The sequence below is a fragment of the Thunnus thynnus genome, chromosome 16 (genome assembly GCF_963924715.1).
Source record: "Thunnus thynnus chromosome 16, fThuThy2.1, whole genome shotgun sequence".
In the NCBI taxonomy this organism is placed as follows: Eukaryota; Metazoa; Chordata; class Actinopteri; order Scombriformes; family Scombridae; genus Thunnus; species Thunnus thynnus.
This window is the reverse complement of record NC_089532.1, coordinates 83,739-155,827: the sequence shown is the minus strand read 5'-3', so window position 1 is coordinate 155,827 and position 72,089 is coordinate 83,739. Positions and strand designations below refer to the sequence as shown.

At 43.1% G+C, this 72,089-nt stretch overlaps 5 protein-coding genes across 11 annotated transcripts in view; 1 reads left to right on the top strand and 4 right to left on the bottom strand.

Annotated features, from left to right (window-relative positions):
- Positions 1–9,588, bottom strand: part of c16h5orf63 (chromosome 16 C5orf63 homolog) — a 10,669-nt gene extending 1,081 nt beyond the window's left edge. The window contains exons 1-2 of the mRNA XM_067613252.1: positions 9,407–9,588; positions 1,958–2,050 (exon numbers count right to left, since the gene is read on the bottom strand). Coding sequence (XP_067469353.1) covers positions 1,958–2,044 — 87 coding nt within the window. The 5' untranslated portion in view covers positions 2,045–2,050; positions 9,407–9,588. The remainder of the gene's footprint in view (positions 1–1,957; positions 2,051–9,406) is intronic.
- A 5,848-nt stretch (positions 9,589–15,436) lies between these two features.
- On the bottom strand, positions 15,437–26,882 carry traf3 (TNF receptor-associated factor 3). Its single transcript, XM_067613659.1, has 14 exons — positions 26,627–26,882; positions 24,589–24,751; positions 23,414–23,579; positions 22,051–22,102; positions 21,858–21,962; positions 21,474–21,638; positions 21,279–21,359; positions 21,120–21,194; positions 20,924–21,016; positions 20,688–20,828; positions 20,408–20,585; positions 19,747–20,090; positions 19,433–19,624; positions 15,437–15,814 (listed from the first exon to the last, which is right to left on the bottom strand). The coding sequence occupies exons 2-14, from the start codon at positions 24,746–24,748 to the stop codon at positions 15,779–15,781; spliced, it is 1,788 nt and encodes a 595-aa protein (XP_067469760.1). The 5' UTR covers positions 24,749–24,751; positions 26,627–26,882; the 3' UTR covers positions 15,437–15,778.
- Positions 26,883–35,571: 8,689 nt separating this feature from the next.
- On the bottom strand, positions 35,572–58,369 carry rcor1 (REST corepressor 1). The gene is made up of 13 exons (XM_067613660.1): positions 57,873–58,369; positions 57,707–57,766; positions 46,858–46,938; positions 46,627–46,679; positions 46,389–46,550; positions 46,156–46,274; positions 44,447–44,525; positions 44,278–44,328; positions 43,660–43,806; positions 38,067–38,144; positions 37,904–37,961; positions 36,524–36,783; positions 35,572–36,436 (listed from the first exon to the last, which is right to left on the bottom strand). The coding sequence occupies exons 1-13, from the start codon at positions 58,069–58,071 to the stop codon at positions 36,386–36,388; spliced, it is 1,398 nt and encodes a 465-aa protein (XP_067469761.1). The 5' UTR covers positions 58,072–58,369; the 3' UTR covers positions 35,572–36,385.
- A 10,397-nt stretch (positions 58,370–68,766) lies between these two features.
- ankrd9 (ankyrin repeat domain 9) lies at positions 68,767–70,207 on the top strand. The gene has a single exon (XM_067613661.1). The coding sequence runs from the start codon at positions 69,050–69,052 to the stop codon at positions 69,878–69,880; it is 831 nt and encodes a 276-aa protein (XP_067469762.1). The 5' UTR covers positions 68,767–69,049; the 3' UTR covers positions 69,881–70,207.
- Positions 70,208–70,359: 152 nt separating this feature from the next.
- The window catches only part of tecpr2 (tectonin beta-propeller repeat containing 2), a 31,346-nt gene continuing 29,616 nt past the window's right edge, over positions 70,360–72,089 (bottom strand). For all 7 annotated transcript variants that reach the window (XM_067613654.1, XM_067613652.1, XM_067613655.1 and 4 more), the window contains one exon: positions 70,360–71,238. In XM_067613654.1, the coding sequence (XP_067469755.1) occupies positions 71,087–71,238 (152 nt within the window). In that variant the 3' untranslated portion in view covers positions 70,360–71,086. The remainder of the gene's footprint in view (positions 71,239–72,089) is intronic.

The window sequence follows — 72,089 nt, the reverse complement described above, 5'->3', positions numbered from 1 at the left end:
AATTTAAACATTGTTATTTATTTAGAACGTTGTGATCTAAATAAGAGTTGAATCTTCACTCAGTTTCTCTTCCGGCTCCCAAACAGATTCATTCACCTCCAATCACACCGAACGATAACAGATCAATAGATCAATAGATCAATAGATCAGAGAGGAAGTAAAAACTACAGACGCTCAACAAGACGCCAGACTGAAGGTCAGTATGAGACACAACAAAGGCGGGGGGGGGATAAAACAGCAGTCAGTGGGGGGGGGGGGGTAAACAGAGCAGTCACTGGGGGGGGGGTAAACAGAGCAGTCAGTGGGGGGGGTTATACAGAGCAGTCAGTGGGGGGGGTAAACAGAGCAGTCAGTGGGGGGGGATTATACAGAGCAGTCAGTGGGGGGGGGATTATACAGAGCAGTCAGTGGGGGGGGGTAAACAGAGCAGTCAGTGGGGGGGGGATTATACAGAGCAGTCACTGGGGGGGGGGTAAACAGAGCAGTCAGTGGGGGGGGTAAACAGAGCAGTCAGTGGGGGGGGTTATACAGAGCAGTCAGTGGGGGGGGTAAACAGAGCAGTCAGTGGGGGGGGATTATACAGAGCAGTCAGTGGGGGGGGGATTATACAGAGCAGTCAGTGGGGGGGGGTAAACAGAGCAGTCAGTGGGGGGGGGATTATACAGAGCAGTCAGTGGGGGGGGGTAAACAGAGCAGTCAGTGGGGGGGGGATTATACAGAGCAGTCAGTGGGGGGGGGATTATACAGAGCAGTCAGTGGGGGGGGGTAAACAGAGCAGTCAGTGGGGGGGGGATTATACAGAGCAGTCAGTGGGGGGGGGTAAACAGAGCAGTCAGTGGGGGGGGGATTATACAGAGCAGTCAGTGGGGGGGGGTAAACAGAGCAGTCAGTGGGGGGGGGATTATACAGAGCAGTCAGTGGGGGGGGGATTATACAGAGCAGTCAGTGGGGGGGGTTATACAGAGCAGTCAGTGGGGGGTAAACAGAGCAGTCAGTGGGGGGGGGATTATACAGAGCAGTCAGTGGGGGGGGATTATACAGAGCAGTCAGTGGGGGGGGGGTAAACAGAGCAGTCAGTGGGGGGGGATTATACAGAGCAGTCAGTGGGGGGGGGTTATACAGAGCAGTCAGTGGGGGGGGGATTATACAGAGCAGTCAGTGGGGGGGGGGTAAACAGAGCAGTCAGTGGGGGGGGATTATACAGAGCAGTCAGTGGGGGGGGTTATACAGAGCAGTCAGTGGGGGGGGGATTATACAGAGCAGTCAGTGGGGGGGGGTAAACAGAGCAGTCAGTGGGGGGGGGATTATACAGAGCAGTCAGTGGGGGGGGATTATACAGAGCAGTCAGTGGGGGGGATTATACAGAGCAGTCAGTGGGGGGTAAACAGAGCAGTCAGTGGGGGGGGGATTATACAGAGCAGTCAGTGGGGGGGGGTAAACAGAGCAGTCAGTGGGGGGGGGATTATACAGAGCAGTCAGTGGGGGGGATTATACAGAGCAGTCAGTGGGGGGTAAACAGAGCAGTCAGTGGGGGGGGGGGGGGGGGGGGTTCTTACAGTCATAAATGTGAACAAAATATATTTTATACTTCCAGGCGTCGGCATGACGACACTAAAATAAGTCACAATATTAAATGTGACGTTTACTGCTGATAACTGAAAGGACGACAGAGAAGAAGAAGCTTCCTCTTCATCAGCTGACTAACAGTGAGGTGATGAAGAAGCTTCCTCTTCATCAGCTGACTAACAGTGAGGTGATGAAGAAGCTTCCTCTTCATCAGCTGACTAACAGTGAGATGATGAAGAAGCTTCCTCTTCATCAGCTGACTAACAGTGAGATGATGAAGAAGCTTCCTCTTCATCAGCTGACTAACAGTGAGGTGATGAAGAAGCTTCCTCTTCATCAGCTGACTAACAGTGAGGTGATGAAGCTCGTTCGTGGTCAGACAGCAGGTTACCTTGGTGAACAGAGTGAGCGTGGGTAACGTGTTGCCGTGGTAACGCCTGTGAAGCTGCAGAGCTGCACGACGACTGAAGAGAAACATTTTAATCTGAGAACAGAAACAGAAACAAACGGTTACTGACCTGAAGACGCCACACTGACCACATCAGCCTCTGACGACCAATCACAGCGCAGCGTGAGGCGCTCCGATAACGTCTCCTCGTTTCCTTCCCTCGTGTCCTTCCTCCTCATCCTGGCCCCGCCTACTGAAGGAGGACGACCACTGCTGGATTTTCCTTCAGTCATGTGACATATGTCTGAGGGGGCGGGGCCCAAGCTAACGGTCAGGTGAGCTTTATCTGATGGGCGGGGTCAGCTGGTCACGCCAAATCACATGTAACGCCCAGTTCATGACGAGTCTCTTATTGATCTGAATCAGCTGACTGATCGTCTTATTGATCTGAATCAGCTGACTGATCTTATCAGAGACTTTAAGCTTCTTTCTGGTCATGTGGGATCTTCTGATTGATCAGTTCGATCAGCTGTTAAACTAAAGTGCTTTTGTTTCAGTAACATTGAAACTTTAGATTCTTTACATTAAAGATGCGAAACCTGCAGATTGATCTGATCCATCTGATCGATCAGTTTGTTACTCAGACACCTTTATGAAGCAGTCGTCAGGTGATTCACTGAGTCTGTGCACACACACGTATGACCATCAACACACACACACACATGTATGACCATCAACACACACACACACACGTATGACCATCAACACACACACACACACGTATGACCATCAACACACACACACACACACACATGTATGACCATCAACACACACACACACACACGTATGACCATCAACACACACACACACACGTATGACCATCAACACACACACACACACACGTATGACCATCAACACACACACACACACATGTATGACCATCAACACACACACACACACACGTATGACCATCAACACACACACACACACGTATGACCATCAACACACACACACACACACGTATGACCATCAACACACACACACACACGTATGACCATCAACACACACACACACACATGTATGACCATCAACACACACACACACACGTATGACCATCAACACACACACACACACGTATGACCATCAACACACACACACACACGTATGACCATCAACACACACACACACACGTATGACCATCAACACACACACACACACACGTATGACCATCAACACACACACACACACGTATGACCATCAACACACACACACACACGTATGACCATCAACACACACACACACACACGTATGACCATCAACACACACACACACACGTATGACCATCAACACACACACACACACATATGACCATCAACACACACACACACACGTATGACCATCAACACACACACACACACGTATGACCATCAACACACACACACACACGTATGACCATCAACACACACACACACACGTATGACCATCAACACACACACACACACGTATGACCATCAACACACACACACACACGTATGACCATCAACACACACACACACACGTATGACCATCAACACACACACACACACGTATGACCATCAACACACACACACACACACGTATGACCATCAACACACACACACACACGTATGACCATCAACACACACACACACACATGTATGACCATCAACACACACACACACACACGTATGACCATCAACACACACACACACACGTATGACCATCAACACACACACACACACACGTATGACCATCAACACACACACACACACACGTATGACCATCAACACACACACACACACACGTATGACCATCAACACACACACACACACGTATATGACCATCAACACACACACACACACACGTATGACCATCAACACACACACACACACGTATGACCATCAACACACACACACACACGTATGACCATCAACACACACACACACACATGTATGACCATCAACACACACACACACACGTATGACCATCAACACACACACACACACGTATGACCATCAACACACACACACACACGTATGACCATCAACACACACACACACACACGTATGACCATCAACACACACACACACACACACACGTATGACCATCAACACACACACACACACGTATGACCATCAACACACACACACACGTATGACCATCAACACACACACACACACGTATGACCATCAACACACACACACACACGTATGACCATCAACACACACACACACACGTATGACCATCAACACACACACACACACACGTATGACCATCAACACACACACACACACACACGTATGACCATCAACACACACACACACACGTATGACCATCAACACACACACACACGTATGACCATCAACACACACACACACACGTATGACCATCAACACACACACACACACACGTATGACCATCAACACACACACACACACACGTATGACCATCAACACACACACACACACGTATGACCATCAACACACACACACACACACGTATGACCATCAACACACACACACACACGTATGACCATCAACACACACACACACGTATGACCATCAACACACACACACACACACGTATGACCATCAACACACACACACACACGTATGACCATCAACACACACACACACGTATGACCACCAACACACACACACACGTATGACCATCAACACACACACACACACACGTATGACCATCAACACACACACACACACGTATGACCATCAACACACACACACACGTATGACCATCAACACACACACACACACGTATGACCATCAACACACACACACACACACGTATGACCATCAACACACACACACACACACGTATGACCATCAACACACACACACACACGTATGACCATCAACACACACACACACACACGTATGACCATCAACACACACACACACACGTATGACCATCAACACACACACACACGTATGACCATCAACACACACACACACACACGTATGACCATCAACACACACACACACACGTATGACCATCAACACACACACACACACGTATGACCATCAACACACACACACACGTATGACCATCAACACACACACACACACGTATGACCATCAACACACACACACACACGTATGACCATCAACACACACACACACACACCAGAGGTACGATCAAGCAACGATTCCCTACAGAGCATCTGGGCGTCATCGCTGACCTCGACACCGTACGCAACGCTTCTCGCTATCTGGGTGCTGACGGCGTTTTGAAGGGCTACGGACTGGATGCACTACGGGTCACAGAGGTGTGCAGCTGCGCCACTGGTGCAGAAAGAGTGCACGCTGCAGGATTTCTTCCCGGTGAAGCGAGTGCTAGCAGGATTCGGGAAATCCCATGTTCAGAGAGTCTTCCCAACCTCTGATCACTTCCCGGAGAGAAATGTTCCCCGACTTCGCTGGTGATTCCCGTCTCCAGTGTCACAGCAGACCGCGGCCGTGAGAAGTCGTCTGTCCGAGGCAAAGACGCAAAATCTAATGACGATCGCCTATCAGCAGTCTCCCCATGTCCCCAGTTTAAGTCCATGCAGACCAGCAGGAAGGTCTGAGCTCAGGCTGGGCTACAGCAGGTCAATTTAGTTTAAGTCACTTAAATTCTTGTAAGTGGTTTGTTCATATTTTAATTGCAATTGTCTAACGTTGTAACGTTGTAACGTTGTGTTGTTTATTACGCCTGTTAAGGTGCAACGGCCACGATGTTTCTAGCAGCGCTCGCTGTCACTGCGGGGAAGAGAAGTGACCGCACGTTGACGTCTCTGTTCATCTTTTCTCTCCATAAATAAATAAATGCATAATATATAAGCTTGTTCTGTAAATTAATGATTAAAAATGAATCAATGAAAACAAAAGCTATTAAATAAGTCTTATTATCACTAAAAAATAAAAATTACAATGACGCGTAATAATCGATGATGATGGAATTTTTACGACCCTGTCAATGAGGAAGTCTGATGCGACCACTGACTCAGACGCAGCCGTCAGTGTTTTAAACAGCGACTGAAGAGTCTCTACTGCGTTTCATTTATGGTGGCGTTGTTTCTCCGTCCTCTCCTCTGCTGTCTGTGTTTGACACACAGAGCAGAGCAGAGAGGTCGCTGATCTAAGATTACTCGAGTTAACAACAACTACGCTCGTTACTGTCAGTGCAATAAATGACGCCTTTTATCTTGAGTTTCTGTGTGTTTCTACGGACACACAACGAATTCTTAACGTCATGTTTCTTAAAGGGAGTTTGGTGTAATATTTCCTGGAGAGCTTCAGTTTAATTCAAACTGCTAATATGTATATCTTTAACGTTTTCTCACCACTACAGAAACAACAGCTAACTGCTAAATTATGATAAGTTTGACTGCTGTTAGTTATTGGTTTGATTAATGGTTTAATAATGTGTGTTTTTATTGATTACTGATGGTGGCTGCTCACAGCAGTCTGAAGTCAGTTGTTGCTCTTTGTGTGTTTTTAAACTACTTTCCTAATGAAACATGATGTGATGGTTTTATTAAAGACTCCTGATAAGACTTCCTTTAACTTCCCCTTTTTATAAATCACACGAACATTTATAAATCAATATGAATCAAAAACATTATTTGTAAAAAAGAAAAGTTGTTAAATGAAAATGAGTTAATAACATGAATAATCTGCATGTTGTGTCTGTTGTTTCTCTGTTGTTGTTCAGTTATAACTGAATGAATTTACATTTTGTTTTTGGCTGGTTTTCCAGAACAAACCACCGTTTCTGTTTCTGCTCCAGTTTTTCTTCTTGTGAATTCGACCAGGATCAGGATGGGAAATAATCTCAAAATCTAATCTGAATCTAGTTGTCGTCTGTAAACAGTGACGCTGCAAGATCCCCAGTCTGCAAAATCTTAAAACTCAGTGACGTATGACACGTTGTCTTTAGATACAGAGGCATATCAGCCAATTGATTGGCTTTGACAAACTATTTCTATTATATCAGCCTTAAAAAAAACATTATTGGTTGACCTCTAACACACACACACACACACACACAGAACAACAATCAATAAATGCTATAATTCAATGGACAGATCATTACAATTAGACCAATATTTAACCCAAATAAAACATCCTATAAAAACAAAGTAGATACAGAGTCGCCATGAGAGAGAAAAGCCAGAAAGAACAAAAAGAATTTGTAGCCACAGACGAGACAGAAATTCATTGTCTCACAAGTTAAATACAAATAAATTAGAGAAGATATATATATATATATATATATATATATATATATATATATATATATGTATGTATATATACACACACACACACACACACCAGTGGAGGCTGGTCCATAGAGGCAAAGGAGGTTGATCCTCTTATTTTTTGAGAGGCAAGAGGGAGATCAAAATATTTAAAAAAGAATATTTGGTTGAAATAAACCATTACCAAATCTCAGTATTATATATTTATTCTTTCTTTTTCGGAAAAAATCCATTATTGAAATTCTGTTTAAAATGCTTCAACAGCGACACCTGCAGGGCAGGAGGAGAAAAGGCAGTCTGTGTGAATTGGTGGTGGGGAGCAGCGGCGGTCCAGAAGAGGAGGACGGGCTCCTGCTGTCCTCCTCTGGTCGGATCTTTTACATCAATTTAATGTACTTCATTTTTTTCATGCTAATCTGTGATTGGCCAAGACACGTAAAATGACGCTCCAAGGGAGGACGTCCTCCCTAACCAATCAACAACCAGAATGCAATATTGAGATCGCGTTGGTCAAATGATAGTTTCCAGATTTCATCCTCAATTCTTGAGCGGTAAGATATATATAATTTAATAATATAATATAATATAATTACATTTCACTTCTTTTATGGAGCTTGCATTAGCCAACAGTCAGCTTGTTGTAGCAGCCTGAAGGACTCTTTATACATCTATGGAAGGACTGTTAAGGACTGTTGTTAAGCTAACGGGAGAAATTATCTGGACTGTGCAGCGCAGCAGCAGCAGGACGCCGCCGGGGAGGCTGGTGAGAGAAGCAACTGGAGAAACAACCAGGAGAGTTAGCTTGTTTGTCATTGTTGCTAATGATATCAGACTGGTTAACCAGCAGCCACAAAGTTCTGTTAACTAACAAACAAGATGACCAACAGCCACAAATGGATGTTATGACATGAATACTTCATCTCTATGATAGAAAGAAGACGTCAGATACAGCTTCTCTCTCTCTGTCTCTTTGGTCGCTAATTTCATCTCTGATGGTTAAATGTCTCTGTGTGGCTGCTGTGTGCATTTATCTCCTTAACAAGAATGCAGCAGAGATATATATATATATAATGTGTTGTGGGTAGTTTGTTGTTGAAGTTACAGTGAGATGTCTGGACTCATTCATTCATTTGGAATTTATCCTGTTTTTAATTGAGTGGTTGTTCAGTCACCTGTTGATGTTGTGTGATTAGTGAATGAGTGCAGGAGGTCTGGCTGCTTGCTTCTGACAGTTTCTTTAGTTCGTTTTTAAGCTGAGTCGTATATTGAGTAATAAGCTTGAAGAAACCAGAATAATAAGTGTTAACATGTCAGCTTTGTAGACTATATTTTGTATGTCGTGCACATAGATCAGAGTGTGTAAGTCATGTATTTGATACATGCATTAATACTGATGTGAACCTTCACTTTTAGATCTGTGAATGTTTTTAGTGTTCAGCACTGATCTGTTCCTGTATCACATTATAAGCTTTGTGTTACTTTGTGTATTTCTGTATACTAAGAAAATACACAGGAAACACGTGTAAATCATGTGATATCTTGTCTGTTTTTGATGAGAACATAAATCTTTTGTCACAATAGAACAATACTATAAATTTGAATTTCGCTTTGTTGGTAAAATCACACATCTGAACCAGTTCATGGCTAAAATGAGCTCTTCTTTGTTTAGAAACAATATGTGTAAATGTCTTTAAAGAAGCAGCCTTTACACCACTCAGGGGTTTTTGTTTTTGGAAGCAAATTGTTTTATTAGCACATAAAATTGATGACAATGATATAGTTTGATGCAGTTTGTCGTAAGATTGCATGTTGGTTTTCCTCCTGTCCTCCCCAAACCAGCCGCCACTGATATATGTATATATATATATATATATATATACACATATGTGTGTGTGTATGTTACTGCATGTCACAAAGTAAGACATGTTTCTATGTAAGATACTTTTTTCTTTTCTTTTTTCTCTTTTGTTTTATTTTATTGTATTATTAACTATTTATATTCTATTGTTTATTTGTGATGTTTTGCTTTGGCAACATGTTTGACCCACAACATCATGCAAATAAAGTCTATTAAACTGAAAAGCGGTGTAAATCACAGTTAGCCTGTTAGCTGAGCTGCTAACCTGCAGAGCTACACCGACTGTCCGCAGACCCGGACCCGCCGGTACACTCACCGAGTCCGGCCGAAGGTCCGCGGGCTTCTCGGAGGAAATCTTCACTGTCCGGTGTTTTATTGAAGTTTGATGAAGTTTGATGAAGTTTGAAACAAACAGAGAAACGCTGCAGCTCTTCTTCTGCTGCTGCTAACTCACTTCTTCTTCGTGTGTTCAGTGGCGGGTGGAATCGCGCCACCTGCTGGACCGGATGCAGAATAAAATCCTGCAGCTCTGATGTAGGAGCTTTACATGAATAACAGATTAATAATACACATAAGAAAAAAAGAGCAAAGGAAGCAGCATAAATTAATAAATAGTATTAGATCTATATTAGTAGATATCTGAAGGATAAAGTCCAGACTTTCCTCCCAGTTTGAAACTACTGCAGCACCAGTAGCAGAACCACCATCAGCTGAAACACTGCAGCTGCAGTTTGACGTTTGCATTCAGTTCAGGACTTCACTGAGTTTGGTTCTGAATCAGATGCAATTATAACCTTTCCTCTTGGTCTTATAAATAATGTTTATAACGTGTAATTTGTAATGTTGTGGGAACGTTAAGATAAAGATGTCAGCAGACCGTCATGTGATTGGACCAGCAGATCAGAATCAGAATCAGCTTTACTGCCAAGTAGGTAATCAGATTACAAATGATGAATTTGACTGTGTGTTGTTATGATGTGTAGCAGTCAGAAATATACACAAACAAGAGAGGTCCTAAATAATATAAAAAGAAGAAATTACAATAGAAGAAAAATGTAACTGTTTTATTTTAATACCTTTGGATTTGCAGTAAACTTCTCAAATATCCGCCATTATTTACTGTTCATAAATGAGCATATTCTTTATCAGTGGGCACTGAGCACAGAGGCAGCCAAGCTGTCGTCATGGGATTAAACCAATGAATAAGTATTTCATCTTCTAACATTTTACCCAGTGTTATAAATAAATGTACTGATAGTACATTACACACTTAAAAAATGGCTGCTAGCCACCTGCTAGCTACATTAGATACGCTCGCTAACACTTTGTCATTTTAAAATGATTGTACTTGGATCACGTGATGCGCTGACCTGAGCAGATGTAGAGATTTCGCCTCCTCTCTTGATTGCTGTAAATTTATTTTTTTTTCACTTTTCCTACTAGTGAAAAGCTGCCTCAGGTGCACATTATACCTGTGATGTCAGAAGACAACTTTTTCGTGCACCCTGGATCAAACAAGAGGAAAGATGGACATAAGAAGGGAAGTAAAGGCAATGCTAATGCTGCTCATGCTAGCCAAGACAATGAGCAATGATGCAACGTGGAGGGTAAAACATCATTCAATTTCCATGAAAAGTGGATACCAGACATCCTGAAAAAGACCAAAAGGACCAAATCGAGACTGAGAGAGCCCACCGCACGGGGCCTGAAGGAGGCTCGAGAGCCGTCCTGGTGAGGCTGCAGCATATATATGCAGCAAGAAACAGAGGCACAATAAATATCAAGGGTGGAAATGTGTCCTTCTATCAGGATTTCTCCACAGAGGTTGTGAGGAACAGGAAGGAGTTACTGAGAGAAGCTGGGATAAGGTCCTCTTTCTCAAACATGGAAGAAATGAGTGACTGCATCAGTAAACTGCCTCTGGCCTCGAGGTCAGGTAGACCGGGACTGTTTCAGGTGTGACTGCTGAATCCAGGATGATGTGAAACAAGCACCTTTGCTTCTTGTGGTTTTTCCTATTTTATTTTAATGTTACATAATTGCATACACTGCTTTTCTCATGGTTGTAGTCCAGTAAGGGGAATACAGTACAGCTGTACTCTTTACAAAGTAAAGGCACAACTAGGCAAGGTTAGATGTTCTTTAATGCTCTTTTTCTCTGTATTTAAGTTTGTGATTCTGAGCTTTTGGTTCTGTTCTTGCTTGGAAAACATTCCTATGTTCGATAGAGCTCATTCTACACTTGGAGTTACAGACTGTGCCACTTTATGTCTAATGGCTAAAGTTATCAACTTGTTGTCAATGACTATAATAAGTACATGGAATATCTGGGGCTCTAATAATGTGGTAAAGAAGAAATCTGTCCTAAACTGTCTTAAAAAAGATGAGATTCAAATATTCTTTCTACATGAAACACATTTAAATGATGAGAAGCACAGAAAGTATCGTGGGAATGTGTTGCTCTTCTCATCTCATTAAACAAGTAAGAGGAGGTTGATTATCCTGCTACACAAACATCTGTCACAGCTTCCTGTAAAGACACTGAAGGAAGATGCGTCCAGCTGCTATACGGTGAAAATATTTTGTTAAGAAATGTTTATGCTCCTAATATCCAAGATGAAACCTTTTACGCATCTTTATTTAGTCAACTATCAGACATTGACTGCACCAATATGATAACAGGGGGTGACTTTAACTGCACATTATGCCCAATGATAGACATGCTTACCTCTCAGACAATTGATTGAGACATTACAACCACTTTCAAAGCAATATACATTTCACTCTCAGGCTCATCTGTCAACATCCTGCATTCATTTCATGTTTGTTTCTAGATGTCTTACTCATTTAGTTGAATATGTAGATATAGACCATATTGCTCCTGTATTTATGTCCATTTAACCTGATGAGCGTTAAATCTCTTGGAGAATGCTTATGGATGAGAAATTATTATTTTTGGAATTCAAACAGATTTATTTTTAGAATTTAATGACAAGGATGGAGCTGACCCAAGAATTGTGTGGGCACTTATAAGACTCATATGAGTGGTATGAATGTCTCATAAACAAGCCAAAAGATTAAAGCGTAGCAAAGCAGCTTGATATTGAAAAGAAAATAAACCAATTAGAGGAAGCCTACTATGCGACAAATTCAGATGCAACCCTAATTGAACTTAAATCAATTAGAACAGCACTGCATAATTTGATAACTTGGAAAGCAGAAAAGGATTTTTGTTATTTGCTAAACAAACATTCTTTGAATTGACCAAAAACCAAACTGCCTGTTAGCACGGCCGGCAAGGAATGCCTGTAAAGTTCTTTACTTCAGCTGTACGGGATGAGAATTACCAAAGTCGTCAGATTAATGAAGCTTCAAAAGATATTGTGGTGATTTATATAGTTCAGAGACTGACTTAGAGAGGATCAGGATAGGTTACTTAGGCAAATTCTTAGGCAACTATTCCACAACTATTCCATAACTATTCCATAACTATTCCACAACTATTCCATAACTATCCCATAACTATTCCACAACTATTCCATAACTATCCCATAACTATTCCACAACTATTCCACAACTATTCCATAACTATTCCACAACTATTCCACAACTATTCCATAACTATCCCATAACTATTCCACAACTATTCCACAACTATTCCATAACTATCCCATAACTATTCCACAACTATTCCATAACTATTCCACAACTATTCCATAACTATCCCACAACTATCCCACAACTATTCCACAACTATTCCATAACTATCCCACAACTATTCCACAACTATTCCACAACTATTCCATAACTATCCCATAACTATTCCACAACTATTCCACAACTATCCCATAACTATTCCACAACTATTCCATAACTATCCCATAACTATTCCACGACTATTCCACGACTATTCCATAACTATCCCACAACTATTCCACAACTATTCCACAACTATCCCATAACTATTCCACAACTATTCCATAACTATCCCATAACTATTCCACAACTATTCCACAACTATCCCATAACTATTCCATAACTATTCCACAACTATCCCATAACTATTCCATAACTATTCCACAACTATCCCATAACTATCCCATAACTATTCCATAACTATTCCACAGCTATTCCACAACTATCCCATAACTATTCCATAACTATTCCACAACTATTCCACAACTATCCCATAACTATTCCACAACTATCCCATAACTATTCCATAACTATTCCACAACTATCCCATAACTATTCCATAACTATTCCACAACTATTCCATAACTATTCCATGACTATTCCATGACTATTCCATAACTATTCCATAACTATTCCACAACTATCCCATAACTATTCCATAACTATCCCATAACTATTCCATAACTATTCCACGACTATTCCACGACTATTCCATAACTATTCCATGACTATTCCATGACTATTCCATAACTATCCCACAACTATTCCACAACTATTCCACAACTATTCCATAACTATTCCACGACTATTCCATAACTATCCCACAACTATTCCACAGCTATTCCACAACTATTCCACAACTATCCCATAACTATTCCATAACTATTTCATAACTATTCCACAGCTATTCCACGACTATCCCATAACTATTCCATAACTATTCCATAACTATTCGACAACTATCCCATAACTATTCCACGACTATTCCACGACTATTCCATAACTATCCCATAACTATTCCACGACTATTCCACGACTATCCCATAACTATTCCATAACTATTCCACAACTATCCCATAACTATTCCACGACTATTCCACGACTATTCCATGACTATTCCATAACTATCCCATAACTATTCCACGACTATTCCATGACTATTCCATAACTATTCCATAACTATTCCACAGCTATCCCATAACTATCCCATAGCTATTCCACAACTATTCCACAACTATCCCATAACTATTCCATAACTATTCCACAACTATTCCATAACTATTCCACGACTATTCCATAACTATCCCACTATTCCACAACTATCCCATAACTATTCCATAACTATTCCATAACTATTCCACAACTATTCCATAACTATCCCACAACTATTCCATAACTATCCCATAACTATTCCATAACTATTCCATGACTATTCCATAACTATCCCATAACTATTCCATAACTATTCCATAACTATCCTATAAGCGATGTTATTAAACCATTTGGAGATTGTAAACTATACAGTATTAATGTAAAGGACCAATATAACACTAATAGTAAAGAAAAACAATACCCCTTGAATTTTATTTAATTTGTTCATTAAGGTTTTTTTAATTTGTTTTTGTTTTGTCAGAATTAAGGAATTCAAAGGATTCTTGTGTTTGACATAAGAACATCCCATAATTTCTCCTTTAAAGAACCAGCACTGAACCTTATTTGAAGGTTCAGAGCTGGTTCTAACTGTTTCTCCTTAAAGAGAAGTGAAACTGTTGAAATGATCCGTGTTAACTCTGATGGAAGAAAACTCAGATCAAACTTCTCTTCTGTGTTTCCTTCAGTTTTTATTTTCACACTTTAACAAACATTCAAACTGTGCAAATGAATCAAAAGAGTCGGATGAATTCTGTCGACGGACACTGAAGAAGTCACCGAGGCCACAGAGGAACACTGGCATCTTCTACTGGTCTCTACTGGTGTAATCAGTCACATTAAACCATCGTCCACCTCCTGAAACAAACTGAGCTGCTGAACAAACCTTATCTGAGAAACATTCTGTACTTTGTGTTGAACATTCAGTGTGAAATAAACCATAAATAAATATTGTCTCTCTGTCTGAATCATTTCCTCAGGATCTATTTAAGTTAAAGAGCACTTAACTTAAGATGTCTGACCCTCACGTCATAGCATTCCCTCTTTATTTCTGTCACAGCACAGCGCTGCTCTGATGGATTCAGCCCCACTAATACGACTGCTGACACATAAATGCTGTTTTCTGATTCTTCTTTTCAGTCTGGGAACATTTCTGTGAATGAAACTCAATCATAGCAGAGATACATACATGAACTGCATCTTCAAAAATTCAGACACATCGTTCTTTCATTTACAGAAAATCATTTAAACTAAATATTCGTTTGAAAAATAACAAAAATCTGTCCTTACTGCTTTCTACTGGTCTTTACTGGGTTATACTGAGTTCTACTGGTCTTTACTGGGTTATGATGAATTCTACTGGGTTTTAGTGGATCTTAATGGGTCCTGCAGGTCTTAATTGATTTCTGAGCTCCTCTGTGGCTGCAGTGGATTTCCCAGCATGCCTTGGTAAACAGGTTATAAACAGGAAGTAAAGCTTGATGCACGGCATCAGTAATGAACAGCAACAAAGTCCTTGCTCCGGTGGCCATGTTGGCTCTGAGAGTTGTCACCATGGTGATGTCACGGTAACACTGATCCATCCACACACACACACGCACACACACACACACACACACACACACTCTGTTCTGTAGTCCATTCGCCAATCAGAGGAGGGCCAACCCTCCACACTCTGTAAAGTTCACTCTGATTGGCTGCTTCCTGTCCGTCTCTTCTTCTGTTCTGTGGGCGTCGCTCTTAGTTAGACGAGCCTCCTCCATCGTCACTTTTCCTTCCCATCATCCTTTGCTCTGCGGGGCGTGGACAGGTGATCTGATCTCAGACCAGCAAGGTCAGACAGTCACGGGTCAGGAAGGTCAGAGGTATCCACGGTAACCTGTCGATCAAACACAGATATGACTCTGTCACTAGTCCCTCTACCTCTATAAGTAGTCCCTTTACCTCTGCAACTAGTCCGTCTACCTCTGCAACTAGTCCCTTTACCTCTGCAACTAGTCCGTCTACCTCTGCAACTAGTCCCTCTACCTCTGCAACTAGTCCGTCTACCTCTGCAACTAGTCCGTCTACCTCTGCAACTAGTCCCTCTACCTCTGCAACTAGTCCCTCTACCTCTGTAACTAGCCCCTCTACCTCTGCAACTAGTCCCTCTACCTCTGCAACTAGTCCCTCTACCTCTGCAACTAGCCCCTCTACCTCTGTACCTAGCCCCTCTACCTCTGTACCTAGTCCCTCTACCTCTGCAACTAGTCCCTCTACCTCTGCAACTAGTCCCTCTACCTCTGTACCTAGCCCCTCTACCTCTGTACCTAGTCTCTATAACTAGTCCCTCTACCTCTGCAACTAGTCCCTCTACCTCTGTAACTAGCCCCTCTACCTCTGTACCTAGTCCCTCTACCTCTGCAACTAGTCCCTCTACCTCTGCAACTAGCCCCTCTACCTTTGTACCTAGCCCCTCTACCTCTGTACCTAGTCCCTCTACCTCTGCAACTAGTCCGTCTACCTCTGCAACTAGTCCCTCTACCTCTGCAACTAGTCCCTCTACCTCTGTAACTAGCCCCTCTACCTCTGTACCTAGTCTCTCTACCTCTGCAACTAGTCCCTCTACCTCTGCAACTAGTCCCTCTACCTCTGCAACTAGTCCCTCTACCTCTGTTCCTAGTCTCTCTACCTCTGCACCTAGTCCCTCTATCTCTGCAACTAGTCCCTCTACCTCTGTACCTAGTCTCTGTACCTCTGCAACTAGTCCCTCTACCTCTGTAACTAGTCCCTTTACCTCTGTAACTAGTCACTCTACCTCTGTACCTAGTCTCTCTACCTCTGCAACTAGTCCCTCTACCTCTGCAACTAGTCCCTCTACCTCTGTAACTAGCCCCTGTACCTAGTCTCTCTACCTCTGCAACTAGTCCCTCTACCTCTGCAACTAGTCCCTCTACCTCTGTAACTAGCACCTCTACCTCTGTAACTAGTCTCTCTACCTCTGCAACTAGTCCCTCTACCTCTGTAACTAGCCCCTGTACCTCTGTACCTAGTCTCTCTACCTCTGCAACTAGTCCCTCTACCTCTGTAACTAGTCTCTCTACCTCTGCAACTAGTCCCTCTACCTCTGTAACTAGTCCCTCTACCTCTGTAACTAGTCCCTTTACCTCTGTAACTAGTCTCTCTACCTCTGCAACTAGTCCCTCTACCTCTGTAACTAGCCCCTGTACCTCTGTACCTAGTCTCTCTACCTCTGCAACTAGTCCCTCTACCTCTGTAACTAGTCTCTCTACCTCTGCAACTAGTCCCTCTACCTCTGTACCTAGTCCCTCTACCTCTGTAACTAGTCCCTTTACCTCTGTAACTAGTCTCTCTACCTCTGCAACTAGTCCCTCTACCTCTGTACCTAGTCCCTCTACCTCTGCAACTAGTCCCTCTACCTCTGTACCTAGTCCCTCTACCTCTGTAACTAGCCCCTCTACCTCTGCAACTAGTCCCTCTACCTCTGCAACTAGTCCCTCTACCTCTGTAACTAGCCCCTCTACAACTAGTCCCTCTACCTCTTTTACTGGTCCGTCTATCTCTGCAACTAGACACTCTACCTCTGTAACTAGTCCCTCTACCTCTCTGGCTAATACCTCTAACTCTGTAACTAGTCCCTCTCCCTCTGTAACTAAACCCTCTACCTCTTCAACTAATCCCACCACCTCTGTACCTAGTCTCTCTACCTCTACAACTAGACCCTCAACCTCTGTTATTAGTCCTTCTACCTCTGTTACTAGTCCCTCTACCTCTGCAACTAGTCCCTCTACCTCTTTTACTAGTCCGTCTACCTCTGCAACTAGACACTCTACCTCTGTAACTCGTCCCTCTACCTCTGCAACTAATCCAACCACCTCTGTACCTAGTCTCTCTACCTCTGCAACTAGTCCCTCTACCTCTGTACCTAGTCTCTCTACCTCTGCAACTAGTCCCTCTACTTCTGTACCTAGTCTCTCTGCCTCTGCAACTAGTCCCTCCACCTCTGTACCTAGTCTCTCTACATCTGCAACTAGTCCCTCTACCTCTGTACCTAGTCTCCCTACCTCTGCAACTAGTCACTCTACCTCTGTTCCTAGTCTCTCTACCTCTGCAACTAGTCCCTCTACCTCTGTACCTAGTCTCTCTACCTCTGCAACTAGTCCCTCTACCTCTGTACCTAGTCTCTCTGCCTCTGCAACTAGTCCCTCCACCTCTGTACCTAGTCTCTCTGCCTCTGCAACTAGTCCCTCTACCTCTGTACCTAGTCTCTCTGCCTCTGCAACTAGTCCCTCCACCTCTGTACCTAGTCTCTCTACCTCTGCAACTAGTCCCTCTACCTCTGTACCTAGTCTCTCTACCTCTGCAACTCGTCCCTCTACCTCTGCAACTAGTCCCTCTACCTCTGCAACTAGTCCCTCTACAACTAGTCCCTCTACCTCTTTTACTGGTCCCTCTACCTCTGCAACTAGTCCCTCTACCTCTGCAACTAGTCCCTCTACAACTAGTCCTTCTACCTCTGTTACTGGTCCCTCTACCTCTGCAACTAGTCCCTCTACAACTAGTCCCTCTACCTCTTTTACTGGTCCCTCTACCTCTGCAACTAGTCCCTCTACCTCTGCAACTAGTCCCTCTACAACTAGTCCCTCTACCTCTTTTACTGGTCCCTCTACCTCTGTACCTAGTCTCTCTACCTCTGCAACTCGTCCCTCTACCTCTATAACTAGACCCTCAACCTCTGCTATTAGTCCTTCTACCTCTGTTACTAGTCCCTCTACCTCTGCAACTAGTCCCTCTACAACTAGTCCCTCTACCTCTTTTACTGGTCCCTCTACCTCTGCAACTAGTCCCTCTACCTCTGCAACTAGTCCCTCTACAACTAGTCCCTCTACCTCTTTTACTGGTCCCTCTACCTCTGCAACTAGTCCCTCTACCTCTGCAACTAGTCCCTCTACAACTAGTCCTTCTACCTCTGTTACTAGTCCCTCTACCTCTGTAACTAGCACCTCTACCTCTGTAACTAGTCTCTCTACCTCTGTAACTAGTCTCTCTACCTCTGCAACTAGTCCCTCTATCTCTGCAACTAGTCCCTCTACCTCTGTAACTAGCCCCTGTAACTCTGTACCTAGTCTCTCTACCTCTGCAACTAGTCCCTCTACCTCTGTACCTAGACCCTCAACCTCTGCTATTAGTCCTTCTACCTCTGTTACTAGTCCCTCTACCTCTACAACTAGTCCCTCTACCTCTTTTACTGGTCCCTCTACCTCTGCAACTAGTCCCTCTACCTCTGCAACTAGTCCCTCTACAACTAGTCCCTCTACCTCTGTTACTAGTCACTCTACCTCTGCACTGTTACACTTACAATTTTTGTTGACTTGTAACCTTTCTTCCTTTTGAGTTTGGATGCATATATTAGTGATATTGGACAAAAACAAAGTCAAATGAATTTAATGTAAAATGAAACTGAATAGAAGGAGAAGAAGATGTTGCGTGTGCCTACCTTGATAAAGATGGTGTCGTCTTTGATATAGCTGCCGGTCTCCAGGACGCTCTGGGACACAAAGAGAGGACAGCCAGAGGCAATGTTCATTTCTGCTGCTGGACGTCTGAAGCTGCTGCTGTTTGGATCCGGCTTAAAGGCATCACCCAGGTGTTTCCTGGATGGACCCTGATCCATCAGCATCAGAGTCACCTGATGGAGAGACAGAGACACGAGTGTCAGGTCTGTCAACATCACTGTGGCTCCAAAACAAGAAAAAGATCCACTTACGATATGATATACCATTCAGTAATCAGTCAATAAACTCTGGGTACCTTCTGTTTAAAGGGCCACGGCAGCAGGGCGTCATACTCCCCCTTCATCACCACAAAGAACAGGGACAGGTGCGTCCCCTTGCCCATGCCGTCTCCGTTCAGGTAGACGCGAGCGCACATCTTGTATCCAAAGTATCCGGTGTAAAATGGCTGCGAGTACAGCGACAATGTCTTTGCTGCCACCGCTTCCTGTTTCCGTCTCTTGTAGTCACGGATCTTCCAGATCAGTGTCCCGTTGTAGCTCGCTGTTTCCAGCACCTGGAAACGCAGGTCCATGTCAGCCAATCGGATCTCATGCACACTCAGCATGTCGTCATGGCGATTCAGCTGAGTCTCAAGGGATGCTGGAAAGATATAGATATTGATTATTGATTTACTGTATTAATTATTGATAGTGCCTATGTGTGAGTCCCCAGACTCTACCTCTGTGGTTAATACCTCTAACTCTGTAACTAGACCCTCGACCTCTGTAACTAGTTCTTCTACCTCTGCAACTAGCAACTAGTCCCTCTACCTCCGTAACTGGACCCTCAATCGCTGTAACTAGTCCATCTACCTCTGTGGCTAATACCTCTACCTCTGTAACTAGTCCCTTAACTGCTGTAATTAGTCCCTCTACCTGTAGTACTAGTCCCCCCCCCCAGTGTGTGTGTGTTCTCACCCAGAGTGTGTGTCGTGGATCCAGCTCCGCTGCGTCCTCCTTGTTCCAGAGTGTTCAGTCTTGTCCGGACGTTCTCCAGCGTTCCTCGAAGGTTCTCCACCTCGTCTCTGAGCAGACGGAGAGAACGCAGCTCCAGCTCCACCTCCAGGAGCTTCTCTGAGTGAGAGCTCATCAGTTTCTGCAGAGAGAGTGTAATATTACTAACATTTGCATACTGTAGCATGATGTAGTAGTATTACTAGTATGTAGTAGCAGCATAAGTACTTTGTAGTATTGTTACCTGCATGGTGGCCAGTTTCTGCTCCATCTGGCGGTTCTTCTCTCTCAGTTCATCGTTCTGGTTCTCGAGTTCAGACAGACGACTGCTGAGAGCAGGAAGCACCTTATACCTGTCCAGCAGCTCACCTTTAACATCCTCCACCTGGACAGACACACACACACGAGTCAGATCTGTCAGATATACTCACACTGCACCTTCTGCTGCTGTGGTTTCTTTGGTCTGGTTGCTATGATTACCTTGTTCTCTAAGGAGGCGTTTCTGTTAACCATCATTCTTAGGTGTTCAGCTGCAAAGGTAGACTCATGTTGCCTCATGTCCTGATTCAAACCCTGAAACACACATTACCGCAGTACATGACATACACACAGTACATACATTAACGGAGTACACATTATGTAGTATGTACAGGTCACACTGAGGGGGAGGAGTTACCTTGAAGGTGCAGCCATAGCGATGGAACTGACAGCTCACCTGAGCTTTGGGACAGTCGTGTTGGTGACTGGAGAGCTGAAACACATCAATCAATATGATCAGTACTAACAGTAGCAAACACCTGGAGAGTGTTGTGATTGGTGAACAGGTAAGGTGTACCTCGCTCCGCGGCAGTGAGGTGAACGAGCAGAGGTTTGGACACGACACCGGGAACGCCGGGCACACCGTCTCTTTATGTTTCTGACAACACACATACTTTAACATCATCATTCAAACTTTATTTATACTGTAGCTCCATCACAACAACAGCTGCACCACACCTGCAGTGATGTCAGCAGTGATGTCATGGGTTACCTGCAGGTCAGTCAGAGGCATCTTGGTCATGCAGAAGTCGCAGGTGGTCTCTCTGTGTTTACATTTCCAGTTCAGGTGGTCAGGAATTTCCTTCCTCATCATTCGCTCTTTACATTTACCCAACGGACACGGAACCTCAAAGAACGGACACACGTTCAGGTGGTCCTACAGGTGAGACAAGTGAGAGAATTATATAGAGTTTTATATATGTATATATGTGAACAATCTAATCTAATGTAATGAAGTCAAGATCGCTGGCTTTTGATATAGAAAGCTGTTTTAACGATGAGGTGTCCAACATAAATCACTGAATGAGACACCTGACAGCCAATAAGAGAGCAGGACTCTGTTGCCATGTTAACAGTGTATGCTGTCATTGCTCACAGGTATCTGCTGCAGACTCATCTGCTCCTGACAGCCGTTGTTCTCACTGCGACAATAAACCTTCAGTGCCATGATTTCCCGATGACAGCAAACGTCTCTGAAGATCTGGAACAAACACACTGATCAATACTCTGTGATTCACTCTCTGATCAGTAATCAATCAATACTGATGCTGATGTCACTCCCTGCTCACCTTGTTATTGAACAGCGGCTCCATGTCAGCTGGACACACTGGGTTAGGACGACTGCAGGACGCATGCACGCACACACACACACACACACACACACACACACACACACACACACACACACAGTTACTGATTCAAGAGTAAACAGTCTGACACCTGCTCTACACCTGTGACACCTGTTATACACTTGTGACACCTGCTCTACACCTGTCAGACCTGGGACACCTGTTCTACACCTGTGACACCTGTTCTACACCTGTCAGACCTGGGACACCTGCTCTACACCCGTGACACCTGTTCTACACCTGTCAGACCTGTGACACCTGCTCTACACCTGTGACATCTGCTCTACACCTGTGACACCTGCTCTACACCTGTCAGACCTGTGACACCTGCTCTACACCTGTGACATCTGCTCTACACCTGTGACATCTGCTCTACACCTGTGACACCTGCTCTACACCTGTCAGACCTGTGACATCTGCTCTACACCTGTGACACCTGCTCTACACCTGTCAGACCTGTGACACCTGCTCTACACCTGTGACATCTGCTCTACACCTGTGACATCTGCTCTACACCTGTGACACTTGCTCTACACCTGTGACACCTGTTCTACACCTGTGACACCTGCTCTACACCCGTGACACCTGTTCTACACCCGTGACACCTGTTCTACACCTGTGACACTTGCTCTACACCTGTGACACCTGTTCTACACCTGTGACACCTGCTCTACACCCGTGACACCTGTTCTACACCCGTGACACCTGTTCTACACCTGTGACACCTGCTCTACACCTGTGACACCTGCTCTACACCTGTGACATCTGCTCTACACCTGTGACACTTGGGACACCTGCTCTACACCTGTGACACCTGTTCTACACCTGTCAGACCTGTGACACCTGCTCTACACCTGTGACACTTGCTCTACACCTGTCAGACCTGTGACACCTGCTCTACACCTGTGACACCTGCTCTACACCTGTCAGACCTGTGACACCTGCTCTACACCTGTGACACCTGCTCTACACCAGTGACACCTGCTCTACACCTGTCAGACCTGTGACACCTGCTGGACCTGTGACACCTGGTCTACACCTGTCGCACCTTCATGTGTCCAGGTGGACTTACTGTTGCAGTGGTTGCGCAGGCTGAGGAGAACCAGGTGTGACCTGATTGACTGGCAGTATTTATCGGTTAGTGTACCTGTATACACCTGTACAGGTGATCACACGGCAGCAGAAACACCAGAACATAAAGAGAGTCGGGTTTATTCTACCAACTGACAGGTGACGTAGGACAGACAGATGGTGTTGTCCAGGTGTGTCCGTCTCTCTCCACATGTCCACCTGTCTGGCTCACCTGAGGATGTCGTTGATGCAGCTCTGACAGAAGCGGTGTCCGCACTCAGTCTGGCGGGGCTGACACAGGACCAGCCTGCAGGCCTCACAGCAGTATTTGGCCTCTGGAGTCTCTACAAAGTGATCTCTGAATCCTCCGTGAAGAGGCAGGAAACCTGCAGGCACACCTGGACACACAAACAGCAGATCTGACGTCAGTCATCAACTGTACACCTGCTGGAATCCATCTGGAAGTCATACTAATGATATTTATTATTGTTAGTGACAGCTTTGGTCGCTGGTTCCCCATTTGATGCTCCAAAATGGAAACAAGGTCGGAGTTGGGGCGTCAAGACAGTTTGACGGGCCTCATAATGCTTTTAGTGCGTGTTCGGCCATTAAAAACAACAGATAAAGAGAGACGCTTCCAGTGTGTTTGGCCTTCAGAGTTTCAGTAATAGAGGAGGAAATCTGTAAAACAAACTTCAATTACACAGATTCCTGACTCTGAGAATAGCCACGCCCACTTATCTTTGCAAGCTGCTAATTGGTTAGAACAAATGAAGCTGCTGATTGGTTAGAACAAATGAAGCTGCTGATTGGTTAGAACACATGAAGCTGCTGATTGGTTAGAACAAATGAAGCTGCTGATTGGTTAGAACAAATGAAGCTGCTGATTGGTTAGAACAAATGAAGCTGCTGATTGGTTAGAGCATATGAAGCTGCTGATTGGTTAGAACACATGAAGCTGCTGATTGGTTAGAACAAATGAAGCTGCTGATTGGTTAGAACACATGAAGCTGCTGATTGGTTAGAACACATGAAGCTGCTGATTGGTTAGAGCATATGAAGCTGCTGATTGGTTAGAACACATGAAGCTGCTGATTGGTTAGAGCATATGAAGCTGCTGATTGGTTAGAACACATGAAGCTGCTGATTGGTTAGAACACATGAAGCTGCTGATTGGTTAGAGCATATGAAGCTGCTGATTGGTTAGAACACATGAAGCTGCTGATTGGTTAGAACACATGAAGCTGCTGATTGGTTAGAGCATATGAAGCTGCTGATTGGTTAGAACACATGAAGCTGCTGATTAGTTAGAGCACATCAGGCTCTTGAATATAGCCAATGAATCAACAGAACTCTCAGCGAATCACAGTGCAGGGTCCAGCTGACGATGATGGAGGAGGTGTTTACCTTGTGGAGGAGCAGAATCACTAGGAGGCCAGGGATTGGCTGGTCTGTGAGGAGGTGGGGTGATAGGAGGAGCCACGGATAAGGGCGGGGCCAGGGAGGGCGCCACCTGCTGGAGGGGAATCTGCACCTCCCTCCCGTCAGCACTCCTCCCCGCTGACATGACCTGTTAATGAGATAATTAACAGCTAAAACAAGAGTCCCAAGATGTCCAAAAGAGACACTAAAACATTTAAATATGCTGCTTAAATATGTTAAAAATATGTTTTAACATATTTTTAACATATTAAATGTGTTTCATGTGTTTGTGTGGCTGAAATTGTTTATAAAGTCAGTAAAAAGCTTTGAACTGAAACTGACATTTAAAAAGCTGAACGAGGCTCAACAGTTCAATGTCTGAGGCTGAATATTCTCACCAGACTTCCATCATAAAGAACAACATCAGAGTTTGAACAAAGTTTCTATTTCAAAGTATGAAAACATCATCTACACACACACATAAGCTTGCCTCGCTATCCTAAAGCCAAACCTTCACCAGGAGCTCGTAGATTACGTTTTGCCTCATTAGGACCAGGCTTTGGTCCCCATGAGGACTACTGGTCCCAACAAGATAGGTGTTTATAACAAAAAAGGTCTCCATGAGGTAACAAAAACACACAAACACACCTACAGCTCTCACACCGTAGTGTTTCCAGTGGAGAGGTTTTCCTCAGCAGCTGATCTGGTTTTATAAACATTTAAAGAGAAACAGCTGCTCTCTGAACGCTGAACAGTCGTCATCAATAACTGACACCAATCAGGTTCTTTTTGTCATTGATGAACCAGAGCTGGAAAATGTACATGCTAATGTTGAAATATGTGATTTTTTCGTGGGTTTCCTCTTGCAGATCTAGGAATGGCTCTGCAGACTAATCAATCTGATGGAAGCCATCAGATCGCCGTCAGGAGCCACAGAGACATCGTGAGGTTAAATCCCATAAATCTGTGTCACTAAGCAGCAGGACCTACCTGGCTCTCGCTGAGGGAGACAGCTGCTGGAGTCGGTGGGGAGGACTGACCGGACTGTGGCAACTTTTCCCCAAATAAATTTTAAATTTGAAGTTTTTTTCCATATACTGTGCAAAGTGCAGGTGTTTTCTCTTGTATTTTGAAAGCAGAGTGTTATCCAGTGAAGGATCTGTTTGGCTGTCAGATGGGTCAGATAGACGCATCTCTCATTGACTATTTTGATTGTTTGGCATCATTAGTTATTCATGTCATATTATGTAAACATAGATAAAATATAAATAGGCTTCTATTTGCTGACTTTGAGATTTAACTTGTCGTAACTGCTTGTACAGTTTGTGGCGACTTTTACAGTTACGATAATAAAGTTTCTTCCAAAAGAAAATGCTGTGTGTGTGTGTGTGTGTGTGTGTGTGTGTGTGTGTGTATGTGTGTGTGTGTATGTGAGAGAGAGAGAGAGAGAGAGAGAGAGAGAGAGGAAAAATTGTGAAGTTATATTGTCATGTGTCATCCTGCAGAAACTGATCATCACATAAATAACTGTCATGTTGGGGGGGCAACAGAGTGCAGCTTTATACTGAGAAGGACTTGATTTACATATTTGGTACCAAATTAAAAAGGAAGTTGTGTCTTTCAATGAAAACAACTTGTGATTGTTTGTGACACAGCTGTTTGTTTAGATTGAAATGAGGTCTGATCTTCTTTCACTTTCTGTCTGAGATCGATTATTCAGGTCTGACTGTAGTTTTACTGTTTCCATCAAATTACAGTCGTTTATTCATCTTACAAACATTTATTGATCACGTATGTGTCATGTATGAATCATGTATGTATCATGTGTTCTCCGTGTTTTCGCTTCTTCTTGTCTGAAACCATCTTTGATGTAAACACTGATCATGCTAACAACGTTAGCTTCTTGTTTCTTAGCGGTTTGTTCAATAAAGCTCATTTTATATTCAATCATCTTAATAACAGCTTCAGGTTCTACTGAGGTTCTATTGAGGTTCTATCGGGTTCTGCTGAGTGTTGGACTCACATGAATCTCCTCCGCAGGCCACAGCTCACTCGGCTCGGCGGCTCGGCGGCTCTCTCCGGGATTCAAACCGTCACCCTGCCGCTGCCTCGGAGCCTCCGGGCCGCAGGCGGACTCCTCATGGTCCGGGTTCAGGGTTCTCCGGGTTCTCCGGGTTCTGCGGGTTCTGTCGGTCCAGTCCTGGGAGAGAGAAATCCGGGATCCAGAGCAGAGATCCAGCGGGGAGACTGAGCTGATCACACTGGAAACCCCCTCTGCTTCTTCCGCCCAGGAAATCCCCCACTGCCCGGGGAGAGCCAGGCCGCCGGGGGGCGCTGTTACCCGGGGAGAGCCAGGCCGCCGGGGGGCGCTGTTACCCGGGGAGAGAGCCAGGCCGCCGGGGGGCGCTGTTACCCGGGGAGAGAGCCAGGCCGCCGGGGGGCGCTGATCACCTCGTGCTGATCTTTTTAAAATATAATTATTGTTCTCATATTTTACTTATACAACAAAGACATAAAAAGTAGGTCAAAACAGGGAGAGAAAAAACAGAGAGAAAAATAATTGATATATAGTTGTTTAGTTCAGCAGACTGTCATACATGAACTTCCTTTCTTCATCAGTTCATCAGAGTAAAGTTGGGGTAACTGAGCCTCCACATGCTGGGCCTCTTTCCTGATGATAAGAAATTATCAAAAATGATCAGCCTTTGTTTTCTACAGGCAAAATACTGAATTGCACTTAAAAGATCTTTTTTTAAATATTTAAATCGACTTGATTCTCATCACAGACTTTGAGTCTATTTGTGATAAAATGTTAAAACTAATAAAATCCAGTCATCATGTTTTCTTTCAGCTTAGATAACAATATATTTATTTATTCTCATGGAATAGAGTCTGTGTCACACCTTAAACATAGGGCAGTTGGAGTATATACCAGCATCAAACCACAGTTCACCATGTCTCCAGTGTGTTAAACCAGCAGTCAGGTGTCCATAGTAACAGTGAAAGAGGTTTTCCTCGCTGTAATCATTCCTCCTGTTCATACTGGATATTAAAAGATCCTTCAAATGTGCTTTCAATGGAAGTGATGGAGGATAAAATCCACAGTGTGTCCACACAGTCATTTAAAGTCTGTGTGAAGCTTCTATTCAGCTTCAGCAGTCTGAGTTAGTCATATCAAGTGGATATCTGACACATTTACAGTCTTTTTAGCATCAAATTCCCTCTTTGTGTTTCCTCGGACAGTGTTTCCCTGTTGAGCTGCAGGTGGAAGTATAGTAACAAAAAGAGGAACTTTGGCACTAAAAAGACTGTAACGTTGAAAGATATCTACTTGATTTGACTCATTTGGACGCTGAAGCTTCATATTAGCTTCAGACTGTGGATTTTGTCCTCCATCACTTCCATTGTAAGGTCATTATGAAGGGATCTTCTAATGGTCAGTATGAACAGGAGGAATGATTACATAATTTGAGTTCATTTGATTTTGAATATGCAGGTCATTTCAGCTGCTGCAAAGTTAGAAACTTATTTTATTGATTGATTGATTGATTTTATTGATATTATTGTGTTCACGAATTCAGACACTCCTTTAACTGTATAATATATAAAAGTACATATTTGGAAAATGTTAATATTATTAATTGTGAGAAGTTGAGTTTCCTGAAACAGAGATGTGAGCAGCATGACTAAAGAATAATAAATAACTTTATTTCCCACTTATTCAAACAGATTTGGTGACTTTTTACTGACATAATTGTGTTCCCTCTCTCAAAGTCTCAAAGGTTAATATTCAAAATAATTAAGTTTTCCGTCCTTGAAACTTCTTCATTTTGTTATTTTAAAGGTCGATCTTTGTCCATCAGTCAGAGAGAAAATACGTTTACATGAAACTTTACTGACTCAGACTGGATGCAGTAGCACAGGTTGACCAGTAGGTGTCTCCACTCAGTTTCTGATTCAGAGAACTTAAAACATAAAGTTTTTCATCCTGAGTTCAGTTTTTGTTTCAAACCATCACACTGGAAATCTGTACTCAGGTTTCAGATCTCAACATGAACATCAGCAGATTCTCAGCAGCGTTGCAGCCAAGCTGCGCTTATAAAGAGGTGGCTTTGTGGGTAATCTGTGTGTGTGACGTGGTGTGAAAACACTGCCAGTCAGAAAAATGTGTGTGTGTGTTTTTAGCCATAGCAACAGAAAATAGCTGTATGCCGATGGAGAAGAAAAAGTTACCACTGTTAGTGAAGAAAGAGTCAGATGCATCACAGAGAGGTTATATATCAAGTCTGCTGCGGCGCGGGAATAAAGCGCCCCATTCTCCACCACACAGTTGGTCCGGACTCTTTGCAAAGCTTGTTACCAGCTTTGAGCCAGGTTATGCTAAGTGAGCTAGTGTCACACCAGTGGCCGCCCAACTACGGTTCGGGGCCGTGAGACTGGATAGGTAACACTGGGGGCTCGTCCGAGATCTACTCTGTAAGTAAGAGAAACGAGGGACATCTCATTCTTTGGGAGGAAAATAAAATAAAATCTGCAGTGGGGCAAGCGAGAGGAAATGGCAGCATGCAGGGATGACGGTACCGTTAAGAAGCACATCGAGGTAATAAGCCCAAATATCAGCACACACCCGTTTTGGCGGACACACCAACAATGTATATAACACCAACCCCTTTGTGACTAGCATGGAGCTAACATTAGCCACACATGAAATGGCAGCCCATACAACAACATCTCAGCCAAATGTGGCGTGGCCGCTCACTCCACGGTTCTCACTGCATACTAACACCCTCACCACACCGCCAGCCCAGCAAATAGCAGCATGTGGTGAGTCTGTGACTTTATCTCAGCTGAATTACAGCTCAACCAGAGGTACAGCCTTAGACCCTGGCCCACTATTATATAGCACTGGAAATGACTCAACAACAGCCTATGCTTTCACTGTCGGTGACCAGCTAGTTAACCCATTCACCCCCATGAACTGTAACTATTGTGACAGCAGCACCCCAGGTGCCCTGGCTCAAGCGCCGTTCCCACCATTGACAGTGTCACCATTCATCCCATGTAAGCCTCAGCATGTGGGACCAAGTTATTGAGTGCAAGCCGTGGGCTGCGACTACACCCTGTCCAGGGATGCACTGCCACCAAGGAGTGGATAAAAAAGCTGTGTGATTATGGCTAACATAACCTGAGACAGGCTAAGTCTGCAGCACGCAGCTGCTCATTACGTTCAATGCACTATGATGGTGTTGCAAACAGTAGTGACAATGAACTCTATGGACAACAGGAAAGGATTCTCACACTGTGGCCAGGACAGTTGATGGGTCCGGTGCATGGAAAGACTGTTTGCCAGTTTGAAAGCTGCGCACAGGCCAACCGCTGGTCAGAGAAACCAATGGTGGTGCAGCTTAGGTTAGATTTGACTAGAGCAGCTGGGGCTATTGTCCATAAGAACCCAAGATCTGGTCGGTGGAGCTATCAGTGGATTGTGGATGAGATAGAGGCCGCCTATGGGCCGTGCTCAGAGCATGCAGCAGCCATCGGCATTGAACTGAAACAAAGATCAGGTTGCCAGGTGAAACCCAGCATGCAAGACGACATCAATGAAAAGGTTTCTATCATGTACGCTGATTGTACAGAGCGGGAGCTGAAGGCCATCGGTGTGGAGACTTTCACTAATGCCCTGGCTGACGCAGAGATGATACAAAAGCTCTTGGAGGAGCAGCCACGCACACTGGCGGGTGCCTACATAGCCCACTGGTATGAGACAACCAGAAGGGCTGCCAAAGCAGTCACACAGCTGATGCAGGCAGGTGCACACAGTTCAGCAGAGTAAAGAGCCAGAGCGGCTATGGTACATGACAATGCTAACCAGCAATGGCAGCTCAAGGGAAATAATAGGCAGGGGAAAAAGGACTTTGGAGAGCTCGTCTGCCACAACTGCTCAGGTATTGGACATATTCAGAGAAATTGCCCTTCTCCTCACTGCCCTAAGCAGCACACTGTGAGTGCTGGGCCAACATCAGCATCTAACCTGGGCACAGTCATCGTCTGCGCTAAAGGCCAGGAAGAGGAGACATGTTCATGTAATGATACACAGGCTGGAGATTTGTGTCTTGCTAGACTCTGGTGCTCAAAGGAGTGTGCTGCCCCTCCACTACGTCAGTGCTTTCTCTGTCGAGGCCAGAACCCCCATACAACCATTAATCACTTGAACCCTTCAGGCCCTCAGGCCAGAAAGCCTGCCAGTCTTGGGAGAAGTTGATATCCCAGTACACATTGGGAGCCACGTTGCCACTGTGAACTTCATTGTAGCCGACACCATCGGGGGCACCGAAGTCACCCTGGGGCACCCTTTTCTGCTGCAAGCATGGGCCTGCTTGGACTACGGCTGCAGAGAAATAACCCTCTTTGGGGAAAAAGTACCCTGCTGCAATGTTGGCTCGGAACCAGAGGTGCACTTTGTCAGGGTGGCATGCTGGACAGTGCTAGGACTGGGCAGTGAGTATGTAGTGCCTGGCACCGTGTACCTCTGGCCTGCCACTGATGGAGACCTGTTGTTGAGCCCCATCAAGTGTTTAATTGAAGGACACTGTGACCTGGTGGCCCGGGTCGTTGTGCAGGCACGACAGTCTGCCCACATTTCCATCAGAGTCTTCAACCCTGGTGCCACCTCTGTCACCTTGAAGAAGGGGGCCTTGCCAGGGTCCTTCAGCTAGCGAAGGTGCTGGAAGTGGCAGCGCCTCAGTCTCTCAAAGTCCCAACAGCTCCTGAACTTGTTAACCACGCCTCTGCTTCTGTACTCTCCACCTGCAGGTCCTGTACTCGGAAAGCTGTATGAGCCTGATGATGTCTTCTTTACCGGGCCCACCAAGTTCGGCCCCATCCGCCTTGTGCAACACGACATCCTGACTACCCCTGGGCCACCAATGAGGCAGCAACCCCGCAAAATGGCCAGAGACAAACAGATTGATACAGCAGCTGTGCTGCACCGATCGTGATGGTGCAGAAGAAGGACCAGAGCCCACGTCTATTTGTGGACTACAGACCCCTGCTTTCTGTACCCGTAAGAGACTTTTTGAGTGGAACGTGATGCCTTTTGGACTCTGTAATGTGCTGACCACGTTCTAGTGGCTTATGGACCATGTCCTGGTCAGATTACAGTGGGAGACGTGCCTGGTGTATCTTGATGACATCATAGTCCTGGGGCAGGACATCACCCAAATGCTGGAGTGGCTAAGTCAGGTGTTCAACAGGCTGTATGGAGCCAACCTAAAGTTGAAACCATCCAAGCGCTGTTTGCTCCAGGAGCAGGTTTCCTACCTGAGGCACGTTGTCTTGGCCAAAGGCATTGCTACTGACCCCCAGAAGGTGCAAAAGGTGGTTGAGTGGCCTACCCCCCAGAGCATCTCAGAGGTGTGCCAGTTTGTTGGCTTGGCGTCCTACTACCGACATTTCGTTGAGGATTTTGCCACATGGGCTAAACTGCTCCATGTACTCACTAAAAAGCATGCACATTTTAACTTAACAGCCGAGTGCCAGGAGGCATTCGAGGAACTGAAAGCCTGGCTCACATCAGTGCCTGTGCAGTGCCCTTTCACAGTGGTGAATTCTTCTTGGACACTGATGCTAGTGACCGGGGGATTGGGGCAGTCCTCTCCTAAATGCAGGGAGATAAGGAGAGAGAGCTGGCTTCTGGGAGTAGGAGATTGTCCTCTATGGAGCAAAACTACTGCACCACCAGACAGGAGCTCCTGGCGTTAGTGGAGTTCACTTCTCACTTCAGACAATATCTGCTCAGGAGATCGTTCACTGTTCGAACCGACCACAGCAGCCTGTGCTGGTTAGCCAAGCTGAGGGAGCCAGAGGGACAATTTGCCCACTGGTTGGAGAAACTAACGGAATATGACTTCCAGTGCTCCACTTGCCAGACAGGCTTCACCAAAAAAGCTGACGCCTTGTCCAGGAGACTGTGCAGGAGCTCATGTCCCTGCACCATGCCCAAGCCCGACTCCAGCAGCAACCAGCACCAGCACAAGGAGGTACAGTGTAGTCTGACAGACTGTCCAGCAGAAGGGGTCCTCCTCACAACAACCCCAGAGCAAACCCTAGTGGGGGTAGTCGACATTCTCAGCAATAACAGTTATGACCACCTCCTATTTCACTCAAGTGTCAACCGGCTGAGTGAGTCACCTCAGACTGATTTGTTCAGGGGTTGGACCCAAGAGCAGCTGAAAGTGGCAGAAACAACTGACCTTGACATAGCGCCCGTGTGCAAGTGATTTGAGGAAGGGTGGAACCGACCGACATAGACTGAGCACCCTGGAGCTCCGCCACCAAAGCCTACTGGGCACAGTGGAAATGGCTCTATCAGAGGGATGGGTCATACTGAGGAAGTTTTACTGGGCCAAGACAAAGGTGTTTTACCCACAAATCCTGCTGCAGCATCCATACCATACCTTTGTAATGGCACAGATGCATGGAGGGCCAGTGGGTGGTCACTTTGGGGCCTTAAGACCAGGTACTTTTGATATGACATGAAAATCGATGTCACACTGTGGTGCTGCACTTGCATCAGCTGTGCTGCCAAGGCTCGCCCTAGGAAGACTCCACAGGCGACTTGATGGCTTGTACGCTGCCCGACAACGATACTGTCAGTTTCCCTCTGCTCTATGTCTTGCAAATCAGAGAGTGGTTGGAACTTTCTCACCAGCTGGCACGGGAAGCTCTGGGGAGGTCTGCTGAGCATCCCAAAACGACAGTATGACAAAAACATTCACCAAGTCCATTACCTAGTAGGAGTTGCAGTATGGTACCTGATTAAGGGCACCAAGAGAGTGAAGATCAAGGTACAGAAATTCTTGCCTTCTTATGAGGGCCCCTATTTCATCGTGGGCCAGCTGGATGACTTGGTCTACCATATCCAGAGGAGCCAGAGGGCAAAGGTCAAGGTGGTCCATCATGACAAACTCAAGCCTTACCATTCCAGGACTCCACTGGACAACAGCTGGGTCTTCCAAAGCCTTGACAAGTGGGCACCAATGGAGGTCCTCCCTCCAGCATCAGACAGAAGCTCCAATGACCCGGACATCAGTCCCCTCAACCTGCAGGACACTCCACCAGAGACTGTGGTTACTGCCGTGGAGGCCCTCCTGGTGGGGGACATGTCCAGTGTCTCCCTCCTGCCTTCACTCCACTTCAGAGACCCTGGATGGTCCACAGGGCTTCGAACAAGCTTGGTGACTGGGTAGTCACTGAGCATTGCTAAGAACTGGAGAGACTTTATCTGAGTTAGCTAGTGGTGAGATCATTGTCCTGGGAGAGGGCAAGAATGTGCCCCAGTCTCACTGGGAGTAATGGTAGTCTACCCGGAGCTCCCTTGTTTAAAAAAAAAACAAAAAAAAACCAAGTATTCCAGAGTGTTAATTTTGTAAGAAAAGAGCTCCAGAACTGTATTTTTGTAAGTTGCACTAAGTAGTGAGATACATTAAGCACTGTTCATATTTGAGAGCACACTGAAAATGCATAGGCCTTGTCTGGGTGTAAATGTGACATGCTAATACTTTGTAATATACACACTGTGGCTGCACTTCATTATTTTAGCACCCTTGACATGTGACCCACTGTTGAGAACTCCTATGAGTAAGTTAAAGCAGGTGGTTTACTATGTTTACAGGTGTCTAATCTTTTTTCTTTCTCCCGTAAAGTCCTATGTTGAGAGTTAATGTCCTATTTTACATATTTTTGTTTGCCTTGCCTCAGGAAGATGTGGTTTGTCTTTATCCTAGTAGGGAACAAATATGTTAGGATTACATGTCTCTATTGAGAAGACTGCCCCTTTATTCAGTTGTGAGAGTGTGAATATAGTGTTACATTTCTGCGAGAAGGACATGCAGTAGGCACTTAAGAGACATTTTGTGGACATTACCCCCTCTGTTTTCTGTTGCCTTCCACTGGGGGAGGACCTATTCAAGGACTGTGGGAAATGTGTTGTTGTGGGAAATGTTCCTTTGTAAAATGTTTGTTTTCCCTTGCCAATGTATGTAACTGATCATCACCCAGAGTGGGGGTAGTGGTGCAAGCCAAGCCTGCTCCTTTAAGGAGGTGGCTTTGTGGGTAATCTGTGTGTGCGACATAGTGCAAAAACACTGGCAGTTGGAATTGTGTGTGTTTTTTAGCCCCAGCCACAGAAAATAGCTGTATGCCAATATGCTGCAGTGCTGGAATACAGCGCCCCAGAGTTGGTCCGGACTCTTTGTAAAACTTGTTACCAGCTTTGAGCCAGGCTAAGTGAAGTGGGCTAGTGTCACGCCAGTGGCCACCCAACTACAGTTCAGGGCTGAGAGACTGGATAGGTAACAGCAGGTTTAGTTTTAAAGATTAAATAAAGTTTAATCAAACAATCTGTTCTTCTCCCACAATGCAATGTACAAAGGAAATGGAGGAGGTGCTGTTAAGAAACAAAAATAAATAATTAAATCTTTAAACTTTCTTCTTGAAGTTTTTATTAAACAGCTGACAGGAAATAAAGAGATGAAACCTCAGGATGTGTCCATAGTGATGTCACAGTCAGTGTGATGTTACTTCCTGTCAGTATAAAACATGTTGATGTCGACAGAGAAAAATATTATATATATATATATATAAATATATATATATATATAAATATATATATATATATAAATATATATATATATATATATATATATATATATATATATTATGTTTAATGTTTCAGAGAAAAGAATGTGAAGAAACACTCATTTATTGATGAACTTTGGTTTATTTTCACTTCTCACCTAAACTGGATGACATCATCAGGTTAGGACACACCCCCTAACTGAGTGACATCATCCAAGATGACCCCCAACCCCCCTACCCCGCCATACAGCCACACACACATACAAGAAAAAAAGATTAAATCAACAAAAACTGTTTAAAGGTATACTGCGCAGGATTTTCCTAAAAAACAATGTACAGACTCATACAACAGTGATCCCTCTCAGTCATCACTTATGACCCACTAGAAGTGTGTCTGTATGTATCTGCAGAGACTCTGCCCTCTGCCTGTATTTTCTTATTACATTGTTGTGTTTGGGGCGTTTCTTGGCTTCAACCTTTGGGCAGTGGGTGTGTCACCCCCAGCCGATAACAGCACAGGGTGTGAGGTCGGGACTCGTAGCGTAGCGACCAGGTTACATAGCTTTTTCTGTGTCTCTCCTCTGCTCCGCTTTGCTCTCTTTCTCTGTGTCGGGGATGTATGAAGAGCAGCAGGTCTGTGTGTCTGCTGACCGAGGGCGGCTGAGCTACACACACGCAGAGCAGAGAGACCACAGCGGACAAGATGAAGCTCTGCATGCTTCCTGCAGGGCTGTGCAGAGGTGTGGCCGTGTTTATTTGTGCTTTCAAACCCTCCCTCTTTCCCCCTTCCTCGCTCTCCCCCTCACTCCCTCCTTCTCTCTCTTTCCCTCTCTCCCCTCTCGCTCACTCGGGGGGGAGGAGGGGCCAACTTTGAATGCTGTGTGTTTACAAACACCAACTGACAAATCCTGCATATTATACCTTTAAAAACATAAAATATCAATAAAACAGGCCCCACCCACTTTGATTGACAGGTCATTTCTATTTCCTGATTGGTCCAGAACAGTGATGACAGTTCATCAGATCACACATACCTGATCAATTGATTGATCAATAAAAGTCCAACATTCTAATTGATAACCAGGAAGTAAAATTTTAAAAAATGATGACATCATAAAAAACAGAGGGGCGGAGTCAGAGATCCTCAGGAGGGCAAAGGCTTCTGGGAGTCCAAGTCCGCCGGAGAGGACGACTCCTGCAGAGAGAGAACAAGTAGAACTCAGTAGAACTCAGTAGAACACAGTAGTATTGTATTATAGTAACATGAGAACTCCTTCCTCACCTCCTTCGTCTCTCTGACGACAGCCTCCTTCGTCTCCCTGACAACAGTCTCCTCCTCCTCCTCAGCAGGACCGACCTCCATCTTGTCATCGTCCCCGGTGGCTCCGCCCTCCACACCGTGCTCCGCCTCCCACTCCAACAGAACCTCGTCCAGGTTAAACCTGCGTCTGTAGTTCACCAGGAAGTTCTTTACCTGCACCACAGACTTGTTACCAATCACATCGGAGATCGCCTGGAAGTCCCGTCCATACTTTCTGATGGCTGCACGTCATTGGACAAGAGGGAAAAGGTTAGGAGTGGTCACGGACTGAAGGGTTTTAATCAAGTTATTTAAGGTTTAATTAATCCAGGTCTGTCACCTGGGTAAGGGTAGACAGTCAGGTGGTTACAGGTAGGGTTGGGTATTGTTTGAATTTTATCAATTCTGATTCCGATTTCCGCTTCTGCTAATTGATTCCCAGATTCCAATATGGTAAAAAAAAGAGGTCAAATGTTTAGATAACAAAATTATCTTTATTCTTTAAAGTCTTTACTTTGACTTTTATTGTTTCATTAAAAGAAGTAAATTCAAAGTCTTTTTAAGTCCTCAGTGTCTTGTCAGTGTAAAGACCAATTCTTGGACCTGCACACAGACATGTCACATGCACACCAGTGAACGGGGTTGCAGCATAACTTTCCAGAGCTGTAAAATCCAGTCTGTGAATACTACTGTGCAGTGTTTTCTGCTCAACCTTTAAACGCAATAATCTGTTACTCCAACCGGACTGCTGGATCATATTTCATTGTCTCACCCTTGTATTGTTTTACACATGCAGCAATGTTTTCAGTCTGAATGCAGCTGATGAGTTCTTTTACGTTGCTGAGCAAGAAGAAAAAGTTGAAAAAGAAAAGTGACAGCTTAATGACAACAGGAAAACAGTAACTTATAAACATATATGGTGTGTCACAGCTTGGTATCCCTGGCTCTAGTGGAGGTGCTGGCTAGGTGCTAACGCTGGCTGATGACACACTCAGGCTAGGAGACCGACGCCATGCTGCCTTAAATGTTTGGTCAGATTTGATGTTCCACACTTAAGAGCGTTTACCGCAGTCGATCTTTCACCCAGTACTGTTGTGATGTTAGCCATGCATGCTCGTATGTAAAAAAAATCGACATGCTGTTGCGTTGATGGATAACGGAGACAGATCCTGGCAGACAGAATATATGTAGCGCGTTTAGGAACCAAAAAGCAGAATTGAAATGAAAATTTCTCGATGATTCCTTTGGAATTAGAATTATGGAACCAGTTCTAATGTGGAACCAGTTCTCGATTCCCAACCCTAGTTACAGGGAGACAATCAGGTGGTTACAGGTGGTTTCAGGGGGACAGTCGGCGATTACCTTGTACAGCCAGCAGTTGCTCCTCGGTGGTCCAACGACTGTTAAACTTCTGATTCACCTGAAATAAACAAAACAGCAACATGACAACACGAAGATTAGCAACTACAACCAGCAACATCAACAGACAACCAGTTGGAGTGTGTTGCTGTGTTGCCATGGTTACCTCTGGTTGCCTGAACTCCTCAACTCCTGAGCTGAGCTTCTCCTTCAGAGTGCTGTTCGACTGTTTGATGGTCTGAATCTGAAACAGAGAGACAGACAGGTGAGCAGACACAGGTAGACAGACCTGTCTCTTGATGGAGACCAGCTGACAGTGGGTGTGTAATGGTACACAAAGTTCACGGTTTGGTATTAATGACTTTACACTCCCAGATTAGAAAACTAGAGTCAGCACGCCCTGGATGCTGATGTGCTGCTGACATGCTGCAGTTGTCTCATTACTTGTTGCCGGCTGTGTTTACTGATAGCGTTTTAGCTGCTCTCAACCCAGTAAAATTTACTATATTCTTCATTACTATGGATAATTACATTTAAACTAACGCTAGTTCTGCTCAAGCACTCTTAGCTCTCTCCTTTTAGGGACTTTCTCACCAATCCCACAGTTGTTAGTTACTGTAGCTCAGCAGTTAGCTTAACAGCTAACTTAGCAGTTAGTGATGGCTTCTCTCTCTCCCTCTCGTTCTCCTGCTCTCTCTTGCTCAGTGTGTCATATGTTTAGCTATTCCTCTGCCTCCTTTTGTGATAAGCGTAGCTCCTACTCCCCCGGTAGTTCCCGAGCAGCCGGGAAGCCAGGGTGGCTGGGTGACTGTCTGAAGGAAACCCACACTTCACCACCAACCAGTTCACATTTCTAACTGGTTCTCCCCACTCAGCAACACACCTGCTGAGAAACCAAGTCTGATTACTGGCAGCTATAGTTAAATGTATTCCTGGGACCAGAGCGGGCGACATAGAATCAAATCTAAAACTGCTGGCTCAGGATAAACGTAAATATGGTACGATTGTTATTCATGTCAGCGGTAACAACTCAGGGTTGAGACCAGGAAGCAGAGCTGCAGTCCTACACGCTTCTCTGCACCTCCATTAGAGCAGTTACCTACCCAAAACCACATAGAGACCGCGTCAGTCCCCAAAACCACATAGAGACTGTGTCTGTGCCCAAAACCACATAGAGACCGCGTCAGTCCCCAAAACCACATAGAGACTGTGTCTGTGCCCAAAACCACATAGAGACTGTGTCTGTGCCCAAAACCACATAGAGACCGCGTCAGTCCCCAAAACCACATAGAGACTGTGTCTGTCCCCAAAACCACATAGAGACCGCGCCAGTCCCCAAAACAACATAGAGACCACGTCAGTCCCCAAAACCACATAGAGACCGCGTCAGTCCCCAAAACCACATAGAGACTGTGTCTGTCCCCAAAACCACATAGAGACTGTGTCAGTCCCCAAAACCACATAGAGACCGCGTCAGTCCCCAAAACCACATAGAGACTGTGTCTGTCCCCCGACCACTTAAATCAATTAAATCTAAAATAAATAGAATTGGAGTCACCCTAAAATCTAAAAATCTAATAAAAAATAACACCACCTCTGCAATAGTACAACAAAATAGAGGAGTTGCAGCCATTTTCAACTCAAGCGTAATTATCAACCCTAGACCTAAACTTAATTATAACTCATTCAAAAGTCTTGTTCTTAGTCTCTCAGCCAACCTGGAAAACTTTACAGCCAGTTCTATGTGTTATAGTGAACTGTCCTCCTGGTCCGTACTCTGAACTCTCAGAGTTTTTATCAAACTTAGTCCTTAGTGCAGATGAAGTAATTATAGTAGGTGACTTTAATATTCATGTGGACGTTGATAATGATAGTGTTAAAACATATAGGAAGGCCCTCTGTAATGCCAGAGCCGCCTATTACTCAGCATTAATAGAAGAAAATAAAAACTGCCCTAGGTTCCTTTTCAGCACTTTGGCTGACAAAGAGTCATAACTCTATTGATCCATGTATTCCTATAGCTCTCAGTAGTAACGACTTTATGAGCTTCTTTAATGATAAAATTCTAACTATTAGAGACAAAATTAACCACCTCCTGCCCTCAACAGGCACCGTTCTCTCCCCAAACACAGGAACCTTAGTAACAGCAGTAAATCCTGACATATATTTGGACTGTTTTTCTCCAGTAGACTTGTCTGAACTAACTTCAATGATTTGTTCAGCTAAACCATCAACCTGTCTCTTAGACCCCATCCCAACTAGGCTGCTTAAGGAAGCCTTACCCTTAGTGAGCACTTCTTTACTAGATATGATCAATCTGTCTTTAGTAACAGGCTATGTACCACAGTCCTTTAAAGTAGCTGTAATTAAACCTCTTCTTAAGAAGCCTACTCTTGATTCAGGTGTTTTAGCCAATTATAGACCTATATCTAACCTTCCATTTCTCTCTAAGATCCTTGAGAAAGCAGTCTCTAATCAGTTATGTGACTTTCTACATAACAATAGTTTATTTGAGGATTTGCAGTCAGGATTTAGAGGCATCATAGCACAGAAACAGCACTGGTGAAAGTCACTAATGACCTCCTAACTGCATCAGACAAAGGATTTGTCTCTATACTTGTCCTGTTAGATCTTAGTGCTGCATTCGACACAATTGACCATCAAATCCTTTTGCAGAGACTGGAACATTTAATTGGCATTAAAGGAACTGCATTAAGCTGGTTTAAGTCCTATTTATCAGACCGATTTCAGTTTGTACATGTTAATGATGAATCCTCCATGAAGGCAAAAGTTAGACACGGAGTTCCACAAGGTTCTGTACTTGGACCAGTTCTATTCACCTTATATATGCTTCCTTTAGGTAATATTATTAGGAAACACTCCATAAATGTTCAGTGTTATGCAGATGACACCCAATTATATTTATCAGTGAAGCCAGATGAACCTAATCAGTTAAACAAACTCCAAACATGCCTTAACGACATAAAGACCTGGATGACCTGCAATTTTCTGCTACTAAATTCAGATAAAACTGAAGATATTGTGTTTGGCCCTAAACACCTTAGAAACACATTATCTAATGATAAAGCTACTCTGGATGGCATTACCCTGGCCTCCAGCACCACCGTAAGGAATCTGGGAGTTATCTTTGATCAGGATATGTCCTTTAACTCCCACATAAATCAAATCTCAAGGACTGCCTTTTTTCACTTACGTAATATCACAAAAATCAGGCACATCCTGTCCCTAAAAGATGCAGAAAAACTAGTTCACGCATTTGTTACTTCTAGGCTGGATTATTGCAATTCCTTATTATCAGGCTGCTCTAACAAGTCTCTAAAGACTCTCCAGCTGGTCCAGAATGCAGCTGCACGTGTTCTGACTAAACACTCCTAACTTACAAAGCCCTTAATAGTCAAACACCATCATATCTTGAAGAGCTCATAATACCGTATTATCCCACTAGAACACTGTGCTCCCAGTATGCAGCTTACTGGTGGTTCCTACAGTGTTTAAAAGTAGAATGGGAGGCAGAGCCTTCAGCTATCAGGCTCCTCTTCTGTGGAACCATCTTCCAGATTGGGTCCGGGGTGCAGACGGCCTCTCTATGTTTAAGAGTAGGCTTAAAACTTTCCTTTTTGATAAAGCTTATAGTTAGGGCCGACCAGGCTCGCCTTGGATCAGCCCTTAGTTATGCTGCTATAGGCCTAGACTGCTGGGGGACTTCCCATGATGCACTGAGCTCCTCTCTCCTCCTCCTCCTCTCCATCTGTACATTACTACCTTGGCTTCTTCCCCGCAGTTTTTGTGCTTTTTTGTCCCGCAGGTTCCTGTGGATCATGGTCGTGGACTGCCTGGTTATGGATTGCCAGCTTAGGTGGGTAGTGGTTGCAAAACACCTGCTATCATTATTATTATTATTATTATTAGTTATATTTCTATTGTTATTATCGTTGTTATTGTTATTATTGTTGTTATTCTGCTTCTCTGTGTCTCTCCCTCCTGCTTTCTCTCTCAACCCAACCTGTCGAGGCAGACGGCGCCACCTAGAGTCCGGTTCTGCTGGAGGTTTCTTCCCGTTAAAGGGGGGTTTTTCCTGCTGCTGCTGATGGAGGAATGTTGGGTCTCTGTAAATTAAAGATTTCGGTCTAGACCTGCTCTATGTGAAAAGTGTCCTGAGATAACTTCTGTTGTGGTTTGCCACTATATAAACAAAACTGATTGATTAATTGATAATGTAACAGTTTAGTTGTGCTGCAGTGGAAAAGAAAAACAACCTTTCTATTGTGGTGTATTTTTATTAAAAGTCATTGGTGTGCTTAAAGACAATATTAAGCTATGCAGATTGATTTTATAAGTTTATAAGCAATAAGGGCTAGTGTGATACAATTTGTATTGGTGTAGTTATAATCTCATGAACCATATTTAATCACACTGTACGTATAGAGGCACGGTAGAAGAATCATAATCATACACTGGAGAAATTTGAGTGTGTTTGTATTACATGTCACTTTGCTTGGGTCTGCTAAAGTCTTCACCTTTCAAACATACTCTCTGGAGGAGATCAAGAAATAAGGGTGTAAAATGACTAGAATAACTTACAAAAAATAAAAGGCCAGAAGACAACTTGGCAATAATGGTGTAAAATGATTCCCAATACTTATATAAAAATTGGATATAATCAGGTAGAATTGAATATGCCAGTACATATCCTCAAACACCTCAAAACCTGTTTTGAAGAGTTTTGACCAACAACGAGTGAAGGAGATAAAAGATACATAATAATTGGTCAAAAATTAGGGAGGGTGGATGATAAGATGTGACCTAAGCCGACCCAAGGACATAAAAACAATGTCCCAAAGAAAAAACCTTTGGAGCGATTTGGTTCTTTGTAAAAGTGCTACTTGCTCCCCTTTTTTGCCGGCATTAAAGAACACTTTGCTGCTTGGACCTCTGACTCCCTTTTTAGTTTAGTTTTTTGCTCTGGTACCTATTTCTGCAACAATTTGATACAAAACTATATCATGTAAGGAGTCAGGACACCTGCTGACAGCTGTTTTATGCTGATTTATGGTCTAACTGTATCTTAAGTAGTGTAAACTAGCTCCACCTCCAGCAGCTACAACAGTAACATGCTGCTCTAACACTGATGCTTCACTATTAATAATCTAATGATGTCATATATAATAATATATCAGTCAGAGGGACCAAACCACTACTTTTACTGCAATACTTTAACTACATTTTTATGTCAGAACTGGATCTTACAATGTTGTCCAACCACATTAAAAATCAAATGTTTTTATTGTTGTCCTGAACAGCTTCACTCAAAGGTGGAGTGAAACTCCACAGAGAGGGGAGGGAGATGTGATATTGTTTCACTATGGAGAACGGAGCATATTTTAATAGTAATGTTGCACTCTTTCAGTGCTATGTGTCCCCTCCTTAGTCATTCTGACGGCAGCGACACTACAGGGTAACCAAGTTAACCAGGCTACCTTGGCTAAGCTAGCTAGCTTACATCCATGAGCATGCTACATCTAAGTCGTGCACTACCAAAACAGTCAAGGTGGAACTTAAACTTTACAATTATTGTTCTGCACGTTTAAGTAAGTGGATTATCAAACTATTTGACAATAACTGTTTGGGTCACAAAGCATATTCTTCATACGACTGCATGCACCGAACCATAATGTCTGTACCGTGATGGTTTCGGGACAAATACACACACACCATTACAGACAGACAGGTAGACAGACCTGTCTCTTGATGGAGACCAGCTGAACGTCCAGCTGGCGGATGAGTCCCTGAGCAGAACTGGAGGACAGCGAGACAACGTCCTGCTGATTCAGGAACATTCCTCTTGGAGGACGTTTCTTCACCCGCTGAGACGCCTTCCCTCCTGACTGAGAGACAGAAAGGTACAGGTGTTCTTACCAAGCTCCCAGGAAGAGCATCGGGCTGTGAAGCCAGTTTGACATTGTGGCAAAACTGTGTAATTACAACTTATGGGTTTGACAGGGGCCAAAAAGGCATTTTTCCAGCACAAAAAAAGAACAGCTGTAAATCGGTAGATACATTTTTTGAACACCACAACCTGAGAAATGACTCAGAATTTGATCCATTCAGTTCAATAACTTGGAAATTCTAGAGGAGCCCTATGATTAAATCTTTTTATCCCCACTCAAGTTATCAAAGGGCTAAACTAAAGGTAGCCAGCTCAGCCAGCGGAAGTTTCTACTGAGCATGCTCAGTATGCATGCATCCGGGCGATTTCTTTACAGCAGGAAGTTGCTCTTTTGGCTTCATGGGCCACTGAGCAACTTTCACAAGAGTGAATAGAGCTCCACCTCCAACGCTGTATCCACGGTTCTTACCTTCAGTCCAATAGCTGGTTTGACCTCTGACCTCTCTGATCCAGAGCTAACCTGAAACACCAGTCAGTAAACAATCAGTAAATACTAAACAGTCAATAAACAGTGAACAGTCAGTAAACAGTCAGTAAACAGTAAACAAACTGTAGATAGTCAGTAAACAGTAGTTTACCTCCTTCTTGTCGTCTTTAGTTGGGTTGAACTCAGAGTCACTGGGAGGATTTCCATTACTGTCCTCCACCTCATCATCACTGCAACACAGTTTAAATTATACAGTTTATATTACATACACCTATTGCAGGGATAGATGCTAATATTTGAAGCATTGAATCTACGGGCCAAGTCCCTAAATTTGGTGGCAAAAGTACATTTTTGGTGGCCAAAATGTAAACTTATGTAAAAACAACACAAAAAAAGAATTTAACTCAACTTAACACAGCCTTCCTTAACTGTGACACTTCAATAAATTAAAATAATTGAATATGCCTTATACATAAAAGTTGACAAAGAAAAAGGTTAGAAGAAACTATATTTATTTATATTTATATTTTAAAGCCATAGTTAATTACCGGTGGTGTGGTGATACCTGTGGTGTTGTGTTAACTGTGATGTGGTGATACCTGTGATGTGGTGATACCTGTGGTGTGGTTTTACCGGTGGTGTGGTTTTACCGGTGGTGTTGTGTTAACTGTGATGTGGTGATACCTGTGATGTCGTGTTACCTGTGGTGTGGTTTTACCGGTGGTGTGGTGATACCTGTGATGTGGTGATACCTGTGGTGTGGTGATACCTGTGGTGTTGTGTTAACTGTGATGTGGTGATACCTGTGATGTGGTGTTACCTGTGGTGTGGTTTTACCGGTGGTGTGGTGATACCTGTGATGTGGTGATACCTGTGGTGTGGTGATACCTGTGGTGTTGTGTTAACTGTGATGTGGTGATACCTGTGGTGTTGTGTTACCTGTGGTGTGGTGATACCTGTGATGTGGTGTTACCTGTGGTGTGGTGATACCTGTGGTGTGGTGATACCTGTGGTGTTGTGTTAACTGTGATGTGGTGATACCTGTGATGTGGTGATACCTGTGGTGTGGTGATACCTTTGGTGTTGTGTTAACTGTGATGTGGTGATACCTGTGATGTGGTGTTACCTGTGATGTGGTGATACCTGTGGTGTGGTGATACCTGTGGTGTGGTGTTACCTGTGGTGTGGTGTTACCTGTGGTGTGGTGATACCTGTGATGTGGTGTTACCTGTGATGTGGTGATACCTGTGATGTGGTGTTACCTGTGGTGTGGTGATACCTGTGGTGTTGTGTTAACTGTGATGTGGTGTTACCTGTGATGTGGTGATACCTGTGATGTGGTGATACCTGTGATGTGGTGATACCTGTGGTGTTGTGTTAACTGTGATGTGGTGATACCTGTGATGTGGCGATACCTGTGGTGTGGTGATACCTGTGGTGTGGTGTTACCGGTGGTGTGGTGAAACCTGTGGTGTGGTGATACCTGTGGTGTGGTGTTACCTGTGATGTGGTGATACCTGTGGTGTGGTGTTACCTGTGGTGTGGTGATACCTGTGGTGTGGTGTTACCTGTGGTGTGGTGTTACCTGTGATGCGGTGTTACCTGTGGAGTGGTGTTACCTGTGATGTGGTGATACCTGTGGTGTGGTGATACCTGTGGTGTGGTGTTACCTGTGGTGTGGTGTTACCTGTGATGCGGTGTTACCTGTGGTGTGGTGTTACCTGTGATGTGGTGATACCTGTGGTGTGGTGTTACCTGTGATGTGGTGATACCTGTGGTGTGGTGTTACCTGTGGTGTGGTGTTACCTGTGATGCGGTGTTACCTGTGATGTGGTGATACCTGTGGAGGTTGAAGCTCACCTGTCATCTCTCTCTCTTTTGTGTTTGCGGGTCTGTCGGTCCATCAGACTGGTTTTACTGCGACTTTTCTTCCAGGAGTAATAAAACCGAACCAGACTGGCCATTGATTTATCAGGTAACTACAAACACAGACAGGATTAATGATCATGTGAGTCTTCTGGATTAAACGGCAGTACATAAACTCTGTACTGGTTTCAAAAAAGGTGGAAACACTGGTGAGACTGGGAACAGACCATCTGCTGGATGCGGTGGAAGCTCTTTCCGTGGAAGCTGAAGGCCTGTTCGAACAGGACTCTGTCCTCCACCGTCCACTCGTCAGGGAAGGGAGTGAAGTTTGGCAGGTCAGCCAGAGATTTCTCAATGTTGTGTTTGTGCCAGAAAAGCATGCCGAGAGCCTGAAGAACCATTACACTGTCAGTAACATTATCACTGACAGTCGTTAACATTATCACTGACAGCGGTCTGACTGACCTGCTCCATGTTGTAACCATGTTTCTCTTTGGCGATGGCGATGTACTCGTCCACTGGAATAGAAAAAACACCTAAAACTGTTAAAAACTACTACTGTTATTAAACTGTTATGAGATGTTAAATTTATCAGGTATTTACACTATTCATGACATTGAAACAAACCTCCTCTTCATGTTGATATGAAGTTGATATAACGTTATAAGGTTGATATCAGTATATTAATTTTCTTACACTGAGTCTGGTTCAGACAGCTGCTGGGGATCCACACCAACATGCCGAGGTTCTCTCGGAGCTGAGCTGCCTGGGCCACGTCTGATAACACACAGTAGCACATTTAAACACAGTAACACATTTGTACACAGAAACACACAGTAACTGTGTAATTGTAGCACACTGTTATTAACCTACAGTCTTAGAACCAGAATCCGCTCTACTGTTATTAACCTACAGTCTTAGAACCAGAGTCCGTTCTACTGTTATTAACCTACAGTCTTAGAACCAGAATCCGCTCTACTGTTATTAACCTACAGTCTTAGAACCAGAGTCCGTTCTACTGTTATTAACCTACAGTCACAGAACCAGAGTCCGTTCTACTGTTATTAACCTACAGTCACAGAACCAGAATCCGTTCTACTGTTATTAACCTACAGTCTTAGAACCAGAATCCGTTCTACTGTTATTAACCTACAGTCACAGAACCAGAATCCGTTCTACTGTTATTAACCTACAGTCTTAGAACCAGAATCCGTTCTACTGTTATTAACCTACAGTCACAGAACCAGAATCCGTTCTACTGTTATTAACCTACAGTCTTAGAACCAGAGTCCGTTCTACTGTTATTAACCTACAGTCACAGAACCAGAATCCGTTCTACTGTTATTAACCTACAGTCTTAGAACCAGAGTCCGTTCTACTGTTATTAACCTACAGTCACAGAACCAGAATCCGTTCTACTGTTATTAACCTACAGTCTTAGAACCAGAGTCCGTTCTGCTGTTATTAACCTACAGTCTTAGAACCAGAGTTCGTTCTACTGTTATTAACCTACAGTCTTAGAACCAGAGTCCGTTCTACTGTTATTAACCTACAGTCACAGAACCAGAATCCGTTCTACTGTTATTAACCTACAGTCACAGAACCAGAATCCGTTCTACTGTTATTAACCTACAGTCTTAGAACCAGAATCCGTTCTACTGTTATTAACCTACAGTCTTAGAACCAGAATCCGTTCTACTGTTATTAACCTACAGTCACAGAACCAGAATCCGTTCTACTGTTATTAACCTACAGTCTTAGAACCAGAATCCGTTCTACTGTTATTAACCTACAGTCTTAGAACCAGAGTCCGTTCTACTGTTATTAACCTACAGTCTTAGAACCAGAGTCCGTTCTACTGTTATTAACCTACAGTCACAAAACCAGAGTTCGTTCTACTGTTATTAACCTACAGTCTTAGAACCAGAATCGGTTCTACTGTTATTAACCTACAGTCACAGAACCAGAGTCCGTTCTACTGTTATTAACCTACAGTCTTAGAACCAGAGTCCGTTCTACTGTTATTAACCTACAGTCACAGAACCAGAGTCCGTTCTACTGTTATTAACCTACAGTCTTAGAACCAGAGTCCGTTCTACTGTTATTAACCTACAGTCACAGAACCAGAGTCCGTTCTACTGTTATTAACCTACAGTCTTAGAACCAGAGTCCGTTCTACTGTTATTAACCTACAGTCTTAGAACCAGAGTCCGTTCTACTGTTATTAACCTACAGTCTTAGAACCAGAGTCCGTTCTACTGTTATTAACCTACAGTCACAGAACCAGAGTCCGTTCTACTGTTGTTAACCTACAGTCTTAGAACCAGAGTCCGTTCTACTGTTATTAACCTACAGTCACAGAACCAGAGTCCGTTCTACTGTTATTAACCTACAGTCTTAGAACCAGAGTCCGTTCTACTGTTATTAACCTACAGTCTTAGAACCAGAGTCCGTTCTACTGTTATTAACCTACAGTCTTAGAACCAGAGTCCGTTCTGCTGTTATTAACCTACAGTCTTAGAACCAGAGTCCGTTCTACTGTTATTAACCTACAGTCTTAGAACCAGAGTCCTTTCTACTGTTATTAACCTACAGTCACAGAACCAGAGTCCGTTCTACTGTTATTAACCTACAGTCACAGAACCAGAGTCCGTTCTACTGTTATTAACCTACAGTCACAGAACCAGAGTCCGTTCTACTGTTATTAACCTACAGTCTTAGAACCAGAGTCCGTTCTACTGTTATTAACCTACAGTCTTAGAACCAGAGTCCGTTCTACTGTTATTAACCTACAGTCTTAGAACCAGAATCCGTTCTACTGTTATTAACCTACAGTCACAGAACCAGAGTCCGTTCTACTGTTATTAACCTACAGTCACAGAACCAGAATCCGTTCTACTGTTATTAACCTACAGTCTTAGAACCAGAGTCCGTTCTACTGTTATTAACCTACAGTCTTAGAACCAGAGTCCGTTCTACTGTTATTAACCTACAGTCACAGAACCAGAATCCGTTCTACTGTTATTAACCTACAGTCTTAGAACCAGAGTCCGTTCTACTGTTATTAACCTACAGTCTTAGAACCAGAGTCCGTTCTACTGTTATTAACCTACAGTCACAGAACCAGAATCCGTTCTACTGTTATTAACCTACAGTCTTAGAACCAGAGTCCGTTCTACTGTTGTTAACCTACAGTCACAGAACCAGAGTTCGTTCTACTGTTATTAACCTACAGTCTTAGAACCAGAATCCGTTCTACTGTTATTAACCTACAGTCTTAGAACCAGAGTCCGTTCTACTGTTATTAACCTACAGTCACAGAACCAGAGTCCGTTCTACTGTTATTAACCTACAGTCTTAGAACCAGAGTCCGTTCTACTGTTATTAACCTACAGTCACAGAACCAGAATCCGTTCTACTGTTATTAACCTACAGTCACAGAACCAGAGTCTGTTCTACTGTTATTAACCTACAGTCACAGAACCAGAATCCGTTCTACTGTTATTAACCTACAGTCTTAGAACCAGAATCCGTTCTACTGTTATTAACCTACAGTCACAGAACCAGAGTCCGTTCTACTGTTATTAACCTACAGTCACAGAACCAGAATCCGTTCTACTGTTATTAACCTACAGTCTTAGAACCAGAGTCCGTTCTACTGTTATTAACCTACAGTCTTAGAACCAGAGTCCGTTCTACTGTTATTAACCTACAGTCACAGAACCAGAATCCGTTCTACTGTTATTAACCTACAGTCCCAGAACCAGAGTCCGTTCTACTGTTATTAACCTACAGTCTTAGAACCAGAATCCGTTCTACTGTTATTAACCTACAGTCACAGAACCAGAGTCCGTTCTACTGTTATTAACCTACAGTCACAGAACCAGAGTTCGTTCTACTGTTATTAACCTACAGTCACAGAACCAGAGTCCGTTCTACTGTTATTAACCTACAGTCACAGAACCAGAATCCGTTCTACTGTTATTAACCTACAGTCACAGAACCAGAGTCCGTTCTACTGTTATTAACCTACAGTCTTAGAACCAGAATCCGTTCTACTGTTATTAACCTACAGTCACAGAACCAGAATCCGTTCTACTGTTATTAACCTACAGTCTTAGAACCAGAATCCGTTCTACTGTTATTAACCTACAGTCTTAGAACCAGAATCCGTTCTACTGTTATTAACCTACAGTCACAGAACCAGAGTCCGTTCCACTGTTATTAACCTACAGTCTTAGAACCAGAGTCCGTTCAACTGTTATTAACCTACAGTCACAGAACCAGAGTCCGTTCTACTGTTATTAACCTACAGTCTTAGAACCAGAGTCCGTTCTGCTGTTATTAACCTACAGTCTTAGAACCAGAGTCCGTTCTACTGTTATTAACCTACAGTCACAGAACCAGAGTTCGTTCTACTGTTATTAACCTACAGTCACAGAACCAGAGTCCGTTCTACTGTTATTAACCTACAGTCACAGAACCAGAGTTCGTTCTACTGTTATTAACCTACAGTCACAGAACCAGAGTCCGTTCTACTGTTATTAACCTACAGTCACAGAACCAGAGTTCGTTCTACTGTTATTAACCTACAGTCTTAGAACCAGAATCCGTTCTACTGTTATTAACCTACAGTCTTAGAACCAGAGTCCGTTCTACTGTTATTAACCTACAGTCACAGAACCAGAGTCCGTTCTACTGTAATTAACCTACAGTCACAGAACCAGAATCCGTTCTACTGTTATTAACCTACAGTCACAGAACCAGAGTCCGTTCTACTGTTATTAACCTACAGTCACAGAACCAGAATCCGTTCTACTGTTATTAACCTACAGTCACAGAACCAGAGTCCGTTCTACTGTTATTAACCTACAGTCTTAGAACCAGAATCCGTTCTACTGTTATTAACCTACAGTCACAGAACCAGAGTTCGTTCTACTGTTATTAACCTACAGTCTTAGAACCAGAGTCCGTTCTACTGTTATTAACCTACAGTCACAGAACCAGAATCCGTTCTACTGTTATTAACCTACAGTCACAGAACCAGAATCCGTTCTACTGTTATTAACCTACAGTCACAGAACCAGAATCCGTTCTACTGTTATTAACCTACAGTCACAGAACCAGAGTCCGTTCTACTGTTATTAACCTACAGTCTTAGAACCAGAGTCCGTTCTGCTGTTATTAACCTACAGTCACAGAACCAGAGTCCGTTCTACTGTTATTAACCTACAGTCACAGAACCAGAGTCCGTTCTACTGTTATTAACCTACAGTCACAGAACCAGAGTCCGTTCTACTGTTGTTAACCTACAGTCTTAGAACCAGAGTCCGTTCTACTGTTATTAACCTACAGTCACAGAACCAGAGTCCGTTCTACTGTTATTAACCTACAGTCTTAGAACCAGAGTCCGTTCTACTGTTGTTAACCTACAGTCTTAGAACCAGAGTCCGTTCTACTGTTATTAACCTACAGTCACAGAACCAGAATCCGTTCTACTGTTATTAACCTACAGTCTTAGAACCAGAGTCCGTTCTGCTGTTATTAACCTACAGTCACAGAACCAGAGTCCGTTCTACTGTTATTAACCTACAGTCTTAGAACCAGAGTCCGTTCTACTGTTATTAACCTACAGTCTTAGAACCAGAATCCGTTCTACTGTTATTAACCTACAGTCTTAGAACCAGAGTCCGTTCTACTGTTATTAACCTACAGTCTTAGAACCAGAGTCCGTTCTACTGTTATTAACCTACAGTCACAGAACCAGAGTCCGTTCTACTGTTGTTAACCTACAGTCTTAGAACCAGAGTCCGTTCTACTGTTATTAACCTACAGTCACAGAACCAGAGTCCGTTCTACTGTTATTAACCTACAGTCACAGAACCAGAGTCCGTTCTACTGTTGTTAACCTACAGTCTTAGAACCAGAGTCCGTTCTACTGTTATTAACCTACAGTCACAGAACCAGAGTCCGTTCTACTGTTATTAACCTACAGTCTTAGAACCAGAATCCGTTCTACTGTTATTAACCTACAGTCACAGAACCAGAGTCCGTTCTACTGTTATTAACCTACAGTCTTAGAACCAGAATCCGTTCTACTGTTATTAACCTACAGTCTTAGAACCAGAGTCCGTTCTACTGTTGTTAACCTACAGTCTTAGAACCAGAGTCCGTTCTACTGTTATTAACCTACAGTCTTAGAACCAGAATCCGTTCTACTGTTATTAACCTACAGTCTTAGAACCAGAGTCCGTTCTACTGTTATTAACCTACAGTCTTAGAACCAGAGTCCGTTCTACTGTTATTAACCTACAGTCTTAGAACCAGAATCCGTTCTACTGTTATTAACCTACAGTCTTAGAACCAGAGTCCGTTCTACTGTTATTAACCTACAGTCTTAGAACCAGAATCCGTTCTACTGTTATTAACCTACAGTCTTAGAACCAGAGTCCGTTCTACTGTTATTAACCTACAGTCACAGAACCAGAGTCCGTTCTACTGTTATTAACCTACAGTCTTAGAACCAGAATCCGTTCTACTGTTATTAACCTACAGTCACAGAACCAGAATCCGTTCTACTGTTATTAACCTACAGTCACAGAACCAGAATCCGTTCTACTGTTATTAACCTACAGTCACAGAACCAGAGTCCGTTCTACTGTTATTAACCTACAGTCTTAGAACCAGAGTCCGTTCTGCTGTTATTAACCTACAGTCACAGAACCAGAGTCCGTTCTACTGTTATTAACCTACAGTCACAGAACCAGAGTCCGTTCTACTGTTATTAACCTACAGTCACAGAACCAGAGTCCGTTCTACTGTTGTTAACCTACAGTCTTAGAACCAGAGTCCGTTCTACTGTTATTAACCTACAGTCACAGAACCAGAGTCCGTTCTACTGTTATTAACCTACAGTCTTAGAACCAGAGTCCGTTCTACTGTTGTTAACCTACAGTCTTAGAACCAGAGTCCGTTCTACTGTTATTAACCTACAGTCACAGAACCAGAATCCGTTCTACTGTTATTAACCTACAGTCTTAGAACCAGAGTCCGTTCTGCTGTTATTAACCTACAGTCACAGAACCAGAGTCCGTTCTACTGTTATTAACCTACAGTCTTAGAACCAGAGTCCGTTCTACTGTTATTAACCTACAGTCTTAGAACCAGAATCCGTTCTACTGTTATTAACCTACAGTCTTAGAACCAGAGTCCGTTCTACTGTTATTAACCTACAGTCTTAGAACCAGAGTCCGTTCTACTGTTATTAACCTACAGTCACAGAACCAGAGTCCGTTCTACTGTTATTAACCTACAGTCACAGAACCAGAGTCCGTTCTACTGTTGTTAACCTACAGTCTTAGAACCAGAGTCCGTTCTACTGTTATTAACCTACAGTCACAGAACCAGAGTCCGTTCTACTGTTATTAACCTACAGTCACAGAACCAGAGTCCGTTCTACTGTTGTTAACCTACAGTCTTAGAACCAGAGTCCGTTCTACTGTTATTAACCTACAGTCACAGAACCAGAGTCCGTTCTACTGTTATTAACCTACAGTCTTAGAACCAGAATCCGTTCTACTGTTATTAACCTACAGTCACAGAACCAGAGTCCGTTCTACTGTTATTAACCTACAGTCTTAGAACCAGAATCCGTTCTACTGTTATTAACCTACAGTCTTAGAACCAGAGTCCGTTCTACTGTTGTTAACCTACAGTCTTAGAACCAGAGTCCGTTCTACTGTTATTAACCTACAGTCTTAGAACCAGAATCCGTTCTACTGTTATTAACCTACAGTCTTAGAACCAGAGTCCGTTCTACTGTTATTAACCTACAGTCTTAGAACCAGAGTCCGTTCTACTGTTATTAACCTACAGTCTTAGAACCAGAATCCGTTCTACTGTTATTAACCTACAGTCTTAGAACCAGAGTCCGTTCTACTGTTATTAACCTACAGTCTTAGAACCAGAATCCGTTCTACTGTTATTAACCTACAGTCTTAGAACCAGAGTCCGTTCTACTGTTATTAACCTACAGTCACAGAACCAGAGTCCGTTCTACTGTTATTAACCTACAGTCTTAGAACCAGAATCCGTTCTACTGTTATTAACCTACAGTCTTAGAACCAGAGTCCGTTCTACTGTTGTTAACCTACAGTCTTAGAACCAGAGTCCGTTCTACTGTTATTAACCTACAGTCACAGAACCAGAGTCCGTTCTACTGTTATTAACCTACAGTCTTAGAACCAGAGTCCGTTCTACTGTTATTAACCTACAGTCACAGAACCAGAGTCCGTTCTACTGTTATTAACCTACAGTCACAGAACCAGAGTTCGTTCTACTGTTATTAACCTACAGTCTTAGAACCAGAATCCGTTCTACTGTTATTAACCTACAGTCTTAGAACCAGAGTCCGTTCTACTGTTATTAACCTACAGTCACAGAACCAGAGTCCGTTCTACTGTTATTAACCTACAGTCACAGAACCAGAATCCGTTCTACTGTTATTAACCTACAGTCACAGAACCAGAGTCCGTTCTACTGTTATTAACCTACAGTCACAGAACCAGAATCCGTTCTACTGTTATTAACCTACAGTCACAGAACCAGAGTCCGTTCTACTGTTATTAACCTACAGTCTTAGAACCAGAATCCGTTCTACTGTTATTAACCTACAGTCACAGAACCAGAGTTCGTTCTACTGTTATTAACCTACAGTCTTAGAACCAGAGTCCGTTCTACTGTTATTAACCTACAGTCACAGAACCAGAATCCGTTCTACTGTTATTAACCTACAGTCTTAGAACCAGAGTTCGTTCTACTGTTATTAACCTACAGTCACAGAACCAGAATCCGTTCTACTGTTATTAACCTACAGTCACAGAACCAGAATCCGTTCTACTGTTATTAACCTACAGTCACAGAACCAGAGTCCGTTCTACTGTTATTAACCTACAGTCTTAGAACCAGAGTCCGTTCTGCTGTTATTAACCTACAGTCACAGAACCAGAGTCCGTTCTACTGTTATTAACCTACAGTCACAGAACCAGAGTCCGTTCTACTGTTGTTAACCTACAGTCTTAGAACCAGAGTCCGTTCTACTGTTATTAACCTACAGTCACAGAACCAGAGTCCGTTCTACTGTTATTAACCTACAGTCTTAGAACCAGAATCCGTTCTACTGTTATTAACCTACAGTCACAGAACCAGAGTCCGTTCTACTGTTATTAACCTACAGTCTTAGAACCAGAATCCGTTCTACTGTTATTAACCTACAGTCTTAGAACCAGAGTCCGTTCTACTGTTGTTAACCTACAGTCTTAGAACCAGAGTCCGTTCTACTGTTATTAACCTACAGTCTTAGAACCAGAATCCGTTCTACTGTTATTAACCTACAGTCTTAGAACCAGAGTCCGTTCTACTGTTATTAACCTACAGTCTTAGAACCAGAGTCCGTTCTACTGTTATTAACCTACAGTCTTAGAACCAGAATCCGTTCTACTGTTATTAACCTACAGTCTTAGAACCAGAGTCCGTTCTACTGTTATTAACCTACAGTCTTAGAACCAGAATCCGTTCTACTGTTATTAACCTACAGTCTTAGAACCAGAGTCCGTTCTACTGTTATTAACCTACAGTCACAGAACCAGAGTCCGTTCTACTGTTATTAACCTACAGTCACAGAACCAGAATCCGTTCTACTGTTGTTAACCTACAGTCTTAGAACCAGAGTCCGTTCTACTGTTATTAACCTACAGTCTTAGAACCAGAGTCCGTTCTACTGTTATTAACCTACAGTCTTAGAACCAGAGTCCGTTCTACTGTTATTAACCTACAGTCACAGAACCAGAGTCCGTTCTACTGTTATTAACCTACAGTCACAGAACCAGAGTTCGTTCTACTGTTATTAACCTACAGTCTTAGAACCAGAATCCGTTCTACTGTTATTAACCTACAGTCTTAGAACCAGAGTCCGTTCTACTGTTATTAACCTACAGTCACAGAACCAGAGTCCGTTCTACTGTTATTAACCTACAGTCACAGAACCAGAATCCGTTCTACTGTTATTAACCTACAGTCACAGAACCAGAGTCCGTTCTACTGTTATTAACCTACAGTCACAGAACCAGAATCCGTTCTACTGTTATTAACCTACAGTCACAGAACCAGAGTCCGTTCTACTGTTATTAACCTACAGTCTCAGAACAAGAATCCGTTCTACTGTTATTAACCTACAGTCACAGAACCAGAGTTCGTTCTACTGTTATTAACCTACAGTCTTAGAACCAGAATCAGTTCTACTGTTATTAACCTACAGTCACAGAACCAGAATCCGTTCTACTGTTATTAACCTACAGTCTTAGAACCAGAGTTCGTTCTACTGTTATTAACCTACAGTCACAGAACCAGAATCCGTTCTACTGTTATTAACCTACAGTCTTAGAACCAGAATCCGTTCTACTGTTATTAACCTACAGTCACAGAACCAGAGTCTGTTCTACTGTTATTAACCTACAGTCTTAGAACCAGAATCCGTTCTACTGTTATTAACCTACAGTCACAGAACCAGAGTCTGTTCTACTGTTATTAACCTACAGTCACAGAACCAGAGTCCGTTCTACTGTTGTTAACCTACAGTCACAGAACCAGAGTCTGTTCTACTGTTATTAACCTACAGTCACAGAACCAGAGTCCGTTCTACTGTTATTAACCTACAGTCACAGAACCAGAATCCGTTCTACTGTTATTAACCTACAGTCTTAGAACCAGAATCCGTTCTACTGTTATTAACCTACAGTCTTAGAACCAGAGTCCGTTCTACTGTTATTAACCTACAGTCACAAAACCAGAGTTCGTTCTACTGTTATTAACCTACAGTCTTAGAACCAGAGTCCGTTCTACTGTTATTAACCTACAGTCAGAGAACCAGAATCCGTTCTACTGTTATTAACCTACAGTCTTAGAACCAGAGTTCGTTCTACTGTTATTAACCTACAGTCACAGAACCAGAGTCTGTTCTACTGTTATTAACCTACAGTCACAGAACCAGAGTCCGTTCTACTGTTGTTAACCTACAGTCACAGAACCAGAGTCCGTTCTACTGTTGTTAACCTACAGTCACAGAACCAGAGTCTGTTCTACTGTTATTAACCTACAGTCACAGAACCAGAGTCCGTTCTACTGTTATTAACCTACAGTCTTAGAACCAGAGTCCGTTCTACTGTTATTAACCTACAGTCAGAGAACCAGAATCCGTTCTACTGTTATTAACCTACAGTCTTAGAACCAGAGTTCGTTCTACTGTTATTAACCTACAGTCACAGAACCAGAGTCCGTTCTACTGTTATTAACCTACAGTCTTAGAACCAGAATCCGTTCTACTGTTATTAACCTACAGTCACAGAACCAGAGTCCGTTCTACTGTTATTAACCTACAGCCTTACTGGGGTCTGGGACCGGGTCTGGGAACAGTCTGGGACAGTCTGTTTCACTATCGTGAAGTTAGCTTGGGTTGCTCGAGGCTACCACTTCGTGTGTAGTTTCTTACCCGGGTCAAAGTCCGGAACCACGGCTTGATACTGCGGTCCGACCCGCATCCCACCTCCACCTGCACACGTGCACACACACACACAAAACAGTACTTAGTACCAGTACTCAGAGTACTCGGAGTGTACACGGTACACAGTAGTACTTCAGTGTCCGAGGCTACCCACCATGTTCCTCGTCGCTGCTTGAGCCTGAACTTCCTTCTTCCCAGCAGCTGTTTGTGCTGGTTCCATTACCGGACAGGCTCTTCCCGCCGGGGTGAGCTGCTGGTCCAGGGCCGGTGCCGCCGCCGCCGCCGCCGCCCGCTGGAGCTCTGCCCCTCCGTTTCCCCGGGACCTCCGGGTTTCTGTCCAGCATCGCCGGCATGCCGAGGCTAACTGCTAACTGCTAACTACCTGCTAGCAGTCGCGGAGCTAAGCTAACGGAAGCTAACTGTGTGTTCCGGACAGCAGACTCTGTTCCGGGAATGACCCGTGACCTGCAGCTAACCGAAGCTAAGCTAACTGTTAACCCGGGATTCAAGCTTCACACCGAGTCACAAAAGTTCCGGAACAACCAACCCGGAACCAGAACCAACCAGAACCAGCTGGACTGAAGCTGATCAAACAGACTGACGGTGATCGATCAGCGGCTCAGTGCGTGTGTGTGGTGTGGTGTATGTGTGTGTGTGTGTGTGTGTGTGTGTGTGTGTGTGTGTGTGATTGTGACTTAAGTCACTTTCAGGGACACAAACCAGACTGAAGACCAGTTAACTGGGGATCGTTTGTCCAATTGGGGACAAAAGCTGTGTCTCCAATTGGTAAAAGGCTGACTGTTGGGTCGGTGATTATGGTTAGGCTTAAGGTAAGTCTCCAGGAAATGAATGCAAGTCTATGTAAATACCCCAAAAGTGACTTAAGCAAACTTGTGTGTATGTATGTGTGTGTGTGTGTGTGTGTGTGTGTGTGTGTGTGTGACAGAGAGAGAGACTCTTTCAGACATAGTTTAACTTGTATATAAAGTACTCCATTTTGAATAATAATTCATGTCTGATATAGTTTTTCCACAAAACAGTTAAATGATCTCGTTGGTAGATTTGTAACGGTGTGTTCACACCGAACCCGAAGTGAATTTTCACCTTGTGTCACTTGGAGTTTGACTGGGTTTAGGTTTAACATTCAGCACAGTGATGTTACTGAAGCTCAGTCCTCCTGCTGACAAGTCACACCTACACTTATCTGTAAACACTCAGAGACACATTATTTACTCTTCTCTGTTAGTTTTGCTGATAAACTGCATTAACCCCTCACACAAAACTCCCCCCAAACATCTGTTGATTTACTGCACTTCCCAGACAACAACCACAGACCTTAAAGTGGGATGAACCCAAAATAAACTCAGATTTTGCTCTGATTTATTTGCAATAAACGAATGGAAAGGATGAAATAACTACATCATAATGCCAATTTGTAAAAAGTCTGAATTCATCTTTTGTCAGCAAGACGACAAGCGAACAACTGTTAAAATGCTTCTTTTCTGAATGGAGTTCAGATCAGAAGTGCTAACATGGCAGCTGCTCCATCAGCACTCATAATAACATGATGTAAAGGTATAAATACAGCAGATACACACAGAGATATCTACATACCGTGTAACTTTAAAATTTAAGATGTTGATGACAGCAGCTGAGGGGGGGGGGGGGGGGGGGGGGGGGGTGACTCCACTGTTAGCTCCTGCTAAATTAAGTTGAGAAGCAAAAGTGAAGATAAATCAATTTTTAATCCCAGAGCTTTAAAAAACAAACTCTTCATGCCAGTAAACGGCTCTGGATTAGAGCAGAGACCGGTGTGTTGGTCCGGTGTGTTGGTCCGGTGTGGTGATCCGGTGTGGTGGTCCGGTGTGGTGATCCGGTGTAGTGATCCGGTGTGGTGATCCGGTGTGTTGGTCCGGTGTGTTGGTCCGGTGTAGTGATCCGGTGTGTTGGTCCGGTGTGGTGATCCGGTGTGGTGATCCGGTGTGGTGATCCGGTGTGTTGGTCCGGTGTGGTGATCCGGTGTGTTGGTCCGGTGTGGTGATCCGGTGTGGTGATCCGGTGTGTTGGTCCGGTGTGGTGATCCGGTGTGTTGCAGACTCTCCAGCTCTGCGATACGTGCATTTTTTTGCTCAGTTGAATATTTTCAACGCGTGTGAATACGTGAATACGTGAATGACTCACATTTCGCATGTTCGCCTTGCTAATTTTGTGTTTTCGCATCATTCGTGTCACGTAATTGACGTTTCCTGGTGCAAATAGATGCACATTGACTTAGTTTGTTTTCTCGCGTTTGGTGTGAAAACACCGTGAAGTTTTCCTGCTGCTGCTGTAAAGTCACTTCTTAGTGTTTGTTCACTGAAGGCTTCAAGTCACAATTTTAACCCTCATTGTTATTACATATTATATACTGTATATATCATACACATGTTATATTTATAACAAGGATGACGTTTCATACAACAACAGATCTGTCTTTTTAAAGAGTTGGTTTGAGAGGATCATTGTTTTGGCGGTTCAGCTGCTCAACTTGCACAACATGAGTTACATTTTAATTTTCCAATAAGGACTGAAGAATATCAGCTGGTGATGAGAGCGGAGCCTGATGATCTCTCATCACATTCTGTACCATCTGAAGCTGTATGTTCCTTATTTCAACAGTATTTCTGTTCCAGTAATGTTGTCAGTGGTTTTATAAGAAGTCTCTTCTCTTTAGCCTCTTCTTCATGACGTCATGTCTGACTGCATTCTGGCTTTTACTGGTTTGTATTTATTTCTTGTTTGTGTAACACTGTTTGTGTTGTAATTTTACCTGATTTTATTTGTGACTGTGCTGTTTTTGTTGATCCTGAGTTTTCGTTTGACTGTAACCATCAATCAAATGAGCCCATGATGTGAATCTGTCTGTAACTGTTGTTTTTAAATGTGCTCTATAAATAAATGGACTCGACTTGGTTTGACAGTAAGATAAAGGAGGTGTCCTTCAAGCTTAGACACTAATTCTGCCCTGTAAAACATTTCCTTCATAGATTTATGTATTGTGTTGTTTTTTCTCTGCACATCCTGAAACTGAGCCTCATTTATTTCCGTTTGGTTACTAAAAGACTGAAGCGAGAGGTTTTTAGGTTTATTCACGTTATGGTTGATTTTGCTTTACTGTATAAATATGACCTGTTTGGGTTATAACAGAATATGGCAAGCCATATGGACCAATACATCTAGTTCGCCGTTTGCATTAAAATGTCAAATTTGAACGTCTTAAGATGACAGAAAATACTCTGTTAGGGTTACACTCTGTTAACACGTCCAGTTTGTGCTTTTTAAGGGACGTTGACGAGAGAAAACGATTCTTCACGTAACTCACTTTGTGTTTACGGTGAAGGAATAATATTGATTTACGGTGATATTATAAACATCTGGATTTTTTGTAGGCTACTGGATGTATAGCTTGTATACAATATCATACTTGACATATTAATTTAAAGTGGTGTGTTTGTTTAAGTGCCCACTGGATGGCAGTATCACAGCACAAATGGAAACCTGTTGTACGTTAAGTGGGGTTAACGTTTAGTGCGTTTAGTGCAGTTAAGGGGTATTTTTAATGTAGTGTTGGTGTGAATTATATTTTATATTGTGACTACTATGTTAACAAAACAATTAATTTAACTTGTGTCCTTTCATGAACAGACTGTTGATTGATTAGGAATCACAGTTTTCCTGTTTAAAACACCACATTTGTGTTTAGAGAGAAATGTTTATATATTTGAAACTGGATGAAAACACACAGATGGTCTGTTGTTCAGCTGCTGGACAGGAATGGGAACCTGTGGAGGATGTACAGTGGCTGTCAGAGTGGGATTAAAGCACCATTACGGTTGTCGTGACAACATTAGCTTGATGGCATCAACAGTATATAAAGTGATTGTAGTAAATAGGTTTAGATTTGTACTTCAATGTAATTTTCTTTTTGTTAAAACGGATTTTATAAAATTGGTTTTGAAAAAAGTATCATTTAGGAACCAGTATGGAAGTCAAGGTATCAGTACTGGTACCAGTATGAGTGTATTTAAATGTGTGCCTGCTTTGTATGGAGGGTATTAAGGGCCAAAACTAAATATTTATAAACACATAAATAATTATATAATAAAATGCTTAAATAAATAACTGACTTATTTATTTCGCTGCAGCAAGTTACACTGTGAATAAATGCAGAAGGAAATAAATTAATATACGAATAAATACATAAATATACAAATGTATAAATATATAAATAAATGGATAAATAAACACACATAAATTAAACAGAATATATTTAATGTCTCATTTAATTTGTGATTTATTTATGGGGATAAATGACCATTTAAATGTATAATTATATATTAATATATTAATTATATAATTATTTATGTATTTTAAATTTAGTTTTGGCCCTTAAAAACTCTCCTTATCAGTGGACCAGGCTTCAGTTACCACCAAATCATAGCAGCGCCTTCATCACTGTATCATCATCATCATCATCATCATCATCATCATCATCATCACCCTCAGCAGAGTCCTTCTTTAACTCAGCTGGCGGCTTTTTAGCAGCTCTGACAACAAACTCACATCAGAGATGTCGGGTTAGTGCTACAAACCCTTTACTGTATAAACACTGATCCTTCACACAGTACAGGGTTAGTGCTACAAACCCTTTACTATGTAGACACTGTTTTAGGGGTTGACTGTATAAGATTGAAACATCTACTCTCACAGGAGACGTCTCACATCTTTCTTCTCCCTAAACACTCCAGTGTGTGGAATAGAACACAAGTGAAGGAAATCCATATAATCTGGACAATTTATTTAACATATATAGCACATGCATACTTTCAACGGCATTAATACATGTCTTACACTCTAAAAACAGATGTTTTGGCTCAACAACAAAAAAAATAAACACAACAGTTTGCATCTTCTCACTTACAAAGCTCTTAATGGTCAGACACCATCATATCTTGAAGAGCTCATAGTACCGTATTATCCCACTAGAACACTGTGCTCCCAGTATGCAGCTTACTGGTGGTTCCTACAGTCTTTAAAAGTAGAATGGGAGGCAGAGCCTTCAGCTATCAGGCTCCTCTCCTGTGGATCATCTTCCAGATTGGGTCCGGGGTGCAGACACCCTCTCTATGATTAAGAGTAGGCTTAAAACTTTCCTTTTTGATAAAGCTTATAGTTAGGGCCGACCAGGCTCGCCTTGGATCAGCCCTTAGTTATGCTGCTATAGGCCTAGACTGCTGGGGGACTTCCCATGATGCACTGAGCTCCTCTCCATCTCTACGTATTCTTTTACCATTAATGTATGTTACTAACTTAACTCCTTCCCCGGAGTTCTTTGTGCTTTCTCATCAGCAGGAAACCCCTTGGTCCACGCTGACGTGGGGATGTCCTTCTCCTGTTGTTCCTGCTGTTGCTGCTGTTTGTTGTTGGTAGTCATGTATTTGTTGTTGTTGTTGTTGCTGTTGTTGCTCTGCTTCTCTGTGTCCCCATCCCATTCTCTCTCTCTTAACCCAACCAGTCAAAGCAGATGGCGCCACCTAGAGTCCGGTTCTGCTTGAGGTTTCTACCTGTTAAAGGAGAGTTTTTCCTGCTGTTGCTCATGGAGGAATTATTGGATCTCTGTAAATGAAAGAGTTCAGTCTTGACCTGCTCTATGTGAAAAGTGCCCTGAGATGACTTTTGTTGTGATTTGGTGCTTTATAAATAAAATTGGATTGAACTGATTTGAATTGAATTGAACATTTGATATCTGAACCTTAAAAAAACAACAATGCCACAAATATAAGTTGTCCCACAAATATCCACATTGCCTTTAGAAATCACACATACTGAATTATGCTCTCACAACAAAGTTACAGGCCTTAAGTATTTAAAACCACAGCACTAAACATAAAATGTTAAATTATAGTTTAAAATCATTTTGTGACAACGTTGCTCTCACAGGTGGAAACAAATCTCTTGAAGTATTAACTTTCAAGACCTTTTAGCTCAAGGTTTCAAAATCTCTGTCAAATTGCTTTGAGTAAGCTGAATATGCAACAAATTTTGTCTTGACAGTTGACAAAACAATTTCCAGTGGTGTCTTCTGTCCCCTTTCTGTTACAGTATCAGTTTTGTAGCTTCTTCAGTGGACTTAAAATACAACATCATCTAAATAAAATCTGATAGTGCTGTGAAACAAGTGGAATCTTCAGAAAATACTGTTCTTGAGACTTTTGCACCGACTTTTAGTCCATCAAGTCCAAGGAACAGCTTCTGAAACACTTCAAAAGTACATTTAAGTTCCCTAGGATAGATCAGATTCAGTATATTATGCCCATCAGTTAAGTTCTGCAGTTTGGGAGATCCCTTCTCTCCAGGATTTGGTTCCCTTGACCATGATGTTGCTGTCTTGTTGTCAGATCCTGAGGTAGACCAATCACAGATGATGCCTGCCTCCAACTCTTCTGTGTCCTTGTAAAACAAATTAAAGATAGGTTACCGTGTTCAACATAATGAATTTAATTGTTTAGATTAACAATATTTTACACATCTTCACATCTTAAGAAAAAATGTAATGCTGCCTTTAAGACCAGGAATATACAAACTTAAAGTTGTATCACAATATGAATGTAACCAAAATCCCAAATGATTTACAATACAAATATCATTAAACCTAAAATCCCTTCCTGTAGGTTTCATAGACAAAAAATCAACACTGGAGGATTGAGCAAGAGATTGAGCATCCCTCAGAACTACTTACAGTCCAAAAGCTTGTCCAAGTTTGGCCAACAGTAATCAGGCTACAGTGGAACGACAAGACTATCTATGTGAATAACAGCAGATTTTTAAAAAAAATGCATCTGTGGCTAAATTTAGATTACACAATGTAGTTAACAGTTACATGAATAAGCAAAAATTTAAATTTATTTTTCCTCCACATTTGCACAAATGAAAAGCCCTACTTATCATTCTAATCCACTGCTCTGCTAAACTAAAGGGCAGGATTATACTGCTAAATATGACTCGCTTTAGCTGTGTGTAGTAGTAACAGATTCCATCAAGTCGTGTGTTAGCAGGTGTAGCCTAACGTCTGTACATGAGTCCACTATTGGTCATATCACAACTGAGAACATGTTTTAGTAAAATGTGTTTGTAAATGATACTCACCTTGGAGGCATCCTCTGTATCCCTGAGTGATATTTGTTCATTGATGTGAATTAACATAAATGAACAAACTGTGACTTGGAAGCCAAAAGGTAAAAACATTTTACAAGGTCAAAGACCTGCAGACCTGAAGAAAGTAAAAAAGAATCTGAACAGCAACACTGTATATGTATACTGTACTCTGAGTATACTGTATATGTATACTGTACTCTGAGTATACTGTATATGTATACTGTACTCTGAGTATACTGTATATGTATACTGTACTCTGAGTATACTGTATATGTATAGGCCTATACTGTATTCTGAGTATACTGTATATGTATACTGTACTCTGAGTATACTGTATATGTATACTGTACTCTGAGTATACTGTATATGTATACTGTATTCTGAGTATACTGTATATATATACTGTACTCTGAGTATACTGTATATATATACTGTACTCTGAGTATACTGTATATGTATACTGTACTCTGAGTATACTGTATATGTATACTGTACTCTGAGTATACTGTATATGTATAGGCCTATACTGTATTCTGAGTATACTGTATATGTATACTGTACTCTGAGTATACTGTATATGTATACTGTATTCTGAGTATACTGTATATATATACTGTACTCTGAGTATACTGTATATATATATACTGTACTCTGAGTATACTGTATATGTATACTGTACTCTGAGTATACTGTATATGTATACTGTACTCTGAGTATACTGTATATGTATAGGCCTATACTGTACTCTGAGTATACTGTATATGTATACTGTACTCTGAGTATACTGTATATGTATACTGTATTCTGAGTATACTGTATATGTATACTGTACTCTGAGTATACTGTATATGTATAGGCCTATACTGTACTCTGAGTATACTGTATATGTATACTGTACTCTGAGTATACTGTATATGTATACTGTATTCTGAGTATACTGTATATGTATACTGTACTCTGAGTATACTGTATATGTATACTGTATTCTGAGTATACTGTATATGTATACTGTACTCTGAGTATACTGTATATGTATAGGCCTATACTGTATTCTGAGTATACTGTATATGTATACTGTACTCTGAGTATACTGTATATGTATACTGTATTCTGAGTATACTGTATATGTATACTGTACTCTGAGTATACTGTATATGTATAGGCCTATACTGTATTCTGAGTATACTGTATATGTATACTGTACTCTGAGTATACTGTATATGTATACTGTATTCTGAGTATACTGTATATGTATACTGTACTCTGAGTATACTGTATATGTATACTGTATTCTGAGTATACTGTATATGTATACTGTACTCTGAGTATACTGTATATGTATACTGTATTCTGAGTATACTGTATATGTATAGGCCTACACTGTATTCTGAGTATACTGTATATGTATACTGTATTCTGAGTATACTGTATATGTATAGGCCTATACTGTATTCTGAGTATACTGTATATGTATAGGCCTACACTGTATTCTGAGTATACTGTATATGTATACTGTATTCTGAGTATACTGTATATGTATACTGTACTCTGAGTATACTGTATATGTATACTGTATTCTGAGTATACTGTATATGTATAGGCCTACACTGTATTCTGAGTATACTGTATATGTATACTGTATTGTGAGTATACTGTATATGTATACTGTACTCTGAGTATACTGTATATGTATACTGTATTGTGAGTATACTGTATATGTATACTGTACTCTGAGTATACTGTATATGTATACTGTATTCTGAGTATACTGTATATGTATAGGCCTACACTGTACTCTGAGTATACTGTATATGTATACTGTACTCTGAGTATACTGTATATGTATACTGTACTCTGAGTATACTGTATATGTATAGCCTACTGTATTGTGAGTATACTGTATATGTATACTGTACTCTGAGTATACTGTATATGTATACTGTATTGTGAGTATACTGTATATGTATACTGTACTCTGAGTATACTGTATATGTATAGCCTACTGTATTCTGAGTATACTGTATATGTATACTGTACTCTGAGTATACTGTATATGTATAGGCCTATACTGTACTCTGAGTATACTGTATATGTATACTGTATTGTGAGTATACTGTATATGTATACTGTACTCTGAGTATACTGTATATGTATAGGCCTATACTGTACTCTGAGTATACTGTATATGTATACTGTACTCTGAGTATACTGTATATGTATAGGCCTATACTGTACTCTGAGTATACTGTATATGTATAGGCCTATACTGTATTCTGAGTATACTGTATATGTATAGGCCTATACTGTACTCTGAGTATACTGTATATGTATACTGTATTGTGAGTATACTGTATATGTATAGGCCTATACTGTACTCTGAGTATACTGTATATGTATACTGTACTCTGAGTATACTGTATATGTATACTGTATTGTGAGTATACTGTATATGTATAGGCCTATACTGTATTCTGAGTCTTCGCACTTGACGCGGAAGACGCGATGATGTCATTTTGGCGTCAACCTCGCGCCCGGGATACTGCGTTGAGCATAAACCTAAAAAGTGCAAAAATATTCAGTAATTTGACTCTTATACAGTGTAGTGTCCCCAAAACTACTTCACACATCTTCACACATTCACATTGAACATGAAAATATGACGCTGGTTTACTTCTTCTGTAGATCTGTAAACATCACAGCTTCTGTCTGCTTAAGTTTGTAAAGTTGACTTTTCTTCTGTTATGTGTGACTAGTTGTAAAGTTCAGTTTTTCTTTTTAGTTTATTTATGTGTTTATTTATTTTGACAATAATGATAACACTGATAATGAAATATAATTCAACAGCATTACGCCGTTTAGGGCACCTTCATGGCCTGCAGGTGCCCTAATCCTCGACGATTAAGTGGGAACGCGTCTCAAAATCCGTGAGTCTGTGAGTGTGGACCAATCAAACTGAGTTCAACTCCGATACTACGAGTCACCATGGCAACAGGTAAATAACAGGCGGAGCCTCCGTGTGAATTCAGCGGAGGCAGAAACATTAATGTGTCTGAACATTGAACGTTTCATGTCGAACATGACATGATAACTGTTCCATCAGTGCATCAGTCACATCATCATTGATGGAGAAAGTTATTGATTGATCTGTCTGTGTCTGAAGATTTCACCATATGCAATAAACCCTTCAGAGCAGGAGCTGCTGTCTGCTGGACCTGCAGACTCTCAGAGTGACTGTACAGGTTTTGTAGTGATTGTTCATGCACATCAGGACAATAAACCAACAGGTGGAAACTTTAGATAGTCCTTCAGTGACAAACTAATATCCAACTTTTCTATCCAACGATTCAGATTCTGACAGACAGTAAACCTCCGTCTTCACCTTCTGGCTCTGAAGGAAGAGACAGAAAAACTCACCTACCAGCAGCGGGTTCGCTTCAGGTAAATGACCGCGGTGACCATGGTAACTGACCCTGAGTTTAGAAGTGAAAAATTAGTTAAAAATGGAGTTTCCCTCATCTCATCTCATCTCATCTCATCCATCTCATCTCATCTCAGGTGTGTGTGTGTGTGTGTGTGTGTGTGTGTGTGCGCGCGCGTGTGTTTTCTGCTGCTGTTTACTGTCTTCATTATAGAAACGGCAGGACTCCAAAGGCCGCTATGTTCGCTATGCGCGTAATGCGGGACACTCGATCCACCCCGCCCCGCCCCGCACCGGCCCCCAAAACAAACATCCATACATGGCGCTGAACTGGCCGGGGCGGAGCGGCGGGGCGAAGCGGGAGGAGCGGCAAAAGGAGCAGAAGAAAGCTGCTGTGCAGATCGGCGCAGCAGAGCGGTGCGGCAGAGCGACGAGGCGGCGCGAAAGCGGAGGGGGGGTTGCAGCTATAAAAGCCTGAAGGATCCGAGGACAGAGGTCTGAGAGACAGACTGAGACTGAACCTGAATCAGACTGAAGGATCCGAGGACAGAGGTCTGAGAGACAGACTGAGACTGAACCTGAATCAGACTGAAGGATCCGAGGACAGAGGTCTGACAGGCTGAGACTCTGAATCTGAACCAGACTGTTCAGAACCTCACCGTGTTTTATTTTGAAGCCTCAGTGTTTTATTTTGAAGTGCTGCAGCTGCAGGTGACGTCATGCCGTGGCTGCTGTCCTCTCAGCTAGAGCGGTTGTCTTCGTCTCCGTCGGAGCGGCAGTGTGAGCGGACGGCGTTCTCCTTCTACTGCGCGGTGCGCGAGCTGCAGCCGGTTTGGCTGCTGGAGGATGCGCGCAGGATGGAGGTGTTCTGCTGGGACGACGGCCGGCCGCGCGCCTTCTCCGCCTCGGAGGCACTGCTGTACGCTGTCGTGCATGACCATCAGGACTACGCACGCTACCTGCTCACCAGGTACTCAGTGAGCGCACTCAGTGCACCCCGCTGCAGCTTCTGTTGCTGCCGGAGTGGCGGAGCACCACATCTTAACGTGGCGGTGCGCTACAACCGTGTCTCCATCCTCGCCATGATGGTGGAAGCACTGAAGGACTATGACACGGAGAGCGTGCGGCGGGACTACCTGGACAGCTGCGGTGGCTGCGCACATGTGGCGGATGCAGGAAAGACAGCATTGCAGCTGGCAGTGGAACTGTCGCGGCCGGACTGCCTGCTGCTGCTGCTGGTTCACGGCGCGCCGCCACACGGCCTTGATATGGCGCTGCAGCGACTCGACTTGTCCGCCGCGGGGGAACGGCGTGACGCTCAGCGATGCCTGGACTTCCTGCTGCTCTTCCTGCCTGAAGCACCTGCGCTGCGCCACCTGCAGGACGAGACGCAGCGCTGGCAAAGCCTGCTGGGAAATGAAGTTTTCAGCTGGCTGTGCGGCCTGGCTCCGCCCCCCCTGCTGCTGCAGGCTCTTAGGACTTTGGCCCGGTCTGTCCCAGGTCAGATTTCACACCTGCCCGCCCTCCTGCAGCCGCTCAACTGGCCCTGACACTGCTGTCACCATGGAAACAGACTGTAAACACCTCGGGACTGCTGTGATTGGCCGGTTGGTTAATGACGTTAATACAATGTAAACAAAGACTGACCTGATCACTGATACTCAGGTGAAAACCTTTTATCTCCAGACAATCAATTTAAGGTAAACACTCAGGGTTTAGGACCCTGAGAAGCCAGGTTTCCACCTGACACAGGGATGTAAATATTTACTTTAATCAAAGTTAATGACTTTATTATGTAACTTTTATGATGTTGTGAAAATGCTGATCTGAGTTCTAAATGTGACAAAAACTGTTTAATAAACTGAAGATGAAAATTGTTTAGTTTCGTTTTAAACTTTCTTTGAACAAAAACTCAAAATGTGTGCAGAGCAAACGGGCCACTTTAGACCCTCAGGGGTTCCGTGAGCTGTTGGGTCCGACCCCGACTGTAAAGTAAACCAATAATGATTGATCCTGATCAATAACCTGCTTCAGTGTTTAAAGATGTTTATTAAGTTAATTAATGAAACAACAGGTGAGTTCTTATTGGTCAGCAGCAGAACCAATCAGCTTACAGCAGCATAACATCCTGCTCAGGTTTCCGTGGTAATGCTGTCAGAGTCCATCAGAGTCCACTACAGTCCAGTCCAATCTTTGATCATTACATTGATATTTTTACAGTTTTTGATGGATCAGTTCCAGTGGGCAGGGCTCCAGCTGGTTGCCATGGTAACTGTGAGACAGACAGACAGGTGTGCAACTAACTGAGGCCCACAGGAGGAGAACCAGCGACACGTTGCTTCCACCTGTTGCCCCCCTGACACACTGAAATGTGGACTGATGTGGACCACTGAGCTAGACTGGTCCCTTTAATCTCCCAGTTAGCTTGAAGCACCTCCGGCTTCCGATAAATAATCAATAAATGAAACCAGTTAGATCCAGTTAGAACCAGTCAGAACCAATTAGAACTGGTTAGAACCATTTTCAGTGAAGGTATCTGTAGTCCATCATCCCTTCAGAATAAAGTGCTCAGTACAAAGTCTCAGTTCACTTAATTTCCCAGCAGACATCTGGGCTCCCTGTGTGTTGGCCATCTTGAAAGTGATGTCACTGCCTAATCAGTGTCGGTCCAGCGGTGTCACTGTGACATCACAGTGTACAGCCAGGTAAATCCAGACAAACACTGAACAGCGGTGACATTGCGGTGATGTCATGGGTTAGATGAGCTCCCATTCGTCATCGGCATCATCCCCGCTGAGAAGGGGGCCGGAGGGGGCGGGCCTACAGGGAGTCTGTGGAAGGAGCTTCGTCAGCCGACGGGACAATCCACCAATCAGAGTCACCGCCCACAACTCATCCTCTGGAGTGACTGCAGAGAGAGAAACACACCTGAGCTTCAGTCATCACACATGGAACCCAGTACAAACCCAGTAGAAACACAGTACAAACCCAGTACAAACCCAGTATAAACACAGTACAAACCCAGCATAAATGCAGTACAAACCCAGTATAAACCCAGTATAAACCCAGTACAAACCCAGAATAAACACAGTACAAACCCAGCATAAATGCAGTACAAACCCAGTATAAACCCAGTATAAACCCAGTACAAACCCAGAATAAACACAGTACAAACCCAGTATAAACACAGTACAAACCCAGCATAAATGCAGTACAAACCTAGTATAAACGCAGTACAAACCCAGTATAAACCCAGTATAAACCCAGTACAAACCCAGAATAAACACAGTACAAACCCAGTATAAACCCAGAATAAACCCAGTACAAACCCAGAATAAACACAGTACAAACTCAGCATAAACGCAGTACAAACCCAGTATAAACCCAGTATAAACCCAGTACAAACACAGTATAAACCCAGTATAAACCCAGTACAAACCCAGTACAAACCCAGTACAAACCCAGTATAAACCCAGTATAAACCCAGTATAAACCCAGAATAAACCCAGTACAAACCCAGTATAAACACAGTACAAACCCAGTATAAACCCAGAATAAACCCAGTATAAACACAGTACAAACCCAGCATAAACGCAGTACAAACCCAGTATAAACCCAGAATAAACCCAGTACAAACCCAGTATAAACACAGTACAAACCCAGCATAAACGCAGTACAAACCCAGTATAAACCCAGTACAAACCCAGTATAAACCCAGTACAAACCCAGCATAAACGCAGTACAAACCCAGTATAAACA

What these genes read in the sequence shown, in the direction of transcription:
- traf3 (XM_067613659.1), bottom strand. Translation starts at nt 24,748, where the DNA reads ATGTCAGCGGGGAGGAGTGCTGACGGGAGGGAGGTGCAGATTCCCCTC. An exon ending in TGCCTCTGACTGACCTGCAG is followed by an intron (nt 21,360 to 21,473) that starts GTAACCCATGAC and finishes GTGTGTTGTCAG; the next exon opens with AAACATAAAGAGACGGTGTG. An exon ending in CGTGGCCCTTTAAACAGAAG is followed by an intron (nt 19,625 to 19,746) that starts GTACCCAGAGTT and finishes TCTCTCCATCAG; the next exon opens with GTGACTCTGATGCTGATGGA.
- rcor1 (XM_067613660.1), bottom strand. Translation starts at nt 58,071, where the DNA reads ATGCCGGCGATGCTGGACAGAAACCCGGAGGTCCCGGGGAAACGGAGG. An exon ending in AACCAGCTATTGGACTGAAG is followed by an intron (nt 43,807 to 44,277) that starts GTAAGAACCGTG and finishes TCTGTCTCTCAG; the next exon opens with TCAGGAGGGAAGGCGTCTCA. An exon ending in AGGAGTTCAGGCAACCAGAG is followed by an intron (nt 37,962 to 38,066) that starts GTAACCATGGCA and finishes TGTTTATTTCAG; the next exon opens with GTGAATCAGAAGTTTAACAG.
- ankrd9 (XM_067613661.1), top strand. Translation starts at nt 69,050, where the DNA reads ATGCCGTGGCTGCTGTCCTCTCAGCTAGAGCGGTTGTCTTCGTCTCCG.